General features: G+C 42.8%; 3 protein-coding genes and 1 pseudogene across 6 annotated transcripts in view; 3 read left to right on the top strand and 1 right to left on the bottom strand.

Moving 5' to 3' along the window:
* Positions 1 to 9,055: 9,055 nt before the first annotated feature.
* On the top strand, positions 9,056 to 10,087 carry LOC311139960 (beta-2 adrenergic receptor-like; the record flags this gene model as incomplete). The annotated part of the gene is made up of 1 exon (XM_084174953.1): positions 9,056 to 10,087. One exon carries the CDS (start codon positions 9,056 to 9,058, stop codon positions 10,085 to 10,087), a length of 1,032 nt encoding a protein of 343 aa, XP_084031079.1.
* A 17,863-nt stretch (positions 10,088 to 27,950) lies between these two features.
* On the bottom strand, positions 27,951 to 42,729 carry LOC311140646 (NADH dehydrogenase (ubiquinone) complex I, assembly factor 6-like). Its single transcript, XM_084175791.1, has 9 exons — positions 42,319 to 42,729; positions 41,822 to 41,921; positions 39,814 to 39,936; positions 39,575 to 39,631; positions 39,377 to 39,479; positions 36,790 to 36,923; positions 31,533 to 31,634; positions 29,411 to 29,467; positions 27,951 to 28,425 (listed from the first exon to the last, which is right to left on the bottom strand). The coding sequence occupies exons 1-9, from the start codon at positions 42,507 to 42,509 to the stop codon at positions 28,297 to 28,299; spliced, it is 996 nt and encodes a 331-aa protein (XP_084031917.1). The 5' UTR covers positions 42,510 to 42,729; the 3' UTR covers positions 27,951 to 28,296.
* Positions 42,730 to 42,793: 64 nt separating this feature from the next.
* Positions 42,794 to 59,190, top strand: nagpa (N-acetylglucosamine-1-phosphodiester alpha-N-acetylglucosaminidase). Of its 3 annotated transcripts, none has more exons than XM_084174857.1 (12): positions 42,794 to 42,964; positions 46,060 to 46,271; positions 46,436 to 46,703; positions 47,720 to 47,859; positions 48,300 to 48,408; positions 49,100 to 49,228; positions 49,438 to 49,643; positions 49,788 to 49,835; positions 50,252 to 50,380; positions 51,080 to 51,211; positions 57,729 to 57,807; positions 58,578 to 59,190. In XM_084174857.1, the coding sequence occupies exons 1-12, from the start codon at positions 42,882 to 42,884 to the stop codon at positions 58,831 to 58,833; spliced, it is 1,791 nt and encodes a 596-aa protein (XP_084030983.1). In that variant the 5' UTR covers positions 42,794 to 42,881; the 3' UTR covers positions 58,834 to 59,190. The 3 variants fall into 3 exon arrangements, with proteins under 3 accessions (XP_084030983.1, XP_084030982.1, XP_084030981.1); XM_084174856.1 differs by having other exon boundaries at positions 42,839 to 42,964; positions 46,102 to 46,271; positions 51,023 to 51,211; positions 58,578 to 58,927; XM_084174855.1 differs by having other exon boundaries at positions 42,839 to 42,964; positions 51,023 to 51,211; positions 58,578 to 58,927.
* A 7,913-nt stretch (positions 59,191 to 67,103) lies between these two features.
* LOC311139392 (tumor protein p53-inducible nuclear protein 1-like) overlaps positions 67,104 to 69,792 on the top strand; it is a 12,957-nt pseudogene continuing 10,268 nt past the window's right edge. Inside the window, exons 1-2 of the transcript XR_014615496.1 lie at positions 67,104 to 67,317; positions 69,604 to 69,792. The exon at positions 69,604 to 69,792 is cut by the window's right edge and continues 140 nt beyond it. The product of XR_014615496.1 is annotated as a tumor protein p53-inducible nuclear protein 1-like (transcript). The remainder of the gene's footprint in view (positions 67,318 to 69,603) is intronic.

Here is a 69,792-nt window from a genome sequence, read left to right as displayed (position 1 = left end):
ATCGTTTTGAAATCAGGAACTGTTTTCTTTCACAATGTAAAGGTTAATTCTTTTTCCCCCACTGTGACCCACACAATAATAAACATATTATTTTTGTTCTAATTCTGATTATTTGACCCCACAACTCCCCCAGGAATAGAATTGGAGCAGTTATTTAAAATACAAATATTTGGGATAATTGCTTTATTTCTCAAACTTAAAACTTGTGCACTGTTTCAAGAAAATGTAAAGATGATGCAAAAGATCAATGCAGTAGTGTATGTCTCAAATAAGCTACATTCAAAGCTTATTTTAGTGGCATATAAACCATGGTCTCCAATCCTGATCAACAGTAAACCTTTTGTGTTTCACGATTTGGTCCTAATTGGTTTCAGGATTGGTCAACAGGCCCTGTTATGAAGTAGGCAGGCTACTCCCCTAGTAAGCTGGGATCCAACAATAGTAGAGAAGATAACTGCCTGGACTCCCTAGAGAGTAAATACTCAGGTCAAGTTCCACTGCTTAGATGTTTCTGACTCCTGACAGATCTTACAATTCCTGGATAGGTATTTATCAGCTAACCACATATAGGTCGTGTTCCCCTGCTCAGATGTTGCACGCATCAATCAATGGTTGCGTGCTAAGTCATTGACTGACAGATTGCTATAACATATAATATGGTTGGCTAATACTTAAAATATACTATACAGTATATACAAAAGTATGTGGACACCCCTTCAAATTCTGTGCTTTCAACTTTGTGGCAACAGTTTGGGGAAGGCCCTTTCCTGTTTCAGCATGACCCCGTGCACAAAGCGAGGTCCATACAGAAATGGTTTGTCGAGATCGGTGTGGAAGAACTTGACTGGCCTGAACAGAGCCCTGACCTCAACCCCATCGAACACCTTTGGGATGAATTGGAACGCCGACTGCGAGCCAGGCCTAATCGCCCAACATCAGCGCCCGACCTGTGGCTGAATGGAAGCAAGTCCCCGCAGCAATGTTCCAACATCTAGTGGAAAGCCTTCCCAGAAGAGTGGAGGCTGTTATAGCAGCAAAAGGGGGACCAACTCCATATTAATGCCCATGATTTTGGAATGAGATGTTTGACGAGCAGGTGTCCACATACTTTTGGTCATGTAGTGTACCTATCCAGGCATTGTAAGATTTGGCATGCATCACCAACGACTGGTCAGAGGAATGCATCCCAGATGTAATAGCAATGTTTCAGTCAATGGCACAGTCGATGACGTGACACGCAACCATTGTTTTTGTGTGTCGCCTCGCCTTATGGTGCTTTCAAGACAACTGGGAACTTGGAAAAAAACAAGGTCAAATCATGATGTCAGTGATCTTCAGACCATTAAGTCAGAGCTCTAGAAAGATACCAGAGTTTCCGACTTGGAATTCCGAGTTGGATGACTTTCAAAAAAAAAAATCCCAGTCTGAGCTAGTTTTTTCCAAAATTCCAGTTGTCTTGAATGTATTGAAGTCGGAAGTCAGATATTTCAGAGTTCCCAGTTGTTTTGAACGTGGCATTAGCTCAGGAACGGACTCACATATATTATTTTCCCATCAAGCCCATCTGCTTTCTCTTCTATACTGAACAAAAATATAAACGCAACATGCAACAATTTCAAAGATTTTACTGAGTTACAGTTCATATAAGGAAAGAAGTCAATTTAAATAAATTCATTAGGCCCTAATCTATGGATTTCACATGACTGGGGAGCCAGGCCAAGCAAATCAGAATGAGTTTTTCCCCACAAAAGGGCTTTATTACAGACAGAAATACCCCCCCCTCAGATGATCCCACAGGTGAAGAAGCCGGGTGTGGAGGTCCTGGGCTGGTGTGGTTACACGTGGTCTGCGATTGTGAGGCCGGTTGGACGTACTGCCAAATTCTTTAAAACGACGTTGGAGGCAGCTTATGGTAGAAAAATTAACATTCAATTATCTGGCAACAGCTTTGGTGGACATTCCTGTAGTCAGCGTGCTAATTGCATGCTCCCTCAAAACTTGAGACATCTGTGGCATTGTGTTATGTGACAAAACTGCACATTTTAAAGTGGCCTATTATTGTGCCCAGCACAAGGTGCACATGTGTAATGATCCTGCTGTTTAATCATCTTATTGATATGCCACACCAGTCAGGTGTATGGATTATATTGGCAAAGGAGAAATTCTCACTAACAGGGATATAAACAAATTTGACCACTCCAGGACCTTAATGTGCTTCTTCTTGAGCCACTCCTTTGTTGCCTTGGCCGTGTGTTTTGGGTCATTGTCATGCTGGAATACCCATCCACGACCCATTTTCAATGCCCTGGCTGAGGGAAGGAGGTTCTCACCCAAGATTTGACGGTACATGGCCCCGTCCATCGTCCCTTTGATGCGGTGAAGTTGTCCTGTCCCCTTAGCAGAAAAACACCCCCAAAGCATGTTTCCACCTCCATGTTTGATGGTGGGGATGGTGTTCTTGGGGTCATAGGCTGCATTCCTCCTCCTCCAAACACGGCGAGTTGAGTTGATGCCAAAGAGCTCCATTTTGGTCTCATCTGACCACAACACTTTCACCCAGTTCTCCTCTGAATCATTCAGATGTTCATTGGCAAACTTCAGACGGCCCTGTATATGTGCTTTCTTGAGCAGGGGGACCTTGCGGGCGCTGCAGGATTTCAGTCCTTCACGGCGTAGTGTGTTACCAATTGTTTTCTTGGTGACTATGGTCCCAGCTGCCTTGAGATCATTGACAAGATCCTCCCGTGTAGTTCTGGGCTGATTCCTCACCGTTCTCATGATCATTGCAACTCCACGAGGTGAGATCTTGCATGGAGCCCCAGGCCGAGGGAGATTGACAGTTCTTTTGTGTTTCTTCCATTTGCGAATAATCGCACCAACTGTTGTCACCTTCTCACCAAGCTGCTTGACGATGGTCTTGTAGCCCATTCCAGCCTTGTGTAGGTCTACAATCTTGTCCCTGACATCCTTGGAGAGCTCTTTGGTCTTGGCCATGGTGGAGAGTTTGGAATCTGATTGATTGATTGCTTCTGTGGACAGATGTCTTTTATACAGGTAACAAACTGAGATTATGAGCACTTCCTTTAAGAGTGTGCTCCAAATCTCAGCTCGTTACCTGTATAAAAGACACCTGGGAGCCAGAAATCTTTCTGATTGAGAGGGGGTCAAATACTTATTTCCCTCATTAAAATGCAAATCAATTTATAACATTTTTGACATGCGTTTTTCTGGATTTTTTTGTTGTTATTCTGTCTCTCACTGTTCAAATAAACCTACCATTAACATTATAGACTGATCGTTTCTTTGTCAGTGGGCAAACGTACAAAATCAGCAGGGGATCAAATACTTTTTTCCCTCACTGTATGCTGGTGACCAAGCTGGTCCATGCTGGTGTATGCTGGACCAGCATACACCAGCATGGTCTAGCTAGCTGGTCAAACTGGTCTGGCAAAACCACGCCCATCATTGTCATATTTCCCAGCAAGCTCTGTTGCAGTTCGATTTTTGTTTGTTTTGTTTTTGCATGTACAGTTGAAGTCTGAAGTTTACATACACCTTAGCCAAATACATTTAAACTCAGTTCTTCACAATTCCTGACATTTAATCCTAGTAAAAATTCCCTGTCTTAGGTCAGTTGGATCACCACTTTATTTTAAGAATGTGAAATGTCAGAATAATAGTAGAGAGAATGATTTATTTCAGTTTTATTTATTTCATCACATTCCCAGTGGGTCAGAAGTTTACATACACTCAATTAGTATTTAGTAGAATTGCCTTTAAATTGTTTAACTTGGGACAAACATTTCGGGTAGCAATCCACAAGCTTCCCACAATAAGTTGGGTGAATTTTGGTCCATTCCTCCTGACAGAGCTGGTGTAACTGAGTCAGGTTTGTAGGCCTCCTTTCTCGCACACGCTTTTTCAGTTCTGCCCACAAAGTTTCTATAAGATTGAGGTCAGGGCTTTGTGACAGCCACTCCAATACCTTGACTTTGTTGTCCTTAAGCCATTTTGCCACAACTTTGGAAGTATGCTTGGGGTCATTGCTCATTTGGAAGACCCATTTGTGACCAAGCTTTAAATTCCTGACTGATGTCTTGAGATGTTGCTTCAATATATCCACATAATTTTCCTTCCTCATATTGCCATCTATTTTGTGAAGTGCACCAGTCCCTCCTGCAGCAAAGCACACCCACAGCATGATGCTGCCACCCCCGTGCTTCACGGTTGGGATGGTGTTCTTCGGCTTGCAAGCCACCGCCTTTTTCCTCCAAACATAACGATATTCATTATGGCCAAACAGTTCTATTTTTGTTTCATCAGACCAGAGGACATTTCTCCAAAAACTATGATCTTTGTTCCCATGTGCAGTTGCAAACCGTAGTCTGGCTTTTTTATGGTGGTTTTGGAGCAGTGGCTTCTTCCTTGCTGAGCGGCCTTTCAGGTTCGTTTTACTGTGGATATAGATACTTTTGTACCTGTTTCCTCCAGCATCTTCACAAGGTCCTTTGCTGTTGTTCTGGGATTGATTTGCACTTTTCGCACCAAAGTACGTTCATCTCTAGGAGACAGAACGCGTCTCCTTCCTGAGCGGTATGACGGCTGAATGGTCCCATGGTGTTTATACTTGCGTACTATTGTTTGACTAAATGAACGTGGTACCTTCAGGCGTTTGGAAATTGCTCCCAAGGATGGACCAGGCTTGTGGAGGTCTACAATTTTTTTTCTGAGGTCTTGGCTGATTTCGTTTGATTTTCCCATGATGTCAAGCAAAGAGGCACTGAGTTTGAAGGTAGGCCTTGACATACATCCACAGGTACACCTCCAATTGACTCAAATGATGTCAATTAGCCTATCAGAAGCTTCTAAAGCCATGACATCATTTTCTGGAATTTTCCAAGCTGTTTAAAGGCACAGTCAACTTAGTGTATGTAAACTTCTGACCCACTGGAATTGTGATACAGTGAATTATAAGTGAAATAATCTGTCTGTAAACAATTGGTGGAAAAATCACTTGTGTCATGCACAAAGTAGATGTCCTAACTGACTTGCCAAAACTATTTTTTGTTAACAAGAAATGTGTGGAGTGGTTGAAAAACGAGTTTTAATGACTCCAACCTAAGTGTATGTAAACTTCTGACTTCAACTGTACATTAATTGATTAATTAATCTTATGCTGCACAAAGATCAAATAAAAAATTCTAAACTAATACAATCTGTTAGTTGGACTTATTGCACCTGTTACTGAAATGGTTGTTCCAGTTTAGATGGTCTTGGTAGTCTCGTTTATTCATCTTTTTACCCTGGCAGTCATTCTGAATGCAGATTGTGGGTGAATAAAAGTTCAAATTGTTGGATATCCCCACTCTGGTTGGATTCCAATAGGAATTAAACATCACTTTACAAACCAGCATAACGTGACTGGCAGGCCTGAGGTGGCCACTGTATTGTTTTCACTGAGTGTACAAAACATTAAGAACACCTGCTCTTTCCATGACATGGACTGACCAGGTGAATCCAGGTGAAAACTTTGATCCCTTATTAATGTCACCTGTTAAATCCACTTCAATCAGTGTAGATGAAGGGGAAGAGAGAGGTAAAATAAGGATTTTTAAGCCTTGAGACAATTAAAGACATGGATTGTGATTGTGTGCCATTCACAGCGTGAATGGGCAAGACAAAAAATGTAAGTGCCTTTGAACGGGGTATGGTAGTAGGTTTTTAGGCACACCGGTTTGTGTCAAGAACTGCGACGCAGCAGGGTTTTTCACGCTCAACAGTTTCCCGTGTGTATCAAGAATGGTCCACCACCCAAATGACATCTAGCCAACTTGACACAACTGTGGGAAGCATTGGAGTCAACATGGGCTAGCATCCTTGTGGAATGCTTTCAATGCTTTCGACACATTGTAGAGTCCATGCCCCGATTAATTGAGGCTGTTCTGAGGGCAAAAGGGGGGAGGGGAACTCAATATTAGGAAGGTGTTCTTAATGTTTTGTACACTCCGTGTATGTAATATAATTCATTAAGCACTTTGATGTTGGTTTTTCTGGTGACCAGCATATGCTGGTACACTGGTGGTCACCAGCATACCATGCTGGTCACCAGTGCCCAAAACACAGCAAAGGCTAACCACCAGCAAAAACCCAGCTAAGGCTAGTCATCAGTGTCCAAAACACAGTGAAGGCCAGCACTGATGATGACAACATAGCAAAAACAAACGCGCCTCAGAGCTAGTACACAATACAGCCAATAACCACTGTAGCATAAACCACTGTACTAAACCATGCTTAGCGATTGTCCTCCATCTGTCACTCAAAACCAAACCCACATCTTCAACCCCCATTCCCAACCCCCCACTCCTACACACCCTCAAGAGCTTGACCCAGCAGAGCTGGTCTTAGCTGGGGGATGGGGGAAGCTATAGCGGCAGCGCTGGTCTTTCCCGAGCAAAAAGGGTGCATGTCATGGTCAAAGCCAATTAATCCAACTCTGACTCGACTCACTTGGTCCTGTCTGTTGACATGCAGGCCCAGCGATGGAAATAAGTGCCCTTGCTTTGTTTGTCTCTTTGTCCTGCCCTTAACAATCCATTCCTACTTCTCTCTCTCCCTCTCTCTGTTATTACACTCAATCTCGCTTGTTTGATCTCCAATCTCCATCTGTTTATCTGTGCTGCCATCCCATTGCTCAGACTGATTTGGAGATAAAGGCAATATTGACTGTTGCATCTGTTGAGATGGGCATGATGCCAGCTGCACGTCTTCCTCTCTCTCAAAAGGAGGAGATTAATTGTGTACCTATGTTATTGAGAGTTTCACATTCCCATTGGCTGGTGAACAGGGTAAATACTGGATGCAGAATTAACTGATCAGTTCTGTATGTCCAAATTTCAAGGTTCCAACCTTGGGAGACATAACATGTATGTGCACATTTCCCCCCCTAAACACCACTCTCAGTAACCCTTACTTTTTCAAAGGTTGTCATCCATGAGGATTCATAAAAGTCTGTTTGAATTTAGGAGTGAAATGTCAGCCCCCACCGGTGTCTCTGGGTCACAACTGATGGAGGTAGATGCTTTTTTCCCTCTGTGATCCTCTGCTCTTTCAGGACCTCTCACCATGACCAAAAAAAAAACATTTCGAATTATTTTGATTGGTCACATAGATTAGAGCCAGAAAAATGACATTGACGCTTGAGAGGAAACAGAATGTCTCACTGCTGTCACCTAGTGACGGTTTCTAATAGTCATACTGGATCATCACATCTGTTTATTTTGTGACACAGCAGCAGCATGCCATCAGTATTTTATTGGACCCTATCCCAGAAATATGTTGTGCACTGTGGAATGTACCCTATACAGCATATTGGGGATTACACTTACAACTTATTTTATTGGACAGATGATTAAAAACACAGAAATCACCAAAAAAAATGCTTTCTCACTTCATCTCCAGTGGAAAATTGCCAACAGGATAATATTCATTTAGCATGGTTGATCTAAATCAATTCCAAATAAACATACATAAAAGCATTATAATAATACTGTATATGAGTCTGACATTAGTACTGTTAGCCCATTTTATTTTATTTTGTCCAACCATTGTCCTATCGTGAACTATATTGATCAAATACACATGTTATATAATATATTCAGATATAGATTGCATGTGTACCTGTTTGATTTCTTATGTAGAAATTATCAATCAATTCACTGTAACCCAGTGTTTATGGAGCTTTGTGGAGCAGAGTCCTGAGTCACACGTGGTGACCCTGGATTACAGATTATTAGCACTACACTACACACACTATGGCATGGGATTATGAAATTGTTTTTCTGTGTCTACTTCTGCCTGAACAGAGCTAAAGCCTGAACAGAGCTAAAGCCGAATGTCCATGTTACAGACTGCTTAGACAATCAAGTTTAATCAGTGTGCAGTATTGTATGATTTTAGTCAGCCAAACCACACCACCCTCCGTCCTTCTACTGGTTTTCATCTAGCAGGGTCAGACCTAGTATACTGTAAGGATGGATGGGTAGACAAAATCAGGTTGCTGCTGTTGGAGAACTAGGACCATTCATCTGGAGACCCCAACACCGCAGGGCAGTGATAGCGGACACTTATGACAAATAGGGGTTTTAATAGTCCTGGCTAAATTCCCAACCTGGTCCCTCACACCATTATATCCAACTAATACTTTCCTCCTCATCTCCTCATCTCTCCACTGGAGATTTTATAAATTGGCAGGTTTGTCATCCCAAAAGTGTGCAAAGCAAACCTCATATGTCATAAAGACAATTAAAACAGCAATTATTGTCATCAAAGACATCAGCCAATGGGGTTGAAGCTGCCTGAGTAAGAACGTAATCTCTAGTTCTGCCTATAATATTCGACCATGCAGTGCACATACAGTCATACTGACTTCAAGCCCTGTCCGAAGTCATATGGTCCCGGACTGACTGGGTCTGGTCCTCGTCTCCATAAGTCATCTGAAAAAGTGGGTTTGAGAAAATAGTAATCTGTCATATTTCATTATTTTATGAGAGGGATTATATATGGAATATTTAAATTGGAGCAAAAGATGCAGCCACTGTGTAGGCCTATGTGCGCCCAATAAAGCATATTGGGGAATTTTATATCTAATAATTTGAACATCAATTTAAGGTAAGTGAGCTGTTTCTACCATCTGCAATAATGACTCTTATAATTGAGATTGGCCTACTGCTATAATAATAGCCTAGAATATTATTGGTTTTCAGAACATTTTATTGTCTTTTGTTTTTCATATTATAAAATATTAGGGTTGCAAGACTTCAGTTATGAAATCCACTTTACAAATAATATCATCTGTATACTATTACAGCTGCTGTCAAGACTAACTATGAAGTCATCGCGTTACTAGTTGTGACAGCTCGACGCGAGACAGCACTGTGCTGGAGTCAAGTCTGTTTACCACAGATGTTCGTGCTGTAACATGCAGTTGAAGAGAGGAGGATAGTCATCATTATTACAGTAACTTCAGCTCATGGTCTGTTTCTCATATAGACCAAGCATGCTGCCGGATGGAACCGAGCCGAAAGGCTGTACTCTGTGTTGCTGTGCTCTGACCAACAAGATTTTGATGATCATTTTTATGGTCATCTTGATTTTTGCTATCTTGTTCGGCAACTCTGTGACTTTAGCCGTAATGTGCGGGACTAAGCACTTTCATACGCCCCAGGGATATCTGAAAGCGTCGCTGGCGGTGGCTGACTTGGCGGTAGGGATATTTGTGGTGCCACTCTCCGTTTACGCAGAGGTGTCGCTTATGTTGAACAACTCCACGCCAGAATGGATCGTGAACAATTCACAAGCAACAACTTTTCACCCGTGCAATTTAATTGGCCCCATTTTCGCTGGCTGCACCTTCGTATCCATTACTACTATATTTTTCCTTACTATCGAACGGAGCATCGCAGTTTTGAGGCCGTTGCACAAGGAATCAGTCATTACGCGCAAACGGACCACTATCCTCATACTCTTCTCATGGGTGGGAAGTTTCTTTCTGGCAGTATCTCCTATGATTTTCAGCAATGAAATTGCCCTCGAATATAACCTTTGTAGTAGAATGTGCAATTACGCACTGGGCACCATCAACACGTTTCCTTCCCAGGCGTGGAACATTCTCCTGCTTTTTCCCGCGTTTGATTTCACACTCCTTGGTGGAACCGTGGTGATAAATATAATTTCATTGTCTAGCATACGCCAGAACTCAAAGCAGAGAAAACATTTGGCTGAAAGCGAATGCCAAAGCGGCTCCAAACCCACTTTCTCCGATATCAAGGCTGCCAAAACCATAGGGACATTAACGCTGGCTTTTACGGCATCCTTCACCCCCATTGCTGTCTTTGTCGTGGGAAATGTTATTGGAAACGAATGGTGCAACTTTTCGCTTTTTGCTTTTTGGATACTGACTACGAATAGCTGTTGGAATGTCATAATATACAGCGTGAGAGACCAGAAGTTTAGGCTGCGCGCACACAAGCTTTTGATTCCTTCCCAAATCAAGAATGTCTCCAAGAACTCAAAAACGGTGGACATTTAGTCTTAATCTTATTTTGACATATCTGTACATGTCGAAATGACGGACTTATAATAAATGGACCAAAGACAATGTAATAACGAAAGAAAAGCAGCCTACAGAGAAATTATAGGCTATAGTGTCTCCGTGATCGATGCTTTACGCACACACCTGTTAGGGCAGATATCTTCAACTAGGTTCAGCCGCGGGCCGATTTTTACTACCATAACCCATTCAAAGGCACTTACATTTTTTGTCTTGCCCATTCACCCTCTGAATGGCACACATACACAATCCATGTCTCAATTGTCTCAAGGCTTTAAAATCCTTCTTTAACTTTTCTCGCCCCCTTCATATACACTGATTGAAGTGGATTTAACAAGTGACATCAATAAGCGATCATAGCTTTCACCTAGATTCACCTGGTCAGTCTATGTCATGGAAAGAGCAGGTGTTCTTAATGTTTTGTATATTTCTCTATTATGCGTGGGAATACTTTGGAACAGATTCCCAAAATTAAAATCACTTGGAGCTGATTTGCTGGTTTGTTTACAGTCTTTTATGTCCAATAATAAAACATTAAAATAAAAAAAACTTTCTTTTTTTTTGCTCAGAGAACTTAGGGGGCCAAATAAAATCCCTGCCAGTTGGGGAACCTTCTTTTAGGGTGACTATTTTTTGGTGAGAGGGATTCTTATCAAGCCACTCAAATGTGTTCTCTGACTTGTATGTTTTGTGGATTGCTGTTGTGAAATTAAGTTTTTACATCATAAAAGCATAACACGTTTTCAAATATGGTATAGCAGCTTTGTCTTACTTAGGCTATGTCATGTTCAGTGCACGCTTAGCCTATTTCATTTTGTGAAATTATTGTTTTCAGTCAGCAATACTTGTCTGGGTGTAAACTGTATGTACGTGGTCCTCTGTAGCTCAGCTGGTAGAGCAGGGCGCTTGTAACGCCATGACTGTAAGTCGCTTTGGATAAAAGCGTCTGCTAAATGGCATATTATTTATTTATTATTTACTACAATTGCTAAAATATGTGGCATTATTGACACAATGTGTTCTCTGACTATGAAAAATAAATTTATTTTTATTTCAAATACAATTTAGGGAGCCTGTTCAGATGGATGGAAGTTGCACTTTCTATTAACACCACAATCACAAGGGGGAGCTACACCTCACCTCATTCTGATAGGCTACTTTGGGGTAGAGCGGCGTGCAAGGGCGCAGAGGGTCAATCTCATCATTAACAAGTACACGGCAGCATATGAATTTGTTTTGTGTAGCTATTATAATAGTTGGATATTAAAATGCTAGCCTAAAAGGAATTAATACGATGACGACGAAGAAGATGCGTGATGAGTCTGTCCTGTTATAGGCGTCCTATAGGCAGGCCTAAGTGTCCATCATTGTCACTCTGATTACGCACACACCCACTCGTACAGCACACACACACACACACACACGCACAGAGGGAGAAAATATTCAAATGTTGCCAGTGGTAATCTTGAGAAGATTTGGAATTTTTCTAAACCTGTCTTTAATTTCGTTTTGGGGATTATGGCTAGGAGGGGCTGCAATCATGAGTTTCTTCTCTGATATCCAGGCTTGCGCTTGACACCCTTCTTTCTATGCGGCGGCAAAAAAAAATGTGTGGCAAAAACTAAGAAGAATCATCTTGAAAACATCATCACAACTGTTAGCTAATTTAAAAGTAAAGCAACTGCAAATGTGAATAATAGCTGTTGTAAGGAAAGTTTAGGTTTGCTTATTTAAAAGCAGGATTGTTATGCATAGTCCCAAAATCGTGGCAGCTTCCCCTCTCTTTAGACCAATTGTACTGCAGCTGGAGTAAGGAGGAAAGCCCTGGAAAGTGTGCCAGTCATGTTTCCGTGCAGATGTACTGCAGCTGGAGCAAGGAGGAAAGCCCTGGAAAGTGTGCCAGTCATTCCAATGTTTCATGAGCTGAAATAAAAGATTCCAGACATTTTCCATACACACAACAATGTATCTCAAATGTTGTGCACAAATTTGTTTACATCCCTGTGAGTGATAATTTCTCTTTTGCCAGGCTAATCCATCCACTTGACAGGTGCGGCGTATCAAGAAGCTGATTAAACAGCATGATCATTACACAGGTGCACCTTGTGCTGGGGACAATAAAAGGCCACTCTAAAATGTGCAGTTTTGTCACACAACACAATGCCACAGATGTGTGAAGTTTTGAGGGAGCGTTCAATTGGCATGCTGACTGCAGGAATGTCCACCAGAGCTGTTGCCAGTTAATTTAATGTTCATTTCTCTACCATAAGCCACTTCCAACGTCGTTTTAGAGAATTTGGCAGTACGTCCAGCCGGCCTCACATCCGCAGACCACGTGTAACCACGCCAGCCCAGAAACTCCACATCTGGCTTCTTCACCTGCGGGATCGTCTGAGACCAGCCACCCGGACAGCTGATGAAACTGAGAAGTATTTCTGTTTGTAATAAAGCCCTCTTGTGGGGAAAAACTCATTGGGTGGGCCTGGCTCCCAAGTGGGTAGGCCTATGCCCTCCCAGGCCTATGCTCTCCCAGGCTCACCCATGGCTGCGCCCCTGCCCAGTCATGTGAAATCCATAGATTATGGCCTAATTTATTTATTTCAATTGACTGATTTCCTTATATGAACTGTAACTCAGTAAAATCGTTGAAATCGTTGCATGTTGCATTTATATTTTAGTTCAGTATACTGTATATCCTCTCTCTTCTCAGAATTACATATCTTACTAAGGCATCTGGACAAATGGTGAAGTTGACAAAGAGAGAGAGAGACTGCAATACATGCACATACACATGGTGAGGTTGACATTTGTATGTCACCACAGAGAGAGGGAGAGAGAGAGAGAGAGAGAGAGAGAGAGAGAGAGAGAGAGAGAGAGAGAGAGAGAGAGAGAGCGACTGCACTGCAATACATGCACACGCGCTCTCTTTCTCTCTCCCTCACACACACACACACACACACACACACACACACACACACACACACACACACACACACACACACACACACACACACATTGAAGTTACCTACAATCTTCTTTAGAAAGACACAATAGCTCTACTGAAAAAACCTATGATTATGGGTCCTCCAGTAGCCAACAGGCAAAATGGCGCTGACATGCCTCAGACTTCATTTTTGGCATTGTTACTTTTGTTGTTTACATGAAAAGGCTCATGTTTACTTCACTTCAATAAATAGCTTTCAAAATGTAAAGTGCAAAACAAATTATGGGAATAATGATCCTTTTTTCAACTGAGTGAATAAGATTGACCTTAATCTATAGAGTCCAAATGCATTTGTCTTCCCACTCTTCCTTCATTATCCGTGGCTATAACTAACCTTACTAACTAGCCTAACCACCATGAGCTTCATGCTGATACTGGAAAAATAAGAAGAAATCGGTTATCAAGAAGTAGCCTCTAAAGTGATTATAGCGGGCCACATGCATCTCAATTATTCACACAAAAGCTAAAAAGGGTAACAGTTCAAAAAGTACATTTGAGCTTTCTGTCAAACACGTTCACAGCCTATCACATGCAGAGTCACTATGGGGTGAAATCCACTTTGAGAACAATTATGTGAAAAGTATGCTTACTGGGTGACAAAAATAAGTTAGCAGAACGCAGAGCCATTTTCATTACACTCATAACCCCGGAGCAGATGAAAGGAGCACATCCAGTCATCCAGTATTTCCATTTCTTAATTTTCTTTATTTGACACTCCTAAATGACAAAACACTATCAGCTTTTCAAGAGACTTAGTGTATGTGTCCAGTGCTTATAAAAAACAATGTACGGTATTTTCCCATGTACACCATGTTTCTCTCTATATACTAACGTAATTGCCTCTATATACGAAAATCTGATGCAAGAGGCCATGACTAAGGGGTGTAAGGTGATATTGCTGTCTTTCTCAGCAAGTTGTCATGAAATATTCATGATATTGATTCGGTTGCTCCTTTTTTGATGTATTTGATTTAGCATGCACTCTACTTCTGCTTTATTTACAGTAAATTCAGCAGGAGATTGTTGTGATTGATGTCATTTCTATCTTGTAGGCTACTTCAAATCCATAATGTTAAACAAGTGTTTCCAACCAGTAAACCACACAACAGTATAACTTCATGAAATACCCAAGTTCTCTGAATAAACCCATACAACCTTGAGGTTCTTATGTAACATCACAGTTATAACATAGAATAACATCTAGAGTAGGTTGCCATGGAAAATAATAGAAGAAGATAAGTTACTTTAAGAAGTACATCAAATCTATGGCTAAAAGGGTTGTAGTGTTTGGTCGGTGCATGTGTGAGGGCTTTTCAGGTGGTTTAATCGTTAGTCCTTTGAAGCTCCTCAGTAAACATCTATTGTGGGGGAACCAGGGAGCATTAAGTACTTCCCAGAGATACATTTTGTAATCTCCATAAAAACCTATTGAATCGAAACCCGGAACAGTGTGTCCAGCAGGATAAGTTAGACATATATTTCTTAAGCTACATAACACTCTAGGATTCATGTACTCATCAAAATACTGTTTACAGAAGGAGACCAGATGTATTAAACTGCATTCATTTAAACATGTCTAGGGAATTAGATAACTGTCTGTGTTTCTGTGTGTGACTGGGCATATGTTCATGTACAGAGGCTTCATGCCCATAGGGGGCACAGGAGCACATGCCACCTCAGATTTGTCCTGTTTTTAAAAATACAATAAAAAGTGTTGTTTCTCTGTAATACTATTAGCTACCTAGCATTTTATGAAGTTGGCTTTAGCTAGCCCAGATTGGGAACCTATCTCCCAACCTCATAACTAGCTACCAAGAAGCCATTTCAGGCTATCAATCAAGTTACAGTAGCTAGCTTGTCCAACTACAGGTAACTGCCAAAATAAAAATACACTAACATAAAGTGTCTTAATAGGGTGCTGGGCCTGTCATGACAAATAGTGTCCCCCTGCCAAAAAGCTAGCCAGACAGTTTTATTTAGCTAACGTTAGCTAGCTAGCTACTGTAACTGTTATTGTAGCTTTCTGTTTGTATATAGCTTGCACTTCAATGGCATCCCTAGAGGAGATTTTCATGTATCTTTCCAAACAGGCGAAGTACTATGAAGGCACCACTGATCTCGACAAGAGGCGCAACATTCAGAGAAATTCACAATTCTGGTTAACGTTAAGCAGTTAACTTCTATTAGATAACTGGACGTATTTAGCTATGTACAACCATTTTTCAACAACCATTTTCCATCTAGCTAGTTGGTCATCTACATGTTGCTAGCTATACATATGGTTCAGTGGAGGCTGCTGGGGAGGATGGCTCATAATATTGTCTGGAATGGAGTAAATGGAGTGGTATCAAACGCGTGGTTTCCATGTGGTTGATACCATTCCATTGACTCCATTCCAGCCATTATTATAAGCCGTCCTCCCCTCAGCAGCCTCCACTGATATAGTTATATGTCTGTCATATTGAGGTATCTAGCTATAAGTTAAACCTGATCAATCAAATGGATAAGTGAAAGCAATTATGGTAATTCCAAATGCCCTTAACTAGGTGTCTTCGCTAGACAGACACAGAGAGAGAGGGGGAGGGGGGAGAGGAAGAAAGTGAGAAAGAAATGATGAAAGTGAGAGAGGGAGAAAGAGGTGGGAAGAGAGGAAGAAAGACAGAAAGAGCGATGGAGAGAGAAACAGAGAGAAAGACAGCAGTGCAAATGTGCTTAGACTTGAGTATTTCAACAACTCTTCTCTTCCAACTTGTTAGGCAATCATATGTACCTATGGGTGAAGGATGGCCAGCCACACAGGAGGGTTATTTTTACTAAGGAGGAGAAGGAGGCCCTGCTGACCGAGATGCATGCTGGCCAAAATCAACATTCAGTGGGGAAAAAAAGTATTTAGTCAGCCACCAATTGTGCAAGTTCTCCCACTTAAAAAGATGAGAGAGGCCTGTAATTTCCATCATAGGTACACGTCAACTACGACAGACAAATTGAGAATTTTTTTCTCCAGAAAATCACATTGTAGGATTTTTAATGAATTTATTTGCAAATTATGGTGGAAAATAAGTATTTGGTCACCTACAAACAAGCAAGATTTCTGGCTCTCACAGACCTGTAACTTCTTCTTTAAGTGGCTCCTCTGTCCTCCACTCATTACCTGTATTAATGGCACCTGTTTGAACTTGTTATCAGTATAAAAGACACCTGTCCACAACCTCAAACAGTCACACTCCAAACTCCACTATGGCCAAGACCAAAGAGCTGTCAAAGGACACCAGAAACACAATTGTAGACCTGCACCAGGCTGGGAAGACTGAATCTGCAATAGGTAAGCAGCTTGGTTTGAAGAAATCAACTGTGGGAGCAATTATTCGGAAATAGAAGACATACAAGACCACTGATAATCTCCCTCGATCTGGGGCTCCACGCAAGATCTCACCCCGTGGGGTCAAAATGATTACAAGAACGGTGAGCAAAAATCCCAGAACCACACGGGGGGACCTAGTGAATGACCTGCAGAGAGCTGGGACCAAAGTAACAAAGCCTACCATCAGTAACACACTACGCCGCCAGGGACTCAAATCCTGCAGTGCCAGACGTGTCCCCCTGCTTAAGCCAGTACATGTCCAGGCCCGTCTGAAGTTTGCTAGAGTGCATTTGGATGATCCAGAAGAGGATTGGGAGAATGTCATATGGTCAGATGAAACCAAAATATAACTTTTTGGTAAAAACTCAACTCGTCGTGTTTGGAGGACAAAGAATGCTGAGTTGCATCCAAAGAACACCATACCTACTGTGAAACATCATGCTTTGGGGCTGTTTTTCTGCAAAGGGACCAGGACGACTGATCCGTGTAAAGGAAAGAATGAATGGGGCCATGTATCGTGAGATTTTGAGTGAAAACGGGGCGGCAGGTAGCTTAGTGGTTAAGAGCATTGTGCCAGTAACCGAAAGGTCGCTGGTTCTAATCCCCGAGCCGACTAAGTGAAAAATCTGTCGATGTGCCCTTGAGCAAGGCACTTACCCCTAATTGCTCATGTAAGTCGCTCTGGATAAGAGCGTCTGCTAAATGACTAAAATGTCAAATGTCAAAACCTCCTTCCATCAGCAAGGGCATTGAAGATGAAACGTGGCTGGGTCTTTCAGCATGACAATGATCCCAAACACACCGCCCGGGCAACGAAGGAGTGGCTTCGTAAGAAGCATTTCAAGGTCCTGGAGTGGCCTAGCCAGTCTCCAGATCTCAACCCCATAGAAAATCTTTGGAGGGAGTTGAAAGTCTGTGTTGCCCAGCGACAGCCCCAAAACATCACTGCTCTAGAGGAGATCTGCATGGAGGAATGGGCAAAAATACCAGCAACAGTGTGTGAAAACCTTGTGAAGACTTACAGAAAACGTTTGACCTGTGTCATTGCCAACAAAGGGTATATAACAAAGTATTGAGAAACTTTTGTTATTGACCAAATACTTATTTCCCACCATAATTTGCAAATAAATTCATAAAAAATCCTACAATGTGATTTTCTGGATTTTTTTTCTCATTTTGTCTGTCATAGTTGACGTGTACCTATGATGAAAATTACAGGCCTCTCTCATCTTTTTACGTGGGAGAACTTGCACAATTGGTGGCTGACTAAATACTTTTTTCCCCCACTGTATGCTTCTTCTGACGGGGAATTGTCAAGGAGGTGGACAGCTGGGCAAGTGAAATGACCTTTTGTTTATCAATCACATTCTATTATATCTTAAATTATTATGATTTCAATGAATGTCATATCAGAGAGCACACAATGTTTCAATTTGTCACTTTTTGCTTAAAGGTCAGTACCCTGTCTGGCAAAAGTTTGAGAGGGCGAAGACTGTGGCGCCGGAGTCAAAGTTGTTTCACCATGGCACATGATCGGTAAGTGTCCCAATTCAAATTTTGCCCTAATAAGTTGTTTTGTAATGGTTGCTTTATTTGACTACAGCAGAGTTCAATATTATAGAATGTGTGTGCGTGTGTCAGCATGCTTACAAATATGAATATCTGTATGACACAGATACGGGTAAAAATAAAGTAATCTTCTCTCTAACACTTTAAATGTTAGGGGTGGACCTCATCGGAACCTTCATGAAGTCCAGGAATGGCAACAGCTGGTGTCCGACAGTGACCGATCACTTTACCAAGTGGGTGGAGGCAATACCCATTAAGGTCAGAATACGTGCTGAACTCTAAATTCCCTTCTGTAACCCATTAAAAAGGGTGCTTGGAACATTTTACATTACATTTTAGTCATTTAGCAGACGCTCTTATCCAGAGCGACTTACAGTTAGTGAGTGCATACATTTTCATACTGGCCCCCCGTGAGAAACGAACCCACAACCCTGGCGTTGCAAGCGCCATGCTCTACCAACTGAGCTACACAGGGCCCCCAGGTCATCCAGGAGAAGCTAAATTCAAAGGGGAAGGTAGGTATAATTATTATTAACGTGAAGGGATTTTGATCCAAAAACCTGCATCTCCAGGAGGGACATCGAAAGAGAACTGTATGTTCCACCCAATTATATGTATTAACCATAAATGACTGATGGGGTGCTCGTTTGAAGCCCCTGCGCATCCAGGGGCCTCATTTCCGCAAAACAATTAAGCTAATTTATTTACTGCATTTCTACACAATTTTAAAACACAATTTGAAGAAGAGCAAAAACAAGCAAAATTGACTCCAGACATTATCACCTTGTTTCTGCAATTTCATTCACCTCAGTCATTAGGGGACTTGCTTAAACATCAGACTGTTACCCTATGGATATTCAGTCTGAAAGAAGTATGCCTAAAATAGAAGCAAAAGTCTCTACAAGCCAATGGATTTTCGTTTTGTATGATATCCATCAAGGACGAGCCTGTCGAGGCCACCTCCAAGGCAATGATGGACATCTTCAACACCCACAGTTCTCCTGAGGTCATCTTGAGTGACCGAGGTCATGAACACTGGAACAAGGTACGGATGTTATAGGTTATATTCTGTCACCAATGGTTTGTTTTATTTATTTTTTACAATTTGTTTTTGTTTTTCCATGGTACATAATCAGACATATTTCAATATCTTACATTGTCAATAGATATCGCTTTCCTAGCCCAGCCTCCAGGTTTGGTGAATGGACTAACCAGACCGACAAGACTGCCATGGGCAAGTCCCTTGATTGGTACCAGGAAGGGTGGGCGAACAATCTGAAGGTAATTCTCTTTGCACACAACAGCAGCATCCAGGCGTCCACCGAGTACCGACGGGAGCCGCAGCTGTTGACTGAGGTAAACTATGCAATTGTGTATACAATTATTACACATACTGTAGTCTTTGAAATTTGTGATTGACTTAGTGTTGTTTGTCTATTGCTATTTTTGTATAACATACCTTCAGATCAATGAAACCCCACCTGATGTGGTGGAAGTTGTCGAACCAGATCAGAACGCCTTCGAGGACCACCTTCAGGCATTGACTGAGAAGGATGTGGAGGTTTTTGACCAGGTAAAAATGATTGTCCGCTGTTAATTTATTTTCTGGCCCTCCAAGAGATATGTAAGAAATGTATTTGTAATATGAAATATAACTGCATTTATTCTTGTTATCAATCAAGGTGAGACTGAACATGGACAAGGCGCAGGAGAAACAGAAGGAGAGCTACCGGAGCAGAATCAAGAAGGGGACCAAGTGCTACGACATCCGGGCGAATTACTTGGTTTGGAAGAAGGACGAGACCTGGGAAACGTCGCTGCTCTTTCACTCCTAGCTGGGGTCACCATCTGTTAAAGTGAATATAAAAAATCTCAGATAATAACCATTTGCACACAAAATAATAGTTTCCCTAACACTGATATTTTTCTCTTTGTCTTCCTAAGGTTACCTCGGTGGAAGCCAACAACCTTCGCCAGTTGGAGCAGTTGGACGGTCGACCACTGAAAGCACTGACGCCCTACACTTCGGTGAAGCTCAATAGACAAAGTATGTTAAGCTTTGGTTGACATTTGAGAAAGCAAGAAATGGTAGTTATACTGAGCTTATAGAAAAGTACCTCTTCAATTTACCTCTCCAAATGACTTTAGGACCATCGACTGTCCGAGCCCCCAGGAGGTATCCCGTCTACCAGAACCAGTGAGTTCGGATGAGTCTGATTCTGTGTTCTGAGTCAGAGGGGGACCAGCTTGAGGTAGGCTATACCTTCCCAAAGTGTTGAAAAGTACATATCTCCCATTTATAACACTGCACTAATCCATCACATTTTCTCCCAGTAAAGTTTAACCTGTGTGTTTGCTTGTTTACGTCTCTGTCTCCTACCCTGTTCCTTTTAACTCTGCTCCTGTTCTCCAGGACCTAGGGGTTCTGCCCAACACCCAGACGTGGATCCACCTGATGTCCTCCATTACCAACCACCCTCCAACTTTTCATTACATCATCTACAGCTACTGTTGTCATTATCTGCTAAGAACGTTTTCTTGCTCTATCATACTGGACACAGACTAACTAAAAACACTAGCACTGCAAACAGTGCCTGTATTTTGCAGTCTCCCTCTTCAAGTCCCTCTTCAGAGACTGGCTGCCTGTTGAGAACAAGTGACAGGCAGAACCTCCCACCCACACAGCAACCACCTCCTCTATATTCCGCACACCAGAATTAAGTATTTTAGTCTATGATTGCCATGTGTGTACAAACAATCTGTGAAAATAAATTAATGACACAACGGTACCAAAAAATATCAAAGTTTATGTATTAAAATCTTAAATATTGCCAGGTTGGTTTTCACAGCTGTTTCACAAGCTGTTCATTGTAAGTTGTAAGGTATCCTTTGATGGTATTTATTTGTTCCACATTATTCATTGTATCTTAGGACCTACAATAGATACATATATATTCAACTACAAGGGTGTACTAATGAGCTATGCGAGATAGAAAAACATTATTCATAATAAAGGACTACTGAAATTATACTATTTCAGTGTAGATAAGGGAAGGGCAGGTAAAAATAAAAACATGACAGCCAGACAAGCCAGTGTATGAATCTAACGGATCTGCATATGAATGGAGTGGAAATTTGCTGACCTTGTGATCTGTAAAGTAAGTAACTTCAATGTGTCAAGTAGATTACACGTTTTCTTTGCCATTTCTGAAACGTAGCTACGTTTAAGACATGGATTTCACGTTGTAATGTTATCAAGGTACCCAAAAGTAGTTCGAAGTAATGTTTTCATTTTATTAGCTAAACAAAACTTGTTTAAACAGAGAAATTGTCCCGGAAATCAGCCTTGTTGGCATAGCGATTATGAAAATAACTTCATTTAGGCTGTAATGATCTCCAAAATTCTAAAAATTAGGTAATCACAGACAGCCCAAGAGGTAAATGGCAAATGGTAACACCAGATACTGACTGGTTTTGTGTTCCATGCCCGAACCTTTTTTTAAAAGGTATCTGTGACAAACCGATGCATATCTGTATTCCAAGTCATGTGAAATCCATAGATTAGGGCCTAATGAATTTATTTCAATTGACTGATTAATTTATATGAACTGTAACTCAGTAAACTCTTTGAAATTGTTGCATGTTGCATTTATATTTTTGTTCAGTACAGTAGGCTTTTGACTAGACAGGGAACCTTGTCAAGTAGGGTTCAACACACCATTTTTATTTTATCGCAATATGTTGTGCATCACAGCAATTCATTTACCTTGACAATCCCGTCAAATGCAATTCTGCATTTAGACACTAAATGGTTATATAAAGGTAAAATTGACATCATGTTGATGCAATTAAGCTGTACCTCTAGAGGACAGGTCAAAGCCTCTTGGATTAGTGTGCCTATATTACTTAGAATAACAACTAACATCGTTAACACAATTTATCAGTCTTGGAAGGATGAGCAGGTTTCCACAGCAACAGACCATAATACAACCTATTAATGACGCTTGATCATTAGCATTCTAGTTTGGGGACTTGATGACTCACACCTGGTTTGCGCTCTCCTCCTTTGAAGTATAACAGGACCTTTGTACCAGCAGCAGTGCCACTACACCAATCGTTCTAGGTTTTCACACAGTTCAGTGTTAGCCTTGAACCACCCCACTGACATTCTAGCAATACTTAGTAAGAAAAGTGGCATCTACTGGAAGAAACATCTTTCCTAAGCATTATAGGTCACCCTTCAGACTGCAAGTCATTTCCTTTTCAACAAAGTAATCATTCCTAGATTATTAAACAAACCGTTTTCAAGAGGACACATCGGCACAATGCAGGAAGCCAAACGGCAAGGTGACAATCAAGTTATGTAATAGACGTTGAATTGACGTCTGTGCCCAGTGGGGAGAATCTTCAATTGGATGAGACCAACGTGTTCTATCTCTGAAAGAGACAGTGGCAGTACTATAGAGTACTGACTGGCCATCACACGCTGTCATCTTGGTTCAAAAGAAAAGGTGCCTTTGATTTGAGTTCTGTCTGTGTGCATGTTCTATATCGTGGAGCTCCGCCCCATAGGGGAGCTATGCTGCTATTGGTTTACCCACTGCCCTATGGCAAAATCAGCCTGAGACAAAATTATGCACACACCTGCAGCCAATAGGAGTACAGGTGTCCCTATAAGAGGGGATGCCTCCCCTCAATCAGTCTATCCCTTTATCTTCAGCGACTGGACTAGACTGAAGAAGCCAAGAAGAGACGAAGAGAAGACTCAGGACGAAGAAAACGCAGTCGATTTTCCAGATCATCGAAGTCGTCCTACAATGAGCACACCAAGCTTATCCGTAGGGTAAGTATTAAACAAAAGCTATTTTCAGAGCTCTATGTCGCTGTTCCCCTTGGCGGCTGTCGACCCCCACCGACTTATGTTTCGTGGGTTGAGGGACACAGCACGCCAGGGACGGCCTCATTAATCCCCCACTATGCGCCAGCTGCGCCCTCCTTTTTTGAAGGAGAGGAAGCAGCTTTGGGCATTTTAAGGGAGGATATTCCTCTTGAGGATGTGCTATCAGTGTTAGCCTCAGCTTCTGAGGCATCATCTGAGGGGCTGACTCAGGAGATGACAGGGCTATTGGGGAAGAAATGAATATTCTATTGAAACAATTCATTACACTGACCCAGATGTTTAACACCCCTTTTCCCTCAGGAAAGTGTGAGGTCATTTACATCCCTGGATGATGACGCCACAGCCTCTCTGTGCTCTGAATTTTCAGGTCTCATTGAGTGGGCTGCTAAACAGCTGGAGATTAAGCTGCCCCCCATTCCCTCCAACCCGGAAGTGGACATGATGGAGGGCGGCCGTTACTCTCGCTACAGCTCGGCGTCAGACGGCGGCCTCCAGCAGCAAGGGAGCGGGCCTCGCCCCCCCCCCCGCAGCGCCAGAGGTGCCGACCATTCCGCCGGCGAGAGAGGTCATTAAAGCGTCATCCTGGCATCACCCGAAGGGCGGCCAGAAGATACGCCGTTTATGACATGGCGAGGGGGAGAGAACGGAAGACGGCGCAGCGCCTGGTGTGACTGAGCCCTCTGTTCCCCCCCACCCTACCGTTGAGGGTATGGAGGAGAATGTTTTTTGTTGATGTGTGTAATAAAGAGTTGGCTCTACCTGACTTTGTCAAAAAAAGAGCCCCTTTTCCATAATACATCCGAGAGCGTTCGACCTTCCTCGCTCTCTCTCTTACCACCACGGTGCGTTGCTGAGCGCACACATAAGGTAGGTATAAAAAGGATGTTACCTTATGAAGACCTCACTTTACAGACTCCTAGGAGTGCTGTAGTGAGTGTCTCACATAGCAGTCTCAGCCGGATAATGGCATGATGACGCGACCGCTATTCGGGACGGCGCTCTGTCTCAGGCTAACGCCTCAGTCAGTGCAGTTCAGACCCGTGTTGCGTTCACGGAGGGCCGGAATACTATGGTTACGAGTTTAACCAACGTATCGGTGCCCCCGTTTCTCTCAGAACGCGCTGATGCTCACCACACTGAGTGTAGCACAGCCCACCAGGGGTGCAGAGCTGAGCACACACAGGAGGTGAATCTTAAAAAGGGTATCAAGGCGCCGCCTTGTGTTACCTCATAGAGACCTCACATTACAGACTCCTAGGAGTGCTGTAGTGAGTGTCTCACATAGCAGGCTGCAGTCTCGGTCAGATAGTGACAGGATGATGCAACCGCTATTCGGGGATGGCGCACTGTCTCAGGCTAAGGCCTCTGTCAGTGCAGATCAGACCCGTGCTGCATTCAAGGAGGGCCGGAATACTACGGTTACGGGTTTAACCAACATATCGGCGGCCCCGTTTTCTCTCAGAATGCGCTGATGCTCACCACACTGAGTGTAGCTCAGCCCACCAGGGGTGCAGAGCTGAACACACACAGGAGGTGAATGTTAAGAAGGTATCAAGGCGCCGCCTTGTGTTACCTCATAGAAACCTCACATTACAGACTCCTAGGAGTGCTGTAGTGAGTGTCTCACATAGCAGGCTGCAGTCTCGGTCAGACACTGACATGATGTCACAGCCGCTATTTGGGGATGGCGCACTATCGCAGACTAAGGTCTCTGTTAGTGCGATTCAGACCCATGCTGCGTTCACGGAGGGCCCGATTATCGGCGCCCCCACCTCTCTTAGAACGCGCCAATGCTGAGTGTAATTCAGCCCACCAAGGTGCAGAGCTGAGCACACACAGGAGGTGAAAGGGAAAAAGATACCAAGGCACCGTCTTAGGTTATCTCAAAGAGACCTCACATTACAGACTCCAAGGAGTACTGTAGTGAGTGTCTCTCATAGCAGGTTGCAGTCTCAGTCAGGAGACAGGATGACGCAACCGCTGTTTGGGGATGGCGCATTATCGCAGACTAAGGTCTCTGTTAATGCGATTCAGACCCATGCTGCGTTCACGGAGGGCCTGATTACTATGGTTACGGGTATAACCAATGTATCGGCGCTCCTGCTTCTCACAGAACGCGCTGATGCTCACCACGCTGAGTGTGGCTCAACCCACCAGAGGTGCAGAGTTGAACACACACAGAAGGTGAAGTTTAAGAAGGTATCAAGGCGCCGCCTTGTGTTACCTCATAGAGACCTCATATTACAGACTCCTAGGAGTATTGTAGTGAGGGGCTCTAATAGCGAATTGCAGTCATCTGGGATGATGACGCAATCGCTTGCTGGGGATGGTGCCCTGTCGCAGGCTGTGGCCTCGGTCAGTGCAATTCAGACCCGCGCTGCGTTCACGGAGGGCAGGAATACGACGGTTACGGGTTTAACTGACGTCTCTGCCCCTCCTTCTCTCTCAGAGCGCACTAATGTTTCCTCTCCCTTTCATGGGAGGCCCGCCTTGGGCTGTTCCACCACCTCAGTGTTGGAGAACAGCGGCGGCAAGGGCCATAGAGGAATACAGGTCCTTCCTACTGAATGTACCACAGCTTCGCGCTCGCCCGCTTTCTCTGCATTGCTGGCAGTGGCAGCGAAGCTGCACCCTCTCACGCTGGCTAGAACAGACGTTGCAGAAGGGTTATGCCCTCCAATTCCATCGGACCCCACCCCCATTCAGGGGAGTGGTGGAGACGGTGATGAAAACGCCCGAAAAAGTGCCCGCTCTGGTTTCAGAGAATATGGAACTTTTGGTGAAGAAGGCGGTCACAGTAGTTCCCCAGGAGCAAAGGAACAAAGGGCTATATTCGCCCTACTTCCTGGTGCCCAAACAGACAGGGGGAATGAGGCTTATATTGGATTTACGCATTCTCAACGAGAGCGTAACCAAACGGCCCTTTCGAATGCTAACGACAAAACGTCTGCTGGAATGTGTCCAGAAAGGAGACTTTTGTACGAGCATAGACCTAAAGGACGCGTACTTTCATGTGCCGGTACAGCCGCGTCACAGGAAGTTTCTGCGATTCGCCTTTCAAGGGGTGGTGTACGAATACACGAGGATGCCATTTGGGTACGCCCTGGCACCTCGCACGTTTTCCAAGTGTGTGGAGGCGGCATTGGAACCGTTGCGTCGTCAGGGAATACGGCTACTAGCCTACCTAGACGACCTACTGGTTCTTGCCCCGTCAGCAGAGCTGGCGATCACTCACACGACACAGACAGTGATTCATCTCACACGTCTGGGGTTCGCTGTGAATTGGAAAAAGAGCGCGCCCCGGCCCAGTCATCAGATTGTCTACCTGGGGATACAGCTAGACACTGTAATGATGAGGGCTCGAATTTCGGACCCCCGAAGGTGTGAAATTCTGGTGATCTGCCCACTAGTCATTGGTGTTGCCATTGGACTAGGTGGGGCGGGTTTTTAACCGATGATGCAGTATATTGTGACACTTGTATGGTTACAGTGGTTGCAGTACTGAGGGAATTGGTTGCAGCCATTGCTAGGCCTTACCTTTTCATTTTGATGCGAAGTGTTGGGCTCGGCAGGGAGTACATTTTGGAGCGCTACGCTCCGCCTTAAACCAATAGGAGCAGAGCTCCCCTATGGGGCGGAGCTCCACGATATAGAACGATTAGTTACTGGAGTGTAACTCCAGTTCTATGAGTGGAGGGGAGCCCCATAGGACTTAAGGCCCTGCCGACCCTCTAGTCTCGCTGAAGATAAATATCTTGGGAGGCTGATTGAGGGGAGGCATCCCCTCTTATAGGGACACCTGTACTCCTATTGGCTGCAGGTGTGTGCATCATTTTGTCTCAGGCTGATGCTGCCTTAGGGCAGTGGGTAAACCAATAGGAGCAGAGCTCCCCTATGGGGCTCCGCTCCACTCATAGAACTGGAGTTACACTCCGGTAACTAATCGTTTTTATTTTATTTTGGCCATCACAGGCTTGGCGACGAAAGAGACCAATATTGACAATGCTCTCATCTTGGGTTAAGGTATAAACCGACCTATCAAATATCATGTGATCCTGGATGTCTCTCTTCTAGCCTCTTCCTCCCGCTCACTGTCTCTCCCTTTAGGAGAATAAGGCACTACTCATCAAAACATGGCACATAATTTACAGGACATCATTGGATTGCTTCAAGTGAATGATATCAACTTCATTTTATCAGTAGTCTATTGACTGCATCAAGATTGCCATGGTAGGATGAAACATTGATCTAACGAATGGCCACAGGGATTCGCATGATTGAGAAACAGCCGTAAGGGGACAGAGGTAGCACAGAGGGTGGCTTGGGAACAATATAGAACCCAATGAATCACTGGAACAGGCAGAGAAAGTGGGATGGGAGGAATTTCCCTTCTGTTAAGGGCGGCAGGGCAAGGGAAGCCTAGTCTGAAGAGGTAATTATCAGGGTCTGGAACACACTGACAGTAATGATTCACAACAGAGGAAAATACATAATTTATAATAAATAAAATACAATATGTTTTAAAATAAATAATAAAACCACCCTGGGTGAATGACCTGGCCCTCTTTGTGACAATCTTTAAGGTGAAGCCTTATAGAGTCCTGGTTTTGAAGAATAAAACCTAAAAGTACATAAACAGTTCAAAATTGACCTTTTCTTTTCAACTCCACAACCTGGCATCTGGTCCAGATCAAAACAATCAACTATGGAGGCGGATATTTGCTGGTAAACTAAGCAATATGCTAATTATACGCTTGCATCCTACTTTGGCCGTAAACGGTTGTCAGGAGCAACAGTACCATATCATTTTGTGCTGGTAAAAAGCTATGTTGTGAATGTCCACAGCCTTTTACGCAAATATGACAGTGATAATTACACTTAAGTAAAGTAAAAAGCTCTACATTTTCTTAAATGTCATCGTAATTCACAATGACATACAGTACTGTTATTATGGTTGTGAAATCCTTATTTAAGAGCTTTAAAGGAGAGAAAACACTTATAGACCATCAACATAGCTATACAATTTATTACTGAAAATATTCAAGATATCAGTGCTTCAGTTCAGTCTCCAGTACTGTAGTTATTGCTTTACAATAATCTCTGTCTGTGGTCCTCAACTGTCTAGTCTTCAACAGGGAATAACACAGATTAACTGGTTTAGATGGCAGAGGCATGTTTTAGATCAGAATCCTTTTCTGGGGAGTGCTGATGTCATAGATGGATGAGTCTCTTGAAATCCACTGTTGTAGATTGGTCTACTTAGAAACCAACATAAGAGTGGGACTTTCTGAAATCGGATGTTGAAACCTGGTATAAATTACGATAGGGCTAAAGATAATGTCCCACCATGTAGGTCAATAGGTCTTCTTCCAGGAGCGGATATAAAGCTGGATGGGGATCAGTGGGTTTCTTTTCTGTAGGCTGGGATGGAACACATCAAAGTCTACCTGCCGCACCTTTTGAAGGTAGTCCTCCAGCACCACCTACAACAGCAGCCAGAGAGAGGGAAACAGCATCCACAGCATCAACACACCTGTGTGTGTGTGTCAGACCTTATTCTCTACATGTGGTAGCAAGCGTGAGCGTCATCTCAAGTGCTTTCTCTTTGCTTTCTCTTTGTCCTAGATGCACAAAGCCAGCCAGGCGTAAAACATATGATTCAACAGCTGAGAGGAAAGAGCCTTTTAAGCGTCAGAACAGAGGAACATAGTTATAGCACCGGCAGCAATAGAACATTATATTTGTGGAAATTATCCTGGATGGAGAGGATAGAAGAGGAACACATAACTGAGTGGATTAATGCTCTCTCTTTCTCTGATTACCATCATGCCCCTGCTGGTTGGAGCACTCAAGCATCGTGACCATCCACCCTTCAAAACATAACACACGACGCGGGGCATTTGTCTACCTCGAATTCTTCACCTTGGCCTCATTCTCAAGGCTCTGGTTAATATGTTCTGCCCTTCCTTTATTGCTCTCTTTCACACCCCTTCTCTGTGGGAATCAGACTGCTTTTGATAGTGCCCATGGTAAGAGCCCATAACGCAGTCCCTTGGTGGTCTGTATGGTGCGATTAAATTGGAGCATTAAAAGGTCTGTCTGGCCTCCTGATGGAGAGCGTACTGTGATGGGAGGGAGGGATAGGTTAGACAGAGAGACGTGAGGATATTTGGAGATGGTTGACGAGGAGAAAGGACCATTCAACAGATGCTGCTCCTCCTTACCTAGGTTAAGATGAACATGATTGGAGGATTAATTAAAAAAGGAATGATAAGAGAACTTGAAATGAAACTAACACATGGTCTCTTCCCTGGTGCCAGGACTAAAGAAGCCCCATAGTTCAGTTAATGCGTCTTGTCTGGTCAACGTTTCAGTAAATTTGACCCTTTTCATGATGTTACCTCAGTCAGTGACCACAACCTAACCCAATACATGCTAATGATTCTTGTAAAAACAACAACAACCCACCGTTTGGAGGAAGGCAGGGAAGGCGGAAGCTGGTATGTTCTTGCTGAATGATCTGGCCTGTGGAGACAAAGGTTAAAACTGAGTAAAATGACTAACACAGGCTAATAAATCTACACTGCTCAAAAAAATAAAGGGAACACTAAAATAACACATCCTAGATCTGAATGAATGAAATAATCTTATTAAATACTTTTTTCTTTACATAGTTGAATGTGCTGACAACAAAATCACACAAAAATTATCAATGGAAATCAAATGTATCAACCCATGGAGGTCTGGATTTGGAGTCACCCTCAAAATTAAAGTGGAAAACCACACTACAGGCTGATCCAACTTTGATGTAATGTCCTTAAAACAAGTCAAAATGAGGCTCAGTAGTGTGTGTGGCCTCCATGTGCCTGAATGACCTCCCTACAATGCCTGGGCATGCTCCTGATGAGGTGGCGGATGGTCTCCTGAGGGATCTCCTCCCAGACCTGGACTAAAGCATCCGCCAACTCCAGGACAGTCTGTGGTGCAACGTGGCATTGGTGGATGGAGCGAGAAATGATGTCCCAGATGTGCTCAATTGAATTCAGGTCTGGGGAACGGGCGGGCCAGTCCATAGCATCAATGCCTTCCTCTAGCAGGAACTGCTGACACACTCCAGCCACATGAGGTCTAGCATTGTCTTGCATTAGGAGGAACCCAGGGCCAACCACACCAGCATATGGTTTCACAAGGGGTCTGAGGATCTCATCTCGGTACCTAATGGCAGTCAGGCTACCTCTGGCGAGCACATGGAGGGCTGTGCGGCCCCCCAAAGAAATGCCACCCCACACCATGACTGACCCACCGCCAAACCGGTCATGCTGGAGGATGTTGCAGGCAGCAGAACGTTCTCCACGGCGTCTCCAGACTCTGTCACGTCTGTCACATGTGCTCAGTGTGAACCTGCTTTCATCTGTGAAGAGCACAGGGCGCCAGTGGCGAATTTGCCAATCTTGGTGTTCTCTGGCAAATGCCAAACGTCTTGCATGGTGTTGGGCTGTAAGCACAACCCCCACCTGTGGACGTCGGGCCCTCATACCACCCTCATGGAGTCTGTTTCTGACCGTTTGAGCAGACACATGCACATTTGTGGCCTGCTGGAGGTCATTTTGCAGGGCTCTGGCAGTGCACCTCCTGCTCCTCCTTGCACAAAGGCGGAGGTAGCGGTCCTGCTGCTGGGTTGTTGCCCTCCTACGGCCTCCTCCACGTCTCCTGATGTACTGGCCTGTCTCCTGGTAGCGCCTCCATGCTCTGGACACTACGCTGACAGACACAGCAAACCTTCTTGCCACAGCTCGCATTGATGTGCCATCCTGGATGAGCTGCACTACCTGAGCCACTTGTGTGGGTTGTAGACTCCGTCTCATGCTACCACTAGAGTGAAAGCACCGCCAGCATTCAAAAGTGACCAAAACATCAGCCAGGAAGCATAGGAACTGAGAAGTGGTCTGTGGTCACCACCTGCAAAACCAGTCCTTTATTGGGGGGTGTCTTGCTAGTTGCCTATAATTTCCACCTGTTGTCTATGCCATTTGCATAACAGCATGTGAAATGTATTGTCAATCAGTGTTGCTTCCTAAGTGGACAGTTTGATTTCACAGAAGTGTGATTGACTTGGAGTTACATTGTGTTGTTTAAGTGTTCCCTTTATTTTTTTGAGCAGTGTGTAATCTGTTTTATAACACTTGGAGAGAGGTCTGTAGACATGCAAAATCAATGACGCATATAAACATCAGTTACTACTAGTTAATCAATTTCTGACTACTTCAGCTTCTTTTCAATCCCCTTTGTATACAAACTTGAAGCTCACAATAAAACAGTTATATATTCATCAACGTTAATTGATTATGTCAGTGTCGTACAGGTAAAAAACGCATTGTAGTAGCCATTAGCAAAAACGACTGATCCCACATGAGAACACACTATCAGAGCCCTCGATTTTCTTTTACCAGGACTGATGAAAGATGTAATTGAATCAAATCTTATTGAAGACTTGGTTTTTCAAGCAAGCAGTAAATCTGCATGGCAAGAACAGCCCACCAAATAACTTTGGAGGAACACTGGGCTGTCCTAATTTCATGAGGGTACGTACGTGTTGTAGGTGTACGTGGGCTTGGCTGGCAATGTCATACACCACGTCTCTCACATTCTGTTCCCGGCTCCCTCGGATGAAGTCCTCCTGGGAGGCTCTGTGCTAGTGGTGACACACACACACACACACAGACACACACACACACACACACACACCTTTGTTCACACCACTTATTCACACAGGAGAGATTTGTTCCTTCAAACCACTAATCTAGCCGAGCAAACCAATTGTTCATGGTGAGAGCATATGGCCTCTAATGGGGTGAATAAACTGAAGCTCTCGATAATTATCTCCATTATTCACGACATGTACAGTGAGGGAAAAAAGTATTTGATTCCCTGCAGATTTTGTACGTTTGTCCACTGACAAAGAAATGATCAGTCTATAATTTTAATGGTAGGTTTATTTGAACAGTGAGAGACAGAATAACAACAAAAAAATCCAGAAAAACACATGTCAAAAATGTTATCAATTGATTAGCATTTTAATGAGGGAAATAAGTATTTGACCCCCTCTCAATCAGAAAGATTTCTGGCTCCCAGGTGTCTTTTATACAGGTAACGAGCTGAGATTAGGAGCACACTCTTAAAGGGAGTGCTCCTAATCTCAGCTTGTTACCTGTATAAAAAGACACATGTCCACAGAAGCAATCAATCAATCAGATTCCAAACTCTCCACCATGGCCAAGACCAAAGAGCTCTCCAAGGATGTCAGGGACAAGATTGTAGACCTACACAAGGCTGGAATGGGCTACAAGACCATCGCCAAGCAGCTTGGTGAGAAGGTGCCAACAGTTGGTGCGATTATTCGCAAATGGAAGAAACACAAAATAACTGTCAATCTCCCTTGGCCTGGGGCTCCATGCAAGATCTCACCTCGTGGAGTTGCAATGATCATGAGAACGGTGAGGAATCAGCCCAGAACTACACAGGAGGATCTTGTCAATGATCTCAAGGCAGCTGGGACCATAGTCACCAAGAAAACAATTGGTAACACACTACGCTCATCCAGATGCAGCGCTCCTAGTAGCAGGGGACTTTAATGCAGGGAAACTTAAATCCGTTCTACCTCATTTCTACCAGCATGTTAAATGTGCAACCAGAGGGGAAAAAACTCTAGACCACCTTTACTCCACACACAGAGACGCATACAAAGCTCTCCCTCGCCCTCCATTTGGCAAATCTGACCATAACTCTATCCTCCTGATTCCTGCTTATAAGCAAAAACTGAAGCAGGAAGCACCAGTGACTCGGCTAATAAAAAAGTGGTCAGATGACGCAGATGCTAAGCTACAGGACTGTTTTGCTAGCACAGACTGGAACATGTTCAGGGATTCTTCAGACAGCATTGAGGAGTACACCACATCAGTCACTGGCTTCATCAATAAGTGCATCGATGATGTCGTCCCCACAGTGACCGTACGTACATACCCCAACCAGAAGCCATGGATTACAGGAAACATCCGCACTGAGCTAAAGGGTAGAGCTGCCGCTTTCAAGGAACGGGACTCTAACCCGGACGCTTATAAGAAATCCCGCTATGACCTCCGACGAACCATCAAACAGGCAAAGAGTCAATACAGGTCTAAGATTGAATCATACTACACTGGCTCTGACGCTCGTCGGATGTGGCAGGGCTTGAAAACTATTACAGACTACAAAGGGAAGCACAGCCGCGAGCTGCCCAGTGACACAAGCCTACCAGACGAGCTAAACCACTTCTATGCTCGCTTCGAGGCAAGCAACACTGAAGCATGCATGAGAGCACCAGCTGTTCCGGACGACTATGTGATCACGCTCTCCGTAGCCGATGTGAGTAAGACTTTTAAGCAGGTCAACATTCACAAGGCCGCAGGGCCAGACGGATTACCAGGACGTGTACTCCGAGCATGTGCTGACCAACTGGCAAGTGTCTTCACTGACATTTTCAACATGTCCCTGACTGAGTCTGTAATACCAACATGTTTCAAGCAGACCACCATAGTCCCCGTGCCCAAGAACTCTAAGATAACCTGCCTAAATGACTACCGACCCGTGGCACTGACGTCTGTAGCCATGAAGTGCTTTGAAAGACTGGTCATGGCTCACATCAACAGCATAATCCCAGAAACCCTAGACCCACTCCAATTTGCATACCGCCCCAACAGATCCACAGATGATGCAATCTCTATCGCACTCCACACTGCCCTTTCCCACCTGGACAAGAGGAACACCTACGTGAGAATGCTATTCATTGACTACAGCTCAGCATTCAACACCATAGTGCCCTCAAAGCTCATCACTAAGCTAAGGATCCTGGGACTAAACACCTCCCTCTGCAACTGGATCCTGGACTTCCTGACGGGCCGCCCCCAGGTGGTAAGGGTAGGTAACAACACATCTGCCACACTGATCCTCAACACGGGGGCCCCTCAGGGGTGCGTGCTCAGTCCCCTCCTGTACTCTCTGTTCACCCATGACTGCATGGCCAGGCACGACTCCAACACCATCATTAAGTTTGCCGACGACACAACAGTGGTAGGCCTGATCACCGACAACGATGAGACAGCCTATAGGGAGGAGGTCAGAGATCTGGCCGTGTGGTGCCAGGACAACAACCTCTCCCTCAACGTGACCAAGACAAAGGAGATGATTGTGGACTACAGGAAAAAAAAGAGGACTGAGCACGCCCCCATTCTCATCGACGGGGCTGTAGTGGAACAGGTTGAGAGCTTCAAGTTCCTTGGTGTCCACATCACCAACGAACTATCATGGTCCAAACACACCAAGACAGTCGTGAAGAGGGCACGACAAAGCCTATTCCCCCTCAGGAGACTAAAAAGATTTGGCATGGGTCCTCAGATCCTCAAAAAATTCTACAGCTGCACCATTGAGAGCATCCTGACTGGTTGCATCACCGCCTGGTATGGCAACTGCTTGGCCTCTGACCGCAAGGCACTACAGAGGGTAGTGCGTACGGCCCAGTACATCACTGGGGCAAAGCTCCCTGCCATCCAGGACCTCTATACCAGGCGGTGTCAGAGGAAGGCCCTCAAAATTGTCAAAGACTCCAGTCACCCTAGTCATAGACTGTTCTCTCTGCTACCGCACGGCAAGCGGTACCGGAGTGCCAAGTCTAGGTCCAAAAGACTTCTCAACAGCTTCTACCCCCAAGCCATAAGACTCCTGAACAGCTAATCATGGCTACCCGGACTATTTGCACTGCCCCCCCACCCCATCCTTTTTACGCTGCTGCTACTCTGTTAAGTATTTATGCATAGTCACTTTAACTCTACCCACATGTACATATTACCTCAACTAGCCGGTGCCCCCGCACATTGACTATGCAACGGTACCCCCCTGTATATATAGCCTCCCTACTGTCACTTTATTCTATTGTGTATATATAGCCTCCCTACTGTCACTTTATTTTTTACTTCTGCTCTTTTTTTTTCTCAACACTTTTTTGTTGTTGTTTTATTCTTACTTTTTTGTTTAAAATAAATGCACTGTTGGTTAAGGGCTGTAAGTAAGCATTTCACTGTAATGTCTGCACCTGTTGTATTCGGCGCATGTGACCAATAAAATTTGATTTGATTTGATTTGATTTGATACGCCGTGAAGGACTGAGGTCCCCCTGCTCAAGAAAGCACATATACAGGGCCGTCTGAAGTTTGCCATTGAACATCTGAATGATTCAGAGGAGAACTGGGTGAAAGTGTTGTGGTCAGATGAGACCAAAATCGAGGTCTTTGGCATCAACTCAACTCGCCGTGTTTGGAGGAGGAGGAATGCTGCCTATGACCCCAAGAACACCATCCCCACCATCAAACATGGAGGTGGAAACATTATGCTTTGTGGGTGTTTCTCTGCTAAGGGGCAGGACAACTTCACCGCATCAAAGGGACGATGGACGGGGCCATGTACCGTCAAATCTTGGGTGAGAACCTCCTTCCCTCAGCCAGGGCATTGAAAATGGGTCGTGGATGGGTATTCCAGCATGACAATGACCCAAAACACACGGCCAAGGCAACAAAGGAGTGGCTCAAGAAGAAGCACATTAACATTTACATTTTAGTCATTTAGCAGACGCTCTTATCCAGAGCGACTTACAGTTAGTGAATACATATTTTTTTATACTGGCCCCCTGTGGGAAACGAACCCACAACCCTGGCGTTGCAAACGCCATGCTCTATCAACTGAGCTACATCCCTGCCGGCCATTCCCTCCCCTACCCTGGACGACGCTGGGCCAATTAAGGAGTTTAGTTTGATATAGTTTAAACATAATATGATGACAAGGAGATTTGTATTGCCCAAAAGCACAAGGCGGTCGGTGTCTGTAGACATCCTGCTACACATGTTAGCTTGACAAACTAAACAATCAAGTCAGGTAACTTCAATACTATTTGAATGCAATGAAGCTTGGTATTGCAAGTTATTAGCTAGGCTAGAAGCTATTGTCAAGCAATGGGAGCAACAACAACAACAAAACAGGAACATACAGAGGTTCCAATGCCAAAGCCTGTATAAATGTAACATCCCCACGGACAGAGGCTGCGGTAGTTAAATCCCCAGACACCAACAGTCCCTTCCGTCCTTCCGACCAGAGCAATGAACTTATGACCGGATGAAAATAATTGGAAAATTGCAAAGCACTCACTGTCCCTTAATGACACAGGAAGTGGAGAAAACCCTCCAGGCTTTAGCAAGCTTTAACGTTGATGGAGGTAGGGGGAAAAATCATAGATGGACTGTAGGGGGAAACTCTAGGGGGCTTCAGTTGAGCTCATGACTAGACCTTTATGATGTTACAACAGCGCCCCCAGCTGCCAAAACATTAGTAATAGGCAAATGAACTGGAGGCCTCCATAAACCTGATGAGGTCACTAATGTCACACACACTGTACTAGTAGGGGTAAAAACATCTGATGTCACATCATAAACCAGCTGCACACAGTCCCGTCACTCCAGCTGTGGCTCGGAGGCCTTGGTGACAGATGGCTCAGACAAAGTCTGTGAATTTGCCTTGTAACTGCAGCCAGTGCATTTGTCATGGGGTTTCATTATAACTGTGCCTCTGGCATACTCCATTTGGAGTAGTGACACACTCACTCACTGTGTGGATAATGCCAAACCAGTCTAGCAGGAATATTCTCTGACATAAAGGCCTGGGTGTGTGTGTGTATCTGGAATTGCAGTATGGCATCCATCTGTACAAAACGTCACCAGCAGGAAAGTCATAATTTTGATACCTCTGCTGCAGATATGGTCACTCACCAGCATGCAGATGTCCATAGGTAGGTAGACTTTGCGTCTGCTGCTGTTGTAGGGTGTGGCTCTTAGGCACGTCACGATCCCCTGGGCCTTACCAATGTGGCTGGCAGCATGATCAGCATGGACATCTTTCACACCTGGACAAAAACACACACAAAAGGAATCAGGGAAGGCAGAAAATAACTAAAGTTAAAACATTGCACCACTTTTAAAACAAATAAATAAACTCTATTGAATTAAATATGCTTTGTCTAGGTACAAGAATAATTTGTCTTCTAGTTTACCCCAGAAACCTAGTTACTGTTTTTGATTGACTAGGGCCATGCTAAAACAGACACTGTTCTCTTGTATACATAATTTATCTCAACAATGAAGCGCACACGCTTTGATATTAATAACTGGGAAATGCTTTCATGCCGAGTGCACTGTACTTGAAATAGGTTGAGGCTTTGAGTCAGATGTCTCTTCTAGTCAATTAGACTGGAACAAGTGTGACAGGTTCCTTCGCAGAGGGGGGCAAATAAATGACATTCCACAAGAGAAGATGCGTATGATTCACAAAAACGCAAGTATTTGAGATGCAGAAATGATGCCACTTAATCGCTCAAGTGAATACAGCTTGACCTGCTTCTAAGTCTCCCTCTCAAGTCATAAAACAAACATGTTCGAATAATCATTATTTTGTATACAGTGCATTCGGAACGTATTCAGAAGTATTCAGACCCTTTACTCAGTACTTTGTTGAAGCACCTTTGGCACGATTACAGCCTCGAGTCTTCTTGGGTATGACACTACAAGCTTGGCACACCTGTATTTGGGGAGTTTCTCCCATTCTTCTCTGCAGATCCTCTCAAGCTCTGTCAGGTTGGATGGGGAGCATCGCTGCACAGCTATTTTCCGGTCTCTCCAGAGATGTTCGATCGGTTCAAGTCCGGCCTCTGGCTGGGCCACAAGGACATTTGGAGACTTGTCCCGAAGCCACTCCTGCGTTGTCTTGGCTGTGTGCTTAGGATTGTTGTCCTGTTGGAAGGTGAACCTTCGCCCCAGTCTGAGGTCCTGAGCGCTCTGGAGCAGGTTTTCATCAAGGATCTCTCTGTACTTTGCTCCGTTCATCTTTGCCTCGATCCTGACTAGTCTCCCAGTCCCTGCTGCTGAAAAACATCCCCCACAGCATGATGCTGCCACCACCATGCCTCACCATAGGGATGGTGCCTGGTTTCCTCCAGATTTCAATCTTGATTTCATCAGACCAGAGAATCTTGTTTATCATGGTCTGAGAGTCCTTTAGGTGCCTTTTGGCAAAGTCCAAGCATGCTGTCATGTGCCTTACTCAGGAGTGTCTTCCATCTGGCCACTCTACCATAAAGGCCTGATTGGTGGAGTGCTGCAGAGATGGTTGTCCTTCTGGAAGGTTCTCCCATCTCCACAGAGGAACTCTGGAGCTATGTCAGAGTGACCACCTCCCTGACCAAGGCCCTTCTCCCCCGTTTGCTCAGTTTGGCCGGGCGGCCAGCTCTAGAAAGAGTCTTGGTGGTTCCAAACTTCTTTCATTTAAGAATGATGGAGGCCACTGTGTTATTGAGGACCTTCAATGCTGCAGAAAATGTTTGGTACCATTCCCTAGATCTGTGCCTCGTCACAATCCTGTCTCGGAGCTCTACGGACAGTTCCTTCGACCTCATGGCTTGGTTTTTGCTCTGACTTAAACTGTCAACTGTGGGACCTTATATAGACAGATGTGTGCCTTTCCAAATCATGTCCAATCAATTGAATTTACCACAGGTGTACTCCAATCAAGTTGTAGAAACATCCCACGGATGATCAATGGAAACAGGATGCACCTGAGCTCAATTTTGAGTCTCATAGCAAAGGGTCTGAATACTTATGTAAATAAGGTATTTCTGTTTTTAATAAATGTGCAAAAATGTCTAAAAACCTGTTTTCGCTTTGTCATTATGGGGTATTGTGTGTAGATTGATGAGGAAAACATTTATTTAATCAATTTTAAAATAAGGCTGTAACGTAACAAAATGTGGAAAAAGTCAAGGGGTCTGAAAACTTTCAGAATGCACTGTACATACACAGTATAATGTGACTGTTCCTGTCAAGTTTTTCCAAATAGGGAAGGAGCAGTCATAGTCATCCATTTCTTTGGCTCTATGGAATCTATTGAGAATTCACTTAATGTAGAGTGGAAATGATGGGTAATTTCTGTTGTCCAGCCTTTCAACAAAAATCTACAGGAGATCAGTGGCTTTATTGACTCATTCTGATGACATTTTCAATGTGCAATTAGGCTTGGAGCGCTCTGTAACGACAGGCGTACATGGTATCTTAGACAAGTCACAATTAAAGTTCCCAAGCAATATTCCATTAGGTGGCTGCAATTCTCATCTTTCTCATTTTAGTCAATGTGCTGCATTGGCGAGCACGATTCTCAGCATTTCTAAGAGGTACTTGAACACTGGGAAGTTCATTGTGAATATCAATTAGATGTTTCTTCCCCCTCTGGAACAGAACAATGCACATGCTGTCCACTCCGTTCAGTCAGTGGAGTCAAGCACAAACGCAAGCACACACACCTGCTCACCTAAACTCTCCAAAAGAAGGTACAGTAGTGAGGCCTGGGTATTCTCTGAATATGCCTCCAGCTCCTGGAGGTTTCTATAAGCTCTGTCTTCCATGTCTTTCTCCTGTTGGCAACAGTAGAGACATACATCAAATAAATGAAACATAACTAGAATTGAACCCACACAAATCCATGACCTAAAATGCAACATTTGCTTACTCTCTCAGAGATTATCCTAAGCATCCACCTCTTTGTCAGGTAGTGTTTCCTCACCGCCTGCAAAAGGAGATATTTGAAGATGTTTAAAACAGTCCATATCAAATGCATTGGAAAAGCTATGTTTAATGCTATGCAAAGTCTAAACGATATACTGTAGACTGTAATAGCCGCAATTACAAATCCAGCACTGCAGATTTATTAATGAAAATGAAAACAGAAGATGTCTACTCCAGACTGACCCTCCATAGTTCTGCACTGACAGGCTGCACTGGGGGGTCGTCCCTGTAGATCTCCTCCACTGTAGTCTTCCAGAACTGCATCCGCATCAGACCTATGGTCTTCTGGGAAACAGAGTCCTTCACCTTGGAGTGAAACAAAAAGCGAGGGTTTTCTCAATTCCTTAAATCTTCATTGAATAAAGTTTATACTGTTAGGCATACAGATTTGCACGAAAAATGTCTTGCTTTACAAGACCATTCCCTCACTGTTGTTATCCATGTTTATATCTAGGTCTATAGGTTGATGTACTATTCTAGACATAACAGCATTATCTTCAATAGCAGGATGCCTGAACATCAACACTTAGCACTGGACATGTATTGGACGTATGACCACCCCATTGAGGATTATAGTATCATCATTTCCAATATATGCATATATATTCATACAGTGCCTTCAGAAAGTATTCACACCCCTCAACTTTTTACACATTTTGTTTTACAGCTTGAATTTAAAATTGAGATTTTTTTGTCACTGGCCTACACACAATACCCCATAATGTCAAAGTGGAATTATGTTTTTCTAAATGTTTACAAATTAATAAGAAATAACTGAAATGTCTTGAGTCAATAAGCATTCAACCACTTTGTTAAGGCAAGCCAAAATAAGTTCAGGATTAAAAATGGAATAAACAAGTCACATAATAAGTTGCATGGACTCACTCTGTGTGCAATAATAGTGTTTAATATGATTTTTGAATGACTACCTCATCTCTGTACCCCACACATACAATTATCTGTAAGGTCCCTTAATCAAGCAGTGAATTTCAAACACAGATTCAACCACAAAGACCGGGGAGGTTTTCCAATGCCTCGCAAAGAAGGGCACCTATTGGTAGATGGCTAAAACGGTTAAAAGCAGACATTGAAAATCTCTTTGAGCATGGTGAAGTTATTAATTACACTTTGGATGGCGTATCAATACACCCAGTCACTACAAAGATACAGGCGTCATTCCTAACTCAGTTACCGGAGAGGAAGGAAACCGCTCAGGGATTTCACCATGAGGCCAATGGTGATTTAAAAACAGTTACAGAGTTTAATGGCAGTGATGGGAGAAAATGGAGGATGGATCAACAACATTGTAGTTACTCCACAATACTAACCTAATTGACAAGAGTGAAAAGAAGGAAGCCTGTACAGAATACATATTCCAAAACATGCATCCTGTTTGCAATAAGGCACTAAAGTAAAACGGCAAAAATATTGGCTAGAAAATGAACTTGATCCTGAATAAAAAGCGTTATGTTTGGGGCAAATCCAACACAACACATCACTGAGTACCACTCTTCCTATTTTCAAGCATGGTGGTGGCTGCGTCATGTTATGGGTATGCTTGTCATCGGCAAGGGACGTTTTTGGGATAAAAATAAACGTAATAGAGCTAAGCACAGGCAAAATCCTAGAGGAAAACCTGGTTCAGTCTGCTCTCCAACAGACACTGGAAGACAAATTCACCTTTCAGCAGGACAATAACCTAAAACACAAGGCCAAATCTACACTGGAGTTGCTTACCAAGAAGATAGTGAATGTTCCTGAGTGGCTGAGTTACAGTTTTGACTTAAATCTGCTTGAAAATGTATGGCAAGACCTGAAAGGGGTTGTCTAGCAATCATCAACAACAAATTTGACAGAGCTTGAAGAATTTTGAAAATAATAATAGGCAAATGATGCCCAATCCAGGTGCTCAAAGCTCTTAGAGACTTACCCAGAAAGACTCACAGCTGTAATCGCTGCCAAAAGTGCTTCTACAAAGTATTGAATCTGGGGTGTGAATACTTATGTAAATTAGATATTTCTGTATTTCATTTTAAATAAATTTGCAAAAATATCTTCACTTTGTCATTATGAGGTATTGTGTTTAGATGGGTGAGATTTTTTAATATTTTTTTTAATCCATTTTGAATTCAGGCTGTAACACAAACTGTGGAACAAGTCAAGGGGTATGAATACTTGCTGGAATACCTGCCTGAGCCAGCTCAACATTGAAGGCCCTCAAGGCCAGTGAGGAGCGCCGGGCATCCTCAGGGAGAAGCAGGGAGGACACAAAACCGTCATAATCCCGAGACCTAGGGAAACAAGGCAGTGGACAAGTAAAGTGCAATACTAGTGGTGGACTAACTTCTTCACAATGAAAACATTGGATGCAATAACACATACAACAAAAACAAACAACTAGCCAGGGTTGGGGTCAATTCCATTTCAATTCAATATATACACTGAAATTCAAATTCTCTTAAATGCATTTCAATGAGGAACATTTGGAATTTGAATTTATTTGGTTTACTTTCTGAATTGATAGGAATTGAACCCAACCCTGCAACTAGCTGTACAATGTAGCCAGTCAGAGAGAGACAATATAGCCAGTAACAGAGGGCCCATGCAATTTGTGCATAGAAGGATGCTTGCTAGTCATACCATTTAGAGCAATATTTAACTAGCTAGCTAGCAAGCTGCCTCGCTTACCTCACAATATCGATACAGTATTTTTCGTTGTGCTGCGACTCTGCAGTCGAGTTTGTTGATGCTCGTAGACATTTCACTTCCGTAGGTCGTTGAATACAAATAGCGTGTGGCAATATCTTTCTTTGGAGTGAGTGAAACACCGAACATTTTGTCGTTAATAATCCATGCTTTGCACTAATGCCAGATGCCATGTTGACAACGTACCCTTCAACTTTCACCCTTACCTTGTGTCACAACAAAAGTATTCCTCCCTATTTCATTTGTGTTCCGCTTGATGTTGTATTTTTAAATACAGAACAGTCGTTTTAGGTAAAGTATTTGTCTCAAGGAAGATCATTATTGGTAATTTTGCTAATTTAGCGAAAAATATGCGGCAGCTACAACTGTGCATTTCAGAGTGTAATTTATAGTGGACGTTGCAGCAGGCAATGTAAACAGAACATCATGTGCTCTTGTCTTGGACACGTCATATGTCAGGGTCATATGACTTCCTCGCAATGATTATGCCAGTTAAAAAGGAGAGTGTGGCAGGCGCACACTTTCAATGTCAATGCTAATATCATATGGCAACACTTTCAGTGAATTGTCACTTTGCGTTGCTCCTGCTATGGCTTGGTATTTGGCTGTCGGAGTGCAAAACTATTGGGTAAGGGCCGTCGTTTCTAGCTAGCAAAACTTTCAAAATCAGACTCAGAATTTAGCACGCGCTAGCCAGCTCGCTAGCTAGGTTGGTTGCGTTTGTGCTGCTGTCTCAAGGAGGCAGACAGGAATCTTGTCAGGACAGCTTGTCAGGAGGACACCGCACTCATCTGAATACTAGTCCCGTGTAGCTCAGTTGGTAGAGCATGGCGATTGCAACGCTAGGGTTGTGGGTTCAATTCCCAAGGGGGACCAGTATGAAAATGTATGGACTAAAATGTTTGAGGATAGTATTCCATGCCAATGTTATGCCAGGTTTAGGGAATTGTAAGCTAGCTGCAATGTAGAAAATAGAAAAAATAAAGCAAAACCCTTCAATGAGTGGGTGTGTCCAAACTTTTGACTGGAACTGTATATATACATGCAGTACCAGTCAAAAGTTTGGACACCTACTCATTGAAGGGTTTTGCTTTATTTTTACTATTTTCTACATTGTAGAAAAATAGTGAAGACATCAAAACGATAAAATAACACATATGGAATCATGTAGTAACAAAAAAAGTGTTAAACTAATCAAAATGTATTTTATATTTGAGATTCTTCAAAGTAGCAGCCACCCTTTGCCTTGATGACAGCTTTGGCATTCTCTCAATCAGTTTCATGAAGGTCAGTCAATCTGGAAAATGTCAATAACTTTTAAAATTTCTTGAAGTGCAGTCGCAAAAACCATCAAGCGCTATAATAATAATAATATGCCATTTAGCAGACGCTTTTATCCAAAGCGACTTACAGTCATGTGTGCATACATTTTTACGTATGGGTGGTCCCGGGGATCGAACCCACTACCCTGGCGTTACAAGTGCCATGCTCTACCAATTGAGCTACAGAGGACCATACGATGAAATTGGCTCTCATGAGGACCGGCACAGGAAAGGAAGACCCAGAGTTGCAGAAGATAACTTCATTAGAGTTACCAGCCTCAGAAATTGCAGCCCAAAGAAATGCTTCAGAGTTCAAGTAACAGACACATCTCAACATCAACTGTTCAGAGGAGACTGTGTGAATCAGGCCTTCATGGTTGAATTGCTGCAAAGAAACCACTACTAAAGGACACCAATAAGAAGAGACTTGCTTGGGCCAAGAAACACGAGCAATGGACATTAGACCGGTGGAAATCTGTACTTTGTTCTGAGTCCAAATTTGAGATTTTTGGTTCCAACCGCTGTGTCTTTGTGAGAAGCAAAGTAGGTGAACGGATTATCTCCACATGTGGTTCCCACCGTGAAGCATGGAGGAGGAGGTGTGGGGGTGCTTTGCTGGTGACACTGTCAGTGATTTATTTAGAATTCAAGGCACACTTAACCAGCATGGCTACCATAGCATTCAGCAGTGATGCGCTATCCCATCTGGTTTGGGCTTGGTGGGACTATCATTTGTTTTTCAACAGGACAATGACCCAACACACCTCCAGGCTGTGTAAGGGCTATTTGACCAATAAGGAGAGTGATGGAGTGCTGCATCAGATGACCTGGCCTCTTCAATCACCCAACCTCAACCCAATTGAGATGGTTTGGGATGAGTTGGACCGCAGAGTGAAGGAAAAGCAGCCAACAAGTGCTTAGCATATGTGGGAACTCCGTCAAGACTGTTAGAAAAGCATTCCAGGTGAAGCTGGTTGAGAGAATGCCAAGAGTGTGCAAAGCTGTCATCAAGGCAAAGGGTGGCTATTTGAAGAATATACAATTTGATTTGTTCAACATTCTTTTGGTTACTACATGATTCCATGTGTTATTTCATAGTTTTCATGTCTTCACTATTATTCTACAATGTAGAAAATAGTTTTTAAAAATAAAGAAAAACCTTTGAATGAGTAGGTGTCCAAACTTTTGACTGGTACTGTATATATAACTATTTATTTTTTACTTATCATTGCTAATGTGAAATTATTTTTTACTTATCATTGCTAATGTGAAATATGAGCATTTTTCATGCATAAAATAACTAATCCCCTATACTTTACAAAATTATATTGTTGTTATCTAAAGTACAAATCTAAAGTCCATAGTAAAGTACACAACATGTCATTTAATTGAGGCAGAGATGTTTCTTTTCAGCATTTGAGCTCATCCCTTCTTGAAGGTTCTGGCAGTTGCATATCATCAACAATAGAGAGCAGTGTTGGATAGTGCTTGTATCTCAAATTATATCAATCAATTACTAGTAATCAATTCTCAACTTGAGTTTGTCCGGTTTTTACAGACCCTGTCTTTACTTTGTTACAACAACCTCTCCAGCATTTAATCTCATCCTATCAAGTAGCATAAGCTGCCATATGTTGTCTAATGGCATAGAAGACCCATTGAAGGTCTCAAGTTAAAGCTGCAAAATGTAACTTTTTGGGCGACCCCACAAAATTCACAGAAATGTGAGTTATAAATCTGTCACTCTCATTGAAAGCAAGTCTACGAAGTGGGAGATGTTTTATGTGCCTTATTTCTATGCTTTCCGTTTAAAGTTTCAGTTTTGCGTCTTTTACTTTCAGTTTTGTACACCCAGCTTCAAACTGCTAAAAATACAATATTTGTGGTTATTAAGTTATTTCACAGCGGTTTAGATGGTACAATGATTCTCTACACTATACTTGCTTGTTTTGTTACTTAAACTGAAATCAGGCGCAATTTCTGCATAGTGTGTCTTACATAGTGCATCTTTATTAACCGTTACCTTAACCATTTCAACTTCAATGGGGTCACATAAGAGTTGAGACGTACCAAGGAACCCGGATAGCAAAGACCTTGGTCTGAAGTGGCCCAAGGCTTTTTCTTCTGGAAACCTATTTAGTTACATCACCAACAATCTTTTGACACATTGACCCACTTATAATAAGTCAATTGTTAGGGTGAGAGTAAAATGTTTTTGTACTTAATTCAATTAATGTGTGACTTTTACTTTAAAGAAAAAAGTTGTAAACATTTTCACTGCAGATCTTGATTTCTTTTAATGTAGTTTTTCTATTTTGAATCAAGTTTAATGCAATTTGAGCTCAGGACTCAGGATAAGTGTATCATCATGAGTAAATAACTGGGTATTTGTTCTCCACAGTCCCTCATTGGACGATGACCTCCTATCTCCGTACCCCTACAGCCATAGCCATGGACCCTCGCACTCCCACCGTCATGTCCGAGACTGCCAGCCCGTTGTCCATGGCAACGTCACCCACCAGACCTGGCCCGCCAGCAACCACACTGGGATGCCCGTGGCTGAATCCAAAGTCTTCATCTCGGACGTCCCTGGCACAACCCGATGGGTCACAGGTCAGTGGAGGAAATACTCATTTTGAAAATACCCCTAACATATTCAGCAGTTTTAAACACCATACCCTTAAAATATTAGGCCTTTGTCAAGTGAGATTCTGTTCCAAATGTTTTGTAGTGTATATAACCTCTAAAATTAAAAAATGATTTCCTCCCTGCCACAGGTCACATGACAGTAGTCCACGACCCCCTGAGGACGGTGTCTGTGCTGGAGCCCGGAGGGCCGGGGGGGTGCGGGATGAACCAGAGGGAGGCGGTGGAGGAAACTGCTCGAGCCGGCAGGTGTCTCTATGCCCAGAATGGAGGGTTCTTTCGTACTAAGAACGGGGAGTGTTTGGGGAATGTAGTGAGTGACGGGGTGCAAGTGAGGGACAGCGGAGGGGTGCAGAATGCCCAGTTTGGCATCAGGAGGGACGGGACACTGGTGTTTGGGTAAGAGCTGCCGGTCTCGTTAAATTTCCTTCTCAATCTCTCTCTGTACTGCCAATTTGAGCTCCATTTGTGGTTGTAATGTTTATAATTTTTAACATTTTTCTAGACAAATGCTGTCAAGGCTTGTAGTTGAGGTTGTGGAACAATGATCCTGTTATCATAAAATATAAAGTTCTTATGTTTATTTGCTTTAAACACAAAGGCCTTTATTACATTCTAAGATTATTACTCATTCTAAATTATCGCAAGTCTTATCTCCCTAACAGCAATGCTTCTTTGTTTTTCCATCTGAAACTTTAATGAACTGGCACAAGCCACACCTCTATGCCCAAAAATAGCCACCCAACGAAAACAACACATGCACACGCCACAAGAACCCTATAGCGTAATATGACGACTACTATCGAACATAATCAATTAGATTAGAAAGGTACTCCCTGTTCCCTGGAGAAGTGTGTTGTGTTGACCTGTCAGTCATTCCGTGTAGAGTAATGGCTCTACCTTAGAATTGTCCTGTTTCCCAGATAAGGGTGCTGGAACAGACTGCTGGTTGGTTGTTGTGGAGTGGCTGATGTAATATCGTATGGGCAGAATCACCAAAGCATTCACTGTGTCCAATGTGCCCCCCACACCTCATCCCCCCCATATATGTTTAGGGCTGTCAACACTAAGCTATTTAACTGTCACAAATTGAATTCCAAACATTTATTGTGGGGCCAACAAGGCTAGCCAGGTGAAAATACTGATGTGTACAGAGATTTAGGATGCACTTGAGCTTTTGGCTGCTTCAGCCAACATGTTTTATCTCACTAGATTGCTGAATGTACCGTTTTTAACATGAGTATCTAAGTATGTGATCTCATGAGCACATTGTTCCACAGCTGGTTATTCCTTTCTTGAGATATGACTGATTGGTGTTATTTGATGCTGATTGGGGTTAACTTGACTTTCCTTATCTTTGTCCCTGCTTTTCCCTCTCTCTACGTCCCTGTTTCTCTACTTCTTTCTGTCTCTAGTTATCTCTCTGAGGAGGACGTACTGGATGAGGCCAATCCCTTTGTGCAGTTGGTCAGTGGGGTGGTGTGGCTGCTCCGAAACAGCCAGGTCTACATTAACCAGAGCATAGAGGCCGAGTGTGATCGTACACAGGATACAGGTACCTACTGCAGGTTATTGAGAATGTCTTCGCAACTTAGCCATTCTTACTTAAAATGGTAGAGATGTATGTAGTTAGTTAAAAGTCTCCATTAAGTGCAGATCTAGCATCAGCTTACTCAACCATTAGATTAGGAAGTTAAAAGCAGAACTGGCCTTACATCAGCAATTAGCGGTAACTTTGTCCTAGACTTGATGTAGAAATGTTTTTGGGTTCACATGACCTGTATAACATGGACATTTAAGACATCAGGGAGTTGTCATAATACCAAATAAATATAAATTAGAAATAGGAAGAGAGAAATTGCATATGGCACAATTGACAAATGCATGTGGTGAAACCCTGTTTGCCAGTTCTGGCTAAGTAAAAACACCAATGATGTATTCTATAAAATTCAGCCAGTTTGCTTCAATTCAATTTTCTTGCATTTGATCCCGCAGGGAAATTCCGCCATTTTGTGGACGTGGTGTCGGCCAGGACAGCGGTTGGTCACGATGAGGAGGGAAAACTGATCCTGTTCCACATTGACGGACAGACTGACCACAGAGGGTAAGAATGGAAAAGAGATGAGGGGGAGGAGGAGGAGAAGAGGGCAAGGAGATAGAGGGGTGGGGAAGAAAAAAGATAGAAAGGGTGGGAAATAATACAGGTGTAATTGGATGAGAGTGAGAAGAAGTGGAAAGAGTATTGTGGAAGAAGAGGGAATACAGTGGGAGGGAGAGAAAATGGTTGGTCAAAGTGATGGCGAACGAAAGGAATGAGAGACAATGCAGGTTGGACAGAGAGGAGAGGTGAGGTTATAGGAGGCAGAAGTGGGGCCATTTAGGCATATGAAAGGAGAGAGATGGGGCTAAGTAATAAGGCTCTGATCAATTCTATTGATCTGGCTTTTTCTGCACCGGTGCAATGAACAAATGACCTCATTGACCTAGAGATTCATGAGTTTATGTTAAAGACATGGCTTTGGAAAGACAACATGGGGACATGTCTGTTCATGTCCATGGCCTCTCCGCTCAATATCAGGCCATATAAAGTCAATAAATCTTATCTAGTCAGAACAGTCTCTCGGCGCATATCAGACCAACCATTTACCTTCTCCCAATTAATTGACCTTATTTTTCACACAACTGACATTGCTTCAGAAATCCTAATGGATTTGTTTTGCATTAAATGCAAGCACCTTTCTCCTATATGGTCTTACGGTACTGTACTTACTAACTGTTCTCTCCTCTCTCTCTAGCATGAATCTTTGGGAGGTGGCAGATTTTCTGAAAGGTCAGGGGGTCATCAATGCCATCAACCTGGATGGGGGCGGTTCCTCCACCTACGTGGCGAATGGCTCAATGGCCAGCTACCCCTCGGACCACTGGTAAGCCAATCAGAAAGCTTATGTCACACGTTCATTGCAATGACATTACAAGGTTTATGCAGCTGCTTTTTGTGGCTTTTATTTTAGTCAAATGTTTTTGCAAATTACAGATTGCAAATTATAATATTCATGATATTCATTCTATCTCACCTGCTCTTTCTTTGTCTCCCCATCTCTCTCTCTCTCTCTCTCTCTATTCCCTCCTTCAGCGTCTCAGACCCCATGTGGCGCTGCCCTCGGCGGGTCTCCACCATCCTGTGTGTCCACCAGCCCCAGTGCCAACCTGAGGACTGCAGCGGGCACGGGACGTGCATCGATGGGCACTGCCAATGCCAGGAGGGCTGGAGTGGGACAGGCTGTGACACCCTGGTGTGCCAACCGCCCGCCTGCGGTGCCCACGGTGTCTGTACACAGGGTGAGTGATGACTGGTGAGGAGTGGGTACAGTAGTTCTCTCCTTTCTGAGTTCTGAACCAGCTCTCTGAGGTTACAATGAAACGCGTCTCTTCTCTCCTCTTTCTCTATTGTCTTTCTTCTCTCATCTCTCTCTCCTGGTGCAGATGGCTGTGCGTGTGACGCTGGATGGAGAGGGGAGAACTGCAGCCAAGGTATTCCGCCTCTCTCTCCCTCTGGCCTGGTTCATTTATACAACAAGTGTAATATCTCCTGGTGTGAAACATGTTGCTTGTCCCCAGGACCCTATGATTTGTGAAGAATGTGCTCTGTTGAGCTTTGGCAATTACGGTTGGTAGTTATAACTTTCACATTCCAGGGCAGTACTTTTAACACCTCCTAGCCCTCACATTTCCTTACACTCACTCACCCTCTCCCAACCCCATGACCCTATAATACACTTCTTACTTTCCTGGCCAAACCTGTATCCTACATAATACTGTACACAATGAGGTCTTGTCCTCATATCCTGTAATACTATACTCCCTCCAAAATCTACAGTATCTGACTGTCCACCTATCACAGCTTACTAGTGTCTTCTTTTAATTTATTTTATCTCTCTCTCACAAAGTGTGTGATTTGGGTTTCTATGGCGATGGCTGCAACCAGACATGCTTCTGCACTAACGGGGGCTCGTGTGACCCTGTTCACGGTGGCTGCACCTGCCCCATTGGTTTCCATGGCGACTCCTGTGAACAAGGTGTGTTTATACATGGGTGTGTGTATTGCTAGTAGTGCGGAAGGATAAGTGTGCAACCCTGATTGATTGGTGTACACCTAAAACAACCTTTACGGTCCTCCAAAGCAAATTCCTAATCCCTTCTCAATCCCTAATTTCTTGGAGCGCTTCCAAAGTTATGCCTTATTCTCAGTCTCACAGGGATAACGGTGATCAAACAAATGCTTTCCCTGTGGTCCGGCTAGAACACTCTGTACGAGTCCTGCCAATAATCTCGCTCCAAATCTCTGAATGAACAGCTGGAACACATTAGCCCTAATATGCTAAGCCTTCGTTACATCACTTCCTTGGCCCTCTGATGCCCAAATCCTGGACTGAATACCTGTTGCTTTGGAGATTAAATGAAGCCATTGTTGATGTCTTATTGTCTGTCAGCCTTTTCACTCTTCATGTTCATCAGTGCTGTAGTTCCCATGTATTATGGACTAGTTTATATGTGTGACAAATACATATGTGACAAATACATTGTGAACAGTGTATCTTCAAATCCCTAAGAAGGTCTAGGAAACCAAAACATTGGTACTAACCCCTGATGTTGCAAGCTAGAACAGTGGTTTTCAGGAAGGAAGTTTCTTTACATTAAAGCTTTATTGTATTTTCCAGTGACATCTCATCCTGTTTCCTTGGTGTCTCCTACATCACTTCATGTGTTCCCCTCAGAGTGTCCTCTGGGTTTCTACGGGCTGGACTGTGGGCAGGAGTGCCAGTGCCAGGACATGTGCCCATGTGACCCGGTCACTGGAAGCTGCCACGCCCTGTTCCAGGGAGAGAAGAACCACAGCATACACAGAGGTATGGAACCACCCGTAACTGCTCAGATCACTAGTAGTTGCAGTAACTAAACATATCACAACATACTGCATAAATAGGTTACAAGCCTCTCTTCATGATCTCTGCACCTCAATCTCTAATGAGTACTAATAGTTTCGTAGGTGTCGTGCTGTAAAGTGTCTTGTACAGTATGTGGACCACTTAATTCTAAGCCTGCTTGCATAGGTTTTCTCCCAAATATGAGTTGTCTGTTTTATTGGTTCCCCATCATTACATGGTACAGACATTCAGGTGATGTTTCAGTTGGCTGTATGTAGTCTAGGGCTGTCCCCAATTTAAAAAATAAATAATCTTGGTCGACCGAAGTCGTCTGTTCTTTCGACCACATTTTTAAATGTGTATTTTTCCATATAGGCACATCCTATGTGTTTTAATAAAATCAACTATATGCATTGAGCTTGTCTGATGCTTAAAGCTCACTGTTTGATGAAATAAGACACAAATGACTCAAGAGGGAGCTAGAGATCTAGATAACCAGAAGCAAAAACCTTAACCTGACCCAACCATTCTGCCATTACTCTCCTGAAGTTGACGGTAATAGGCTACACGAGGAGTCTGCAACCTTTTTTCATGTGGAATGCCAATTTATCTTAACATTTCTACCGATCTGCGTGCCAGTTATGGTTTTCAAATGCATAGTTTCATTTCATTTGTAATAACGTCTTCATATCTCAATCATTGTCATGTGGTTAATTAAAATTCTATCTAAATGAAAATGATACAAACCTAAAAAAGTAACTTCTATTGCCATTTGCCAACTATGTAAAAATAGCCTACATAAAACCAACAAATAAAAATATTGCAGCCTGCAGGTAGAAAATATCCTGATAAATATCCTATAAATCTCATTGGCTACGCATGGCATGTCTGCAACGAACTTGAAACATTGTATTAACTTGGGTCTGGCCTGAAGCTTGCTCTAGCGAACTTGCAACATTGTATAAAATATTTCCTACTGCTTGAGCTCCTGTTCCTCTTATAGAATATTAGCTCAAAAGTATTGTGGAGCTCCTGCACCTAAATATAAACAGTACCAGCACCCAAAATGGGACCGTGACCTATTTCAGTCCAAGTCGAGCACTGATCAGAAGTAATCAGGTTGGCCTTATTCTATGACGTTTCCACTGGATCCGAGCATGACATTTTTCCTTTCACACTGAGTGGTTATCGAAAGGGAGAGGGCTGGAAAGATTTTTCGAATACATTGAGAAACTACATTCGGAAAGTATTCAGAACCCTTGACTTTTTCCACATTTTGTTACGTTACAGCCTTATTCTAAAATAGATTTTAAAAACAATTTATTCTCATCAATCTACACACAATACCCCATTATGACAAAGCAAAAACTGGTTTTTAGAAATCTTTGCAAATGTATTTAAAATTAAAAACAGAAAAACCTTATTTACATAAGTATTCAGACCCTTTGCAATGAGACTCGAAATTGAGTTCAGGTGCATCCTGTTTCTATTGATCATCCTTGAAATGTTTCTACAACTTGATTGGAGTCCACTTGTGGTAAATTCAATTGATTGGCCATGATTTGGAAAGGCCCACACCTGTCTATATAAGATCCCACAGTTGACATTGCATGTCAGAGCAAAAACCAAGCCATGAGGTCGAAGAAATTGTCCGTAGAGCTCCGAGATAGGATTGTATCGAGGCACAGATCTGGGGAAGGGTACCAAAAAATGTCTGCAGCATTGAAGGTCCCCAAGAACACAGTGGCCTCCATCATTCTTAAATGGAAGAAGTTTGGAACCACCAAGACTCTTCCTAGAGCTGGCCGCCCGGCAAAACTGAGCAATCTGGGGAGAATAATAATAATATGCCATTTAGCAGACGCTTTTATCCAAAGAGACTTAGTCATGCGTGCATACATTTTTTTGTTTTGTTTATGGGTGGTCCTGGGGATCGAACCCACTACCTTGGCGTTACAAGCGCCGTGCTCTACCAGCTGAGCTACAGAGGACCACGAAGGTCCTTGGAGGTGACCAAGAACCCGATGGTCACTCTGACAGAGCTCCAGAGTTCCTCTGTGGAGATGGGAGAACCTTCCAGAAGGACAACCATCTCTACAGCACTCCACCAATCAGGCCTTGATGGTAGAGTGGCCAGACGGAAGCCACTCCTCAGTAAAAGGCACATAACAACCCGCTTGGAGTTTTCCAAAAGGCACCTAAAGGACTCTCAGACCATGAGAAACAAGATTCTCTGGTTTGATGAAACCAAGATTGAACTCTTTGGCCTGAATGCCCAGCGTCACATCTGGAGGAAACCTGGCACCATCCCTACGGTGAAGTATGGTGGTGGCAGAATCATGCTGTGGGGATGTTTTTCAGCAGCAGGGACTGGGAGACTAGTCAGGATCGGATGCATCAGATGACCTGGCCTCCACAATCACCCGACCTCAACCCAATTGAGATGGTTTGGGATGAGTTGGACTGCAGAGTGAAGGAAAAGCAGCCAACAAGTACTCAACTCAGCATATGTGGGAACTCCTTCAAGACTGTTGGAAAAGCATTCCTCATGAAGCTGGTTGAGAGAATGCCAAGAGTGTGCAAAGCTGTCATCAAGGCAAAGGGTGGCTACTTTGAAGAATCTCAAATAGAAAATATATTGTTTAACACTTTTTTTGGTTACTACATGATTCCATATGTGTTATTTCATAGTTTTGATGTCTTCACTATTATTCTACAATGTAGAGAATAGTCAAAATAAAGAGAACCCTTGAATGAGTAGGTGTGTCCAAGCTTTTGACTGGTTATGTATGTATGTATTTATGTATGGGGTCAGCCCTAATGTAGTCGTCCTGTGTGTCTAGTGTGTTTTTTTTAAAATTTTTATTGTAGTGCAAATCAGGAAGATTTTATCTCTGAGATGATCTCAACTGTCCCAGCACACCCAGACTCATTTCCCTTCCATGTATTACCTCATTTTCTCTCCCCCTCTCTTTTGTTCTCGCTGTCATTTTACTTCCCTCCTTGTTTGTTAGTTGTTGTCCTTGCTCTCTCAATTCAATTCAAAGGGCTTTATTGGCCTGGGAAACACATGTTTACATTGCCAAAGCAAGTGACATAGATGAACAAAAAGTGAAATAAACGATCAAAAATAAACACAACATTACACTCACAAACGTTCCAAAGGAATAGAGACATTTCAAATGTCATATTATGGCTATATACAGTGTTGTAACGATGTGCAAAAGGGAAAATCAACATAAATATGGGTTGTATTTACAATGGTGTTTGTTCTTCACTGGTTGCCCTTTTCTTGTGGCAACATGTCACAAATCTTGCTGCTGTGATGGCACTGGTATTTCACCCAATAGATTTGAGAGTTTATCAAAAATTCAAATTCTTTGCGGGTCTGTGTAATCTGAGGGAAATATGTGTCTCTAAAATGGTTGTATATTTGGCAGGAGGTTAGGAAGTGCAGCTCAGTTTCCACCTCCATTTTGTGGGCGTTGTGCACAGAGCCTGTCTTCTCTTGAGAGCCAGGTCTGCCTACGGCGGCCTTTCTCAATAGAAAGGCTATGCTCACTGAGTCTGTACATAGTCAAAGCTTTCCTTAATTTTAATTTTGGGTCAGTCACAGTAGTCGGGTATTCTGCCACTGTGTATTCTCTGTTTAGGGCCAAATAGCATTCTAGTTTGCGCTGTTTTTTTGTTGACATATTGGAAATAATTATTTTTGTTTTCTCATGATTTGGTTGGGTCTAATTGTGTTGCTATCCTGGGGCTCTTTGGGGTCTGTTTGTGAACAGAGCCCCAAGACCAGTTTGCTTAGGGGACTCTTCTCCAGGTTCATTTCTCTGTAGGTGATGGCTTTGTTATGGAAGGTTTGGGAATCACTCGCTCTCTGTCTGTCTGTGTGTCTCTCTGTCTGTATCTCCCCCTCCCTTACTCTGCTGATTGTATCCGTATGTAGGGCATAGCAGTGACGTGTTCATGAGCTCTCCTAAACACTGAGGTATGACAGGCCCGTGCAGACTGGAATCTCACTCCTCAGCACACCTCTTTGTTTTACTTTAGTAATCACTGTGTTCCACTATCTCTCTGTGTTCCATTATCTCTGCTATTTACTCTATTTCTATCTTGGCGGTGTTGTTTTTATGTGTGGGAGTTGGAACATATCAACGCAACACTACACTGACTCATTCCCTCTCACTTTCTAGTGTGTTCTCACTCACCCACCCCCCCCCCCCTCCCGCAGTCCTTCATCCCCTGTCCTCCAAGGTTGATCGCCCCTTTCAGTCTCTGAGCGTAGCGCAGCACAGTGCTCCTTATCAGGATGATGGGCTGACTGGCCCTCACCATCTACTGACTGCCTGGCTGCCACTCACAGCACACATGTAGGAGTTTAAAATAATTAGGCCGCTGTAAAAGAGAGGTGGGGTTGTGGGGCTTAGTCAGGTCATGTTGGGATGTATGTCATAAACTAGAGTAACCTTAATAACTCCCCAGTCCTCTACTTATGTACATGTCAAGTTTCATTTGTTAATAGCTTGTTTGCAATGTTCCTTGGATTTACACTAGTATGTAAATGTACAGTGCCTTCAGAAAGTATTCATACCCCTTGACTTATTTTACATTTTGTTGTTACTGCCTGAATTCAAACAGGATTGAATATATTTTTTTTACACACAATACCCAATAATGGCAAAGTGAAAACATGTTTTTAGACATTTCTGCAAATGTATTGAAAATGTAAATACAGAAATATCTAATTTACATAAGTATTCACACCCCTGAGTCAATACTTTGTACAAGCATCTTTGGCAGTGATTACAGCTGTGAGTCTTTCTGGGTTAGTCTCTTAGCTTTCCACACCTGGATTGTGCAATATTTGCCCATTTTATTTTTATTTTTTTTTCAAAAGTTTTTAAGCTCTGTCAAATTGGTTGTTGTTCATTGCTAGACAACAATTTTCAGGTCTTGCTGTAGACTTTCAAGGAGATTTAAGTCAAAACTGTAACTTGGCCACTCAGGAACATTCACCGTCTTCTTGGTAAGGAACTCCAGTGTAGAATTGGCCTTGTGCTTTAGGTTATTGTCCTGCTGAAAGGAGAATTCATCTTCCAGTGTCTGGTGGAAAGCAGACTGAACCAGGTTTTCCTCTAGGATTTTGCCTGTGCTAAGCTCCATTCCGTTTCTTTTTTATCCTGAAAAACTCCCCCAGTCCTTAACTATTACAAGCATACTCATAACACGATGCAGCCACCACTATGCTTGAAAATGGAGAGTGGTACTCAGTAATGTGTTGTATTGGATTTGCCCCAAACATAACACTTAGTATTTAATACAAAAAGTGAATTGCTTTGCCACATTCTTTGCAGTATTACTTTAGTGCCTTGTTGCAAAAAGGATGCATGTTTTGGATATTTTCTATACAGGCTTCCTTCTTTTCACTCTGCCAATTAGGTTAGTATTGTGGAGTAACTACAATGTTCTTGATCCATCCTCCATTTTCTCCTATCACAGCCATTAAACTCTGTAACTGTTTTAGTCACCATTGGCCTCATGGTGAAATCCCTGAGCGGTTTCCTTCCTCTCCGGTAACTTAGTTAGGAAGGACACCTGTATATTTGTAGTGACTGGGTGTATTGATACGTCATCCAAAGTGTAATTAATAACTACACCATCCTCAAAGGGATATTCAATGTGTCTTTGTGGTTAAATAAGTGTTTGAAATTCACTGCTCAACTGAGGGACCTTACAATTATCTGTATGTGTGGGGTGCAGAGATGAGGTAGTCATTCAAAAATAATGTTAAACACTATTATTGCACAGAGATTGAGTCCATGCAACTTATAATGTGATTTGTTAAGCAAATGTTTACTCCTGAACTTATTTAAGCTTGCCCTAACAAAGGCTTTGAATACTTATTAACTCAAGACATTTCAGCTTTTCATTTTTAATGAGTTTGTAACAATTTCAAAAAACATAATTCCACTTTGACATTTTGGGGTATTGTGTGTGTGTGTGTGTGTGTGTGTGTGTGTGTGTGTGTGTGTGTGTGTGTGTGTGTGTGTGTGTGTGTGTGTGTGTGTGTGTGTGTGTGTGTAGGCCAGTGACAATCTAAATGTAAACCATTTTAAATTCAGGCTGTAACACAACAAAATGTGAAAAAAGTCAAGTGTTGTGAATACTTTCTGAAGGCACTGTATTTGCTTGAGGCCATTTTGAGAAAAAACAAATTATTTTTGTTTTACTTTGATGTCTGTTTTTTTTGTGTGGATATTTAAAAAACCATCATAATGCATTTGCGTTTTAGTCATTTTGTGTTTTCTTCATTAATCTGAGATTCACAACTAGTGCATCCAAAATAGGAAGCTGAAGCGACCATCTATAGTTGGTATGATAGTGTGAGCATCGTAGTGGTATGATAGTGTGAGCATCGTAGTGGTGTGTGAGGATGAGACTGTAGACATGGAGACTGGTTTTTGTAATAGCTGTTTACACTTTGTTGTTTCCACAGCTGGCCATTGTCTGGCCAATCAGATGTTTGCAACATGGAGAGAGGAGGAGGCACACAAATCCAAGCCTTATCTCTCTGAGTAAGTGCCAAAAGTCATATCAACTGAACCCCCTCCCTGCTCTTAACCACCTACAAATCAATCTAACCGCCCTCCTCGCATGCACAGCCACTATCCCTCCATTGCTCTCCTATTGTAAATGAATGCAGATGAACATGGTGCAAAACACTGCCTTGCTATTTTTCACAGCTTGGCTCTGACAAAGAAATCCATCATCACTTAATCATATGTAATGTCACGCCTCGATGGTGTTAACAGCATGTCCACTGCTATGTTTGGTGATGTTCTATTATTTGCATGGACAAAAAGTGACCCAGACCTGTATTTAGCAGGCTTGACGCCTCCATACTCATAAACAAGTCGCACACAGACTGCAGGGGCCATATGCATTTATTAGCCCCCTTACCTTTCACATGCTAGTGAGGGATTGTTTTGAGTTGTTATGGTTTCAGCCAAGTGCTCTGTGGAGGGTTTTTCTCCACAGATGGAGTGGGAGGTTGGAGTTGGTTTATTTCTTCTTCGCCTCATCTTTCTCTCCTTTTTTGCTCTTCAATTCCTCCTCCCGTCTTTACTCATCGTCCTACAAATGTTCCTTTTTGGGGCCGTACCAAATCAATTAATCCTCTTCTGATAATGATAATAAAAGTGGGTTGGATTTGGATTGGATATGTACACTTTCCAAGCACTCTACACACCGCAAATACACCTCATTCACTTCCAATGCTTAGCACCCGCCGTCTTCCATTTCCCATCTCCCCTGTTCTCTCTTCTCATCCCTCATCTCTCCTCAGGCAGAGCTGGCTCATCGTCACTGGCCTGTTGACCTCTCTGTTGTTGGCCAGCGTGGTGGGTCACCTGATGAAAATGTGTTGGGGGTCTGTTGCTCACCACTCTGGCCTTGAGGACTACTCCTACGTGCCACTGACCGAGATCAATGGTGGTGCGTGCGGTTCAGGGGTCAGAGGGGAAGGGTCGCAACCCAGTAAAGAAGCTTTCAAGATGGAGGACTCAGACTCCCAGGATGAACTGTGGCCGGGTCCGCGCTGAGGGAGGGTGATGTGGGAGTGAGCCTACCCTGTTAGGACTGTCTGGAGGAGCGCTCTCTAACGTACTGTAAAGAGGAGGGGAGGAAGGTTTAGATAGAGAATGGGATGCAATCAAAAAGGAGAGGAAGAGATGGAGCCAGGGATACAGAGTGAGAAGAGCATAAAGAGGGCAGAGCTGGAGGGAGTGCAGAGCAGAGAGATGGATCCAAAAGGTGGAGGGAGAGATGAAGAGGCCCTCGGATGTTTCACACTCTATCCCCTATTTGTATTTCCCTCCGGCTCATCAGCCACCATCCCGTTATCCAGAGTGGATGTAAAGAAAAAGAAAAACAGACTGAAAAGAAAGAGGCATAGAAGCAAAAGGAGGAAGAAAATAACTTCTCTTTCACCCTTTGTACTTGTTTTTATAGTAAATGTCTCTCTTTTAATGTCCTCCACTCTATATTTTTCTAAGTGACAAAGAAGAAACAATATGCCAACATATTTGATCGTGACATATCAACAGTAGACAGTTTACATAAACAGAGAAGAGGATTTTGGTCCTTTTATTGTCGGCCACCCTTATGTTTGCAATCCTGTTCCACAAACAGCAAACGGGTGGGATGGATTTCTCCACTTGTTGCCATGGGAACAAACAAGGTAAGAACTTTGAACCCTAGCCAGGAAATCCCCAATGCTCCGAACCCGCTGAACCTTGTGTTTATGGAGTCCACTTTATCAAATTATTCAATGTAAATACACTCTGGTTCACTGGGATTGTTTTTATGATTTCCAAACTTTTTTTTCTGTCTGTGAAGTCATGTTTTCAGCACATCAGTTTCCACCAGCCCAGTAAAGCACAAATAGAAGCACGTATTTTTGTAACCGTTCAGACAAACTGTTGAAATCATGTTTCAATGTTGTCTGGGTGCCAAGTGTGCTTCTGGTTTAGCCAAAATGGTCTAAGGCGGCAGCAGTAGGGGTTTTGAATGCAGAAATAAGCATGTACCCAAACTAGTTTGACAGGACCTGAGTGAGTTTTTTTTTATTTTCTTTGTCTGACAGAGATTACGTTTGTTGACCGCTCCTTGATCCCAATCTCAATTATTTAACAGAAAGCTCATGCTAGTTAATTTTTTTAGTTGATGCTTCTCACAGAGACAAGGAAATCTTTTTTGACCTTTTTTGAACCTTGATAGACTCCATGTTCCATCTCTTTTCCATGTTATGAGATTTGTGTGGCGGCTTGGTGAGGTAGAAAGATGAGTTTGTTAGAGGGATGATGAGACTATTGGGGTAGTATATGGTCATGGGGGGGGTAAGGGAATGGTGTAATTATGTTGGGAGAGTGGGGATGTAAAGCGGGACGGTGTTCAACTTTAATAAAACAAATAGTATGTACACAAGGATAGGATTCACTTTGAGACATTCCAGGGGTTGTTATATTACAAGGCTGTGGGAGAAGACTTGATGGGAAATGTGTGTTTTTTATGTTGGTGTTCTTACATGTGTATTTAACATACAGATTACCAGATTGTGGTCTATATGAAGGCTGTTATGGAGTTGGGTTGCCCCACAGACGCTCAAAAACAGTGAAAGGACTTTATACCATGATAATGACTCACTGTGTGCTAGCGATGCTGTTGTGTTTGTATAGTTGCCTATCTTGACTCTCACTTCCTTGAACTGGTGAAGAGAATGGAGGGATTTCCTTTGCATTCTCACTAGTGAACTTCAGGCAAAATGCAAATTAAGGTGATCGCTTGAGTAGATGTTTGTTTCAATACATTTGCCTGTTGAGGAGAGTTGCGAGACTGGTTTTGTATGATTGTTTGGTAATTTGTAGAAATCGTATTATGCTGCTTCTATGAGCTAGCTGGCCAACGAGGTACCCGGCCTCACTACCCTGGAACATATAGGCGGCAGGTAGTCTAACGGTTGACGCGTTGGGCCAGTAACCGAAAGGTCGCTAGTTCAAATCTACGAGCCATCAAGGTGAAAAATCTGTCTGTGCCCTTGAGCAAGGCACTTAACCCTAATTGCTCCAGGGTCACCCTGGCTGTGACCCCACTCTCCGAGGGTGTCTTGGGGAGAGTTAGGATATGCAAAAAACACATTTCCAATTCACACATGCGTATTAATAGGACAAATATAAGCAAAATATATTACATACTGTATGCTTGCAATTAATTGGCCTTTGGCTTGAATGTCTTTCTTTTTGGCACCCTTTTGCTGTAATAGTCTTGGCATATTATAATAAAGTATTTAAATGTTTGTTCAGTTGTAGCCCAGCATGGGTTGCTGTTGTTGTCTGTGTGGGTTAACAACAAACCAGCCCTAGCCAGAGTCCAAGCCAAACTGCAGTACACCGGTAGCGTTTGCTGGCTAAGAGTACTTAGCACCTCTGAACAGAGTGCTGGCCGTCATTTGTAAACCGATTCTACATGTAGAATCGTGCTAAAATGTCGTCAGTCAGACGTCCACCAATGGGTGGTCCCTAAAACACACTGTGCCGAACGACCTGCAGATCAACATTCGGTGTGGTGTGCGTGGTCCCTTAAGTTGGGTTTCACACTGGGTCACAGTGGTAAATTATCCTGTTCTGGCAGCTCGCTGAGGCTAGCCCTACTGTGGAGATGACCCTTGACACTGATCCCCACGCAGTCTGTAAATGTGAAAAGCCACATAGTATTTTAATTGGACTCATATTTTCATCTTTGATAATGAACAATATCTCCTTTTTTTTGTTTTTTTGTCTGAAGGTACATTGAGTAAGGTTGTGAGGATCTGTGAATCTGTTTTGTTCGGTTTCGTATTTATTTTGAAAGGCGCATTGTGTGTATGCTAACTGTGCTTTGTAGTGGCCACTATGACTTTTAAGGGCCCTCTAGATTTCAGCCAGCCAGAAGAACATGAACAAAGCTTGAAAAAGGAGCTCCTTTACATGAACAGGTAGTACACCTAGGATAATGCCAAATGATTGGGGGTTGATTTTAATATCAGACTATTTGTTCATAATTAGACTTCCTCTTTGTTTTACTCAGGCAAGGACATAATTATGTTTGGTTCCCATCCAATAATGGTCAGGAATTGCTACTGCAATATTTATAAGTTTGATAATGTGTTAATATTTGTCAAGGAATGTATTTAATGCACTTGAGTCGTGTATAGTGTTAATCACAAACTAAAGTCAATGAACTGAAACTTGTGTAAAGGTTTCTCATGCTTGTGCTTCCTTTACTGTCATCGCTGTGAATGACAACTCACATATGTTTACTTGTAACTTCTTGCTATTAACCTATATTCCATTGTTGCAAATGTCAAGAATTGAGAACAACAAAATGCAGGTTAAGGTGATTGGCATGTCACTGCTGGGTTTTAGAGGTTCTTTTTCACCAATAAAGCAAAAATAAATCAGTATCAATATCTTCTCTTGGCTAGATTGGTACTATTTATGACTTAATTCATACACCTCATTCACCAGTGGTTTATTTTGGTGGACAAGGGAAGTAGCCTAGTATGTAGGCTGCCTCCACAACTGTAATTAACTCCATTTGTTTTGTTTTTATAATCTCATGCATCCATTACATGTTGGTGCTCAACAGTCAACAAGGTTATTTTCCATGGGAGTGACTGACTGGATGGCCCACCCAATCACTTGCTGACTCACCCATGTCTGCCCCGCCCTCTTCTCTGTCCTGTTCAGCTGATGCAATTCTTAAGAGGGATGTCACTCTCCCTCCCTGCATCTCTTTGCTCCTTATTCTGCTTATTCCCTGTCCACCTCTTTTCCTCTCCCTTAATGTCCTCTCTCTAAGTTGTCCTATCATGTTCTTACTCCTGCTTATCTCCATTCATGATATACCTTTCCCACATTACCTAGAGTGTTCGTGACTGTACTTCAAAACAATAACTGAAGCAGTCGTTGTAAATATTGAATTTCTGTGTGTGCCTTCGCTTGAGTGTGTATGTGTTTGTCTTTTAAGGTAGACTGGCAGGGAAGTTTGCCCTCCCACAAGTCTTCCTTGTATTGGTTAAACTCCACTTGTTTGCCTGTGAACTGTCACACCCTGGGTCAATGTTAATCAAACAGAACCAGACAAATTCCACGTTTCACCTAATCATCGATCCTATCGCAGGTTATCATGGGTGTCAAACATACTGCAGGCTATGTGCGTCTTTGTCTTACATTGTCTATTTTTGTCCATTTTAAAGGGACTAAAAAACAAACGTGTTGAACCTATTTCACCTGTTTACTTGATTAGTTCCATATTAATCTTTCCTAGTGATTTGACTTGTCATAATAGTTGTTGAGGGATGGAAATGTCATCCTCTGCCTTTCAATGGACAGAAAGTGTCAATCCAACCACAGAATGAATGAAATCGCCTGTAGCCTACCACACTTAAATAGGATAAATGAGACCTCCCTTAACTTTGCAGTGAATGTATGCATGCCCCTGTGCTTTCACCACCTTGTCTCTTTACCCCACAGCTTGAATACACAGCTTTGTTTCTTTCCCAAATTCCCATCACACCAAAACTCTTTCACATGACAGGTTTCCTTTTGTTTATATATTTTTCTCTCTCTCTATTTATGAACTGTCCTCTCCCACAAGGAATAGCTGTCCCCTTGGATGTACTTTAAATGGACTACTCTGAGAAGATTCTGTAAATGTCTTTTCTGTCACATGCATGGTTTAAATGCACCATGTTAAATATCAGAAAATACAAATTAGTATTTTTCTGTAAAAAATTTACATTATTGATTATTAAACAGCTGAAATGACTACAACAACAAGTCTTCAATGAACTGCGTGTCCCCTTGCAGATATTGCACAAGCATTGCCCACTTTGAAACAAACATTAACAACATTATGTAAGGATGTGGTGTCCTCAAGTGAAATGGAATGTATTGTTTTTTTTATACAATGATGATGGCCCATTAAATGACAAAATGAACATTTTGTTAACAGCACTCAATTTATTGACAGAAAGATAGGATGTGGTATCAGAAAAAAGCTACTTGATGTTAGGCAGATTGACATTACTTACACCTGACGGTAATTTAAAATGTTATCAATATTTTTTTACTAATCTTAATCCATATTTGTTTCCTGTTTCTGAATAACACATGTTTGACTTCCATAATGTCAACATTTTAATGTTCTTAATAGAAACATCATAGTATGTTTTTTTTATTTGTTTATCCAAGTTAAATTGGACCTCAAGTTCTGTAGGTCAAGAACACGCTCGGGTTGATGTTGAGTGATGTAAGACTGTTGTGGAAAAAAGGAAATGGAGTTGAGCTGAAAGGCACATCTTATCAGTGTTGCAATAGTAGTAAACTAAAACAGCACAGGTGTGGCCTTATTTTTGGGCCTGGAAAATTACGGAAACAGCTGGTTTGATTTTTTTTTTTACATGGACACGTATGACTGATTCACACTTAGATAACCTCACCTCTGAAAGATGGGGTGATGGGAAAATATTTGCCTCCAGGAAGAGTGTGTCCCGCTGCTCAGTGCTTACACAAACACCAACTGTGCCCTATGGTCCATTGTAGAGTAACCAGACTGCCCTAAAGGGAGTGGGCAGGGTGGCTGTGGCACAAGACAACACCTCTCAGTTCATGGCCATTACATTTTTATGATGGCATCATCCTACCCACCTCTCAGCCCTCTGACAAGCGACTTCCTCATTTCAACATTGCTCTTTGTTTTGGGGGTTAGGGTATATTTAGAAACACTATTTCAATCTACATACTTGTCATGTAGTTATTTTTCTAGTCTCCTCAAAAACGATTTGGTATTTATTACATGTTAGTTGTGTATGGCTTACTTAGACAAGTGTCTTTGTTTACGTCCTATGTCTGTCTATATTCCCACTGTGAAATGCAGTCCCATTTTCACCCTAATGGAATACTGGGCCAGCAGACCAGGGACCGATTGCACCAGTTGGGTGAAAAAATGGTATTACATTCTAGGTCGGGCGTAGCAATGTCCAACTTTGGGATCAGAATTTACACCTGTTGCACCAACCAAAATAAGATTAGTCGTAGCTAAATCCGGTGTAAGTAATGCGTGTTCATGAGATTTGATGCTTCATAATTATGGATGGTAGGCAGCGCCCGTTACTAGGCTGTTACCATCCTCATGGCAGTTCTAAAATAATGAATTGTATAAACCCTGAATTGCTGATGCTATGTATTGGCCATTGAGAGGCTTTGAAGGACCGGTCGGCCATATTGGCACTCCCGATTAGGAGCAGTCCTCCATAGGAATGAATGGAATTCTACAGTATTTCAATTAAGTGTTTCAAGGACAGAATTACATGTATTTAGGTATTTTTTGTTGTTGTAGTGGGGACAGTAACATTAGTACTCTCTAAAAATATATATACTTTAAGGGAAATATTTTATGTTTAGCTCACATAATATAATTTAAAAGTATGCATTAAGGTGTCTGTAATAGAATAAACGTGTCAAAAACGAATGTAGACATTAATAAATGCATTTCTATAGCTTCGAAAATGTTTTATAATTGAGGAGTGCCAAGATGGCTGCGCGAAGGCTTCAATACAGCGCCCCCTGTTAGTCATCCAGGGTTTATAGACATAATAATAATAATAATAATAATAATATGCCATTTAGCAGACGCTTTTATCCAAAGCGACTTACAGTCATGCGTGCATACATTTTTTTTTTGTGTATGGGTGGTCCATCATTGGTTCTAAACTTTGCAAGGCGTCCTTCTGATCACTTCACAAAGCCCACCACTATGCATGCATGTTTGCCTAACCACAACTGGATGGATTAATCAATAATGACTGTGGGAATGAATATCATTAAATGACGGAAATATTGGAATAAAGTAGGCTAATGCCATTGAAGGCATTTATCATAGTGTTGCTTACAGAAACTCCCAAAGTCATCCAACCGTTTTAAAAAGCTAGCGATAGCCTTGTGTGGTCAGCTATAATTTCAGCGTTATTGCATTGCTTTGAGGCAAGCGTGGGGACTCGTCTTGATAAATCAATCGATGTCAGATTTTTCTTTTCACGGAATATCCGTTTGGATAGCCTACAAGGCTGGGCAAAATGTTAGTCAAATTGAGGTGTGTTTTCTAGCCGCCTCAAAAATGATATGGTATTGGTATATATTACATATTAGTTGTGTATGGCATACTTTGGAAATAAAGACACTTCTCTGTCTGTCTATATGCCCACTGTGAAATGCAGTTCCACTTTCACCCTAATGGAATACTGGGCCAGCAATCCAGCACATTTTACGTCGGACGTAGAGTTACGACCCATTTACGATCTACTGGTACAACCAGCCCCAGGAGGTCCTTTGTCCAAGCTGTCCTTAATCAGGTTTATGTATGGGGGTTGGTGTGCTATGTCTTGAATCAGGCCCCTTTCCCCATTTTGCACCGCTTGAGGGAAGGGGGTGCTTTGTTGTACCCCTCACTGGTGACCTACATACTCTGTATTGAGTGCACTGTCATATTTTTCTCCCCTCTTCTTTGTCTGGATACTTTTTGTTTGTGAAGCCAATGTCCCATTCTGTCCCCACTGCGGAGACATCCGTCACCATCTAATTTTAGTGATTGCAACAGCAAAAAAACTTGGTGTTAGGTTAAAATCAATATTTTTCATTATTGTATGTTTCCTTTTCTGGAGGGTGCAGAACTGTCATTGCCTTGTAACATGGTCCCACACTCCTACATTTGATTTTATTCTTATGCATGTAAAGAAGCAACTTAATCACCTCAGGATGTAATTCCCATTACTCTGGGAGCTGAATACAGTGTTTTGGTACTTTTGATAATGGCACCTTCACATTATTTGAGCATTTGACTGTCACTGGGCTACAGGGAGATGTTTATATTGAGCGAAGGAAATGTTACAGGATGGCTTCATTGACCCTTTATGGACGGTTATATAACATAGGGTTATACGCATTGTATTAAAATGGTATCCATAAAGCTTGATTTAATTAAGCCGGGAAATAGTCAAAAATACAAATACAAAAAAATAAGGAAACATATGGGCGCTATTTTACCCATCACAGGAAATGAGTGTTTCTAGTCAAATATTTTGATGACAGACTTTTTAAAAGGTACTCCCAAAAATTTGTGGGCTGGGCTTAGCCCAGTCTTTCTCGGTGGTGTGTCACGTGCGTTGGTGACAGTCTGTCAGAGTCAACGGCGGCGTATGATTGGCTTACAGATTTAAGAAAGGGCCCTCCCATAGGCTGTCCGAACCCACGTCACTCCGATCAGCTGTTAGTGCGCCTCAACAATAACAAAGGGAACAGTTGGGACCTCGGAAAGGCTCGGAAAAAGTAACGAACTGTGTAGCTCCGAATACAAAGGTCCGTGAACTTAATTTCTTCTGCGAATAAAACTTTTTTTATATTTTCGAAAATAAACAATCTACCTCAAAGTCTTCAGGATTGTATCACTAACTATCCGTCCTTTGTTGTTCACACCTTTCCTTGCCGCAGGTGAGTTTTTTGGGGGGGTCTCTTTGTCTGTTGTTCAAAGAACACACAGTCCTGTTTTGCAATTCAATTATAGGCCGTTGTTGACATGAATTTATTTTCACAAGAACGATTTAGCACAAATGCATAGCCTATTTCCACTGTTTTTATGCACCAACAGTGTTTTGTGTAGCAAAAATAAGATTCTCGGCCCATTTTTGCCAAATAAGAGTCAGACCGCAGTGTAATGAAACGTAAGGTCTAGATGTCTACCTATCTATTGAAGGAGGAGTTATTTATATGCACAATACAGAATTGTACTTTTATGTTCAACTTTGCTGGCAGTTGAACATTGTAGGAGCTGCGACCCGCCCAAGAGGTGTAGGGTTACGCTATACACCCTCCGCTTGTATGCTAGTCAACAAACCATCCTGCAATCAGACAGCCTACCACGATTTGAAGTTGTAATTGAACCTAAAATATGCCGTGTTTTTTTGTTTTTTTTACTGTATATGTAAATCAATCAATAAAATGTATTTATAAAGCCCCTTTTACACCAGCAGTTGTACAAAGTGCTTACACAGAAACCGAGCCTAAAACCCCAGAGAGCAGGAAATGTAGATGTAGAAGCACGTTGAACAGACAATAACTGAACATGTATTTATATTGTCAGTGATTTTATTTGTTTATTACAGAGCTAATATCAGGCATTTTGCTCTGGGTAGAACACTCTTGGAGAATATCCATATGACGTAATCGTTACTGCTCCTAACGTTCTCTGTTCCAAGGTGTCGACGACAGGCCACCAACCAACCAACAATCCAAATACATACGACAAGAAAAGTATTCTCTATTGTGCTCTCACATAACCTACCGTTACAGTCCGTTAATAATAATATTCTGCCTTTTTAATGGACCCAATATCACGACGCTTCTTCAACCCCCGTCCTTGTTTGCTATCTGAATAGAGCCAGCGGTCTCGGAAGAAAACAATGCATGCAAGCGATATTTTGTTGAGGACGAACAGGTGCAGGAGATTATAACCCGGTTGCGCATTAGACATACTGTAGATAAAATCCCATAGAAAAGCCCTCACAGTCCCTCGACCTCATAGCACAGCTGCTAATTTTCTTTGTCGTTGAATCTAACAAATAAGAGGATATTGAATCAAAGAACGACGTGTTTGCATTCGCTTGCAGCCTACAAATCTTCGACGAAGATGTCTGATTTTAAGTAATATATGACAAACTAATTTGGGCATAACGTGTATGTTTGCCAGTAGCCTACCTGGCAGACCAGTTTTTAGTTTTCTGTCAGGTCTACCAAACAGCTAACTTGTCATCTTTGAACATTATCATAAAGAAGCTACTGTAGTTCTCTCAGCTTTTCAGATCTTACAAACCCACAGATCTCGAATTATTGGGTGCACTGATCTGTATTTGTTTTCCATAAATGTGTACATACATACAACTCATAGTTTACAATTGCACTGACAAATGTGGCTTCACAGCAGGAATTCAATTTTGTCTGGCAGAATTATGCTTGTTGTGTAACACTGGTTTTGCTTCAGGTCAGGGAACACTGGTTTTGCTTCTGGTCAGGGGTCATAATCTATGACCTGTAGTCAGTGTCACTGCAGGGCTGTGTCCCTGGTGTGTCAGTGTGGGGGTAGTAGTTAACGTTATCAGCATGAGGAAAATGCTGTCTGGCTTTTTACTTTCTAGTCAGTGGGACTGGAGGTCTAATTGCAAAGAAAGGTTAGGCTTATACCACCAATACTGGGCTGTATGGTCAGAGTTGACCCCTAGGTGAAGATACAGCATAATCAACACTATAGTGTGTGTTCTATAAAGGACCACCCAATCAGTGAACAAGCTGCTAAGTTACAGACCTGTCTATGTCAGTTGGCAGCTAGGTGATGATGGGTCTATTTTCATAATTGCCTTTTATGAGGGATGTCTGGTAGATAGGAAAATGATACCCCCACCTGTAAACATTTACAACCACAGACGGTGCCTCTTTGAAGTTTGTGACAGTTGTAAAGGATCTGGCTATCCTTGGTTGTTTTTTTATTAGCGAGTATTAGCGATATAGAACATCTCTTTATTGACAGAGAGCGTTAATATTGAACTGTCCTCTAAAACTAGTAACCCAGAAATAAATATAGATGTCCTTCCAGTTCAGTCTAACCCATGTTTTCCTCCTGCCAATTGCCCAAAAGCCATATAAGCTCATGTATATGGTCTCAAATGTGTCCCTCAAGATCACAACGATTATTTCCTCTTTCTCCCCCTCCCCTTTGTCTCTCAGGTCCTTTGTAATTTTGCACACGTCGAGGTGAGCTATGACCAGACTTTGCACGGCTCTCCTCAGATGATAGACATCTGTACCTTATTGAAGCACTTTAGCACCTGCAGCTGATGACCAAAGCGCCTGCTCCCCACCCTCGCCCCGGTCCTCGCACCGCTCAGCCCCCTCTAGGTCCCGTCGTACCCCCCC

Source organism: Coregonus lavaretus (assembly GCF_964263955.1).
Source record: "Coregonus lavaretus genome assembly, chromosome: 13".
Taxonomy (NCBI): Eukaryota; Metazoa; Chordata; class Actinopteri; order Salmoniformes; family Salmonidae; genus Coregonus; species Coregonus lavaretus.
The sequence above is the reverse complement of the archived record's forward strand: the minus strand, read 5'-3'. Positions and strand labels throughout refer to the sequence as shown.

Bases quoted from the DNA above. Each gene is read 5' to 3' on its own strand.
- LOC311140646 (XM_084175791.1), bottom strand. From the start codon at position 42,509: ATGGCATCTGGCATTAGTGCAAAGCATGGATTATTAACGACAAAATGT. The intron at 39,480-39,574 runs GTAAGCAAATGT...TGTTGCCAACAG, and splicing joins TTAGGATAATCTCTGAGAGA to GAGAAAGACATGGAAGACAG. The intron at 29,468-31,532 runs GTACGTACCCTC...TTGTCTCCACAG, and splicing joins CCCACGTACACCTACAACAC to GCCAGATCATTCAGCAAGAA.
- nagpa (XM_084174855.1), top strand. From the start codon at position 42,882: ATGGCAACACTTTCAGTGAATTGTCACTTTGCGTTGCTCCTGCTATGG. The intron at 49,229-49,437 runs GTAAGCCAATCA...TCCCTCCTTCAG, and splicing joins AGCTACCCCTCGGACCACTG to CGTCTCAGACCCCATGTGGC. The intron at 50,381-51,022 runs GTGTGTTTATAC...TGTATTTTCCAG, and splicing joins TGGCGACTCCTGTGAACAAG to TGACATCTCATCCTGTTTCC.